The sequence below is a fragment of the Rousettus aegyptiacus genome, unplaced genomic scaffold (genome assembly GCF_014176215.1).
Source record: "Rousettus aegyptiacus isolate mRouAeg1 unplaced genomic scaffold, mRouAeg1.p scaffold_m13_p_13, whole genome shotgun sequence".
Lineage (NCBI taxonomy): Eukaryota > Metazoa > Chordata > Mammalia > Chiroptera > Pteropodidae > Rousettus > Rousettus aegyptiacus.
This window is the reverse complement of record NW_023416288.1, coordinates 18576650-18648738: the sequence shown is the minus strand read 5'-3', so window position 1 is coordinate 18648738 and position 72089 is coordinate 18576650. Positions and strand designations below refer to the sequence as shown.

The 72089-nt window shown below is 33.9% G+C and overlaps 1 protein-coding gene across 3 annotated transcripts; it reads right to left on the bottom strand.

Annotated features, from left to right (window-relative positions):
- Nucleotides 1-21848: 21848 nt before the first annotated feature.
- On the bottom strand, nt 21849-70180 carry CASD1 (CAS1 domain containing 1). 3 transcript variants are annotated; one of them, XM_036230357.1, is made up of 18 exons: nt 69744-70180; nt 62670-62766; nt 62047-62167; nt 54701-54745; nt 53675-53737; nt 49333-49377; nt 48834-48957; nt 47450-47664; nt 45421-45843; nt 44301-44390; nt 39002-39067; nt 37822-37978; nt 36353-36432; nt 34018-34119; nt 32568-32708; nt 28703-28780; nt 24950-25042; nt 21849-23417 (listed from the first exon to the last, which is right to left on the bottom strand). In XM_036230357.1, the coding sequence occupies exons 1-18, from the start codon at nt 69874-69876 to the stop codon at nt 23151-23153; spliced, it is 2340 nt and encodes a 779-aa protein (XP_036086250.1). In that variant the 5' UTR covers nt 69877-70180; the 3' UTR covers nt 21849-23150. The 3 variants fall into 3 exon arrangements, with proteins under 3 accessions (XP_036086250.1, XP_016016349.1, XP_036086251.1); XM_016160863.2 differs by having other exon boundaries at nt 39002-39121; nt 69744-70166; XM_036230358.1 differs by lacking the exons at nt 48834-48957; nt 49333-49377; nt 53675-53737; ... (2 more) ...; nt 62670-62766; nt 69744-70180 and having other exon boundaries at nt 39002-39121; nt 47428-47517.
- Nucleotides 70181-72089: the final 1909 nt, after the last annotated feature.

The following is a 72089-nucleotide window of genomic DNA, read 5'->3' as shown; positions in this document are numbered from 1 at the left end:
TGTGTTGATGTGACAAATATGCCCCAGAAGTCACAGTGGCTTAACAGAAAGAGTTTACTGATCACTCAGATCACTCATATCATAGCCCAGTGCAATTAGGTCAGTCTTCCTCCATCTTGTATGCTCTATGATCTGGAACACATGATATCTAGGATTTCTATGGAAAATAAAATGAGCCTAAGGGTCATGTGGGATATTTCTAAGAGCTGGGCTTCAAAAATGGTTTCTATCACTTTCATCTAAACACCACAGGCTGGTACTCAAACATAATTGTTATGGACACTATAATATGTAATCTTCCTGTGTACCAAGGAAGAAGAAATGGTGTGGTAAACACAAGCATTGTCTTTGCCACACGAATGTGGACTGGACAAAACATGTGGTCAATGCTTATGGATTAATAGCTGTATATAACAATGAAAAACATAATTAATCAAATAATAGTTCTATCATTCCCAATGGTCTAAATTGTGAGTTAGAACTTTTAATTCAGTGGAAATAAAAGAAACAATAATAAAGAAACTGCCTACATATAATAAAAAAAGCTAAGTAAACAAAATTTGAAGAAATAATGCATTGAGTTCTTGTAGGAAAATATGATTGTAAGTTCACAATCCTTTATCTGCAATTCCTAAATCCAAAGATCTTAATTTTTTTTATAAGTTCATAACAAATTCATTTAATGACCTGCCCTAAACAAAAATAAAGATTCTTATTTTGTCTTTTTAAATTTAATCCTACTTGGTCTGATGATTTGCTACAGAAATTTTAACAGTTTATTTCATGATGTTGTCCTTACTCTACTGAATATATTACATAACATGAGGAACACAATTTATAAAATTTGAAAACAATTGAATACTAAAATATACCTGGTCCCAAGAGTTTCCAGTAATGTATTATGGATTTATATTGCTAATTTTATGAATGTTACATTTAATTTTTATATGATTTTTATGATAAACTTTTTACCACCCAAATTTGGGGTCTGTGTGTCTGCCTAAAGCACAAATTAGGTAGTCAAACAATGAGAAAAGATTGATATAAACTTGTCTAATAGAATAATATATCCCCTTTTTTTCTCCCCAAAAATATCAAAATATCTTATTGATTTAAGCATGAGGATATTTTTGTTCATTCATTCATTCATTTAGTGAATAATTATTTAAAGCTTATTATGTTGTAAGCTATGAATTATACTTGGTAAATAAAACAGACATATATTATAAAAGACGGTAAATAAGTCTAGTATACAGTCTGGCACTTGGTGATGCTAAATAAATATTTGCTGAGAAAAATTAATCTCATGTCAGTAAAGGCATTGAAGGTCAAAGAAGTATTCTAACAGGTTTATCTTAAGAGAAAAAATTTTAGATAAAATTGGAAGAATGATCACATGTCAGCCATACCCAGCAATCTCGTCAGATGAAAGAACATGAGCACGGACCCAAAGGCGATGGAATGGAGACAGCGGTCGTAATCTCTTCCCAGCATCTGTGTATTCTTCTTCTGGCAACCTTCCACATTTTTCTCTAGGCAGCAATTTTCTGCTATACTTTTAATCCAGGTGCTTCTACTTGAATTGACTCCATACTCACCATAAGATCTCAGTTCTGGAGAATCAGAGCACTGAAAAATCTCTGTGGACAATGTTCAGACCTCTGACCCCGTAGACCCTGTGAGATATAATTCACTGTTCTGGGGCTGCTGAGAGAAAGGAATGTGCTCTTTCCTGATGTACTAGAATCAAGGGTAAAAATAAAGCCCACAGAGCAAGAGGGTAACCAACAGAATGGTCAGAAACCAGTTCTCTTTGTGCTATATCCAGAGGCCCCTAACCATTTTGGCACAGGGGACTGGTGCTCCTGTGAGAATCTAATGCCTGATAATCTGAGGTGGAGCTGAGGTGGTGATGCTGGGGAGCGGCTACAAATATGGATGAAGTTTTGTTCTCTCCTCCGCAGTTCACCTTCTGCCATCCGGCCCGGTTCCTAACAGGCCATAGATGGGTCGGTACCAGTGCACAGCTCGAGGTTTGGAGGCCCCTGCTGTGAGCAGTTGGATTGAGTTTTCTGACACTTCCATCTCAAAAATGTAAAGGAGTTCTGCAAGTTTTGAAATACTGAGTGAGAAGGAAGTGGGATTAAAGATCATTCAGGTACAAATGTATCAAACCAACACAGTGTACACCTCAAACTTCTACAATGTTATATGGCAATTATATCTCAATAAGAATAACAATTATGAAAAAATTAATTGATTGAAAATGCAAAAAAAAAAAAAAACCCACAAGCTTAAAAACTTAAAAAAAAAAAAAAGATTCTGGAGATGTAGACAGAGTCCCATTAGTCTTACAGATTTTATCAAGGAGTTTGGATTTTTTCCAAAAGCATTGGAAATTAAGCATTTGAAATAGAAAAGTAAGATGATTCCATTTACATTTAAAAATCACTCTGGGTCAGGAAAATAGTGAAGATGGCTGAAAATTCTCTCCTCTATGAGAAAACTGGCACAAAAAAAAAATGGTCAAAATTACCTTTTTAAAAACTCTGGGAGTTAACCAAAGATTTATAGCATCTGGGGAGGGTTGCTCTAGAAAGACAGTTGAATCAGAACAGCAAGGTTCCTGACATTTTAACCTGCTCTATTCTCATCCTCTCCTCCCCTAAGTCCCAAGGTAGCTTTAAAAACAAACAGCTTGCAATCATGCTTAAAAAAAAAAAAAAAATTAGTAGTCTGGTAGTCACAAAAAGTGACAGAATAAGGCTGGAGTTCCTTCAAAACCTCATTTCAAATCAATTGTCATTATTATGTTACCTTTCTGGTGCTTCCCTGCATGACAACTTGCAGGGCTGTCTTTATCTGACCTGACTCAGAGCTCACCCAGTAAGAAAAATCTTTTCTGTGGGGCATTTGATAAAGATAATTAGAGGTGAGTTATGATATTCCCAGCTGCCTGAGGTGCTGAATAACAGGGTGAGAAATGGGAGAAAAGTAATTCTCTGAATTTAATTTTTGGTATGATTCTGACTTTTAGAACCATATTAATGTTTCACATACTCAAAATGAATAAATGAATAAATGAAAAATAAATAAATAGATATCTCAATAACAGGAACACCCAAAATAAAACAAAAACAAATGAATCCAGCTGTTTGCACAACGAATAACTTAATCACACTCAAGTGGTGGGGGTAGAACCAAGTTATATAATCAGCATTTAGTATTTTGACTATTTGCTTTAAGGTGAAAACAAAAAAAAACACATGAATAAATATTGTATTCTAGTAAGTTCATTTTTGTTTACTGTTGTATGGGTTCACAATTCTGAAAATTATTTTGTCTTATAGAAATGTGCAAATAAGCAAAGATTTTGTGGATAATGAAGGCCATGTTCCTCACCTTTAGAGAAAGAAGTTACAAACTGGAAAGTAGAAAGGCTTAAATGAACTCTGTAGTGTTGGAATGGAATTGGGGGGATCAGTAAGCACCCACAGCTTTTAATAAACAGAAGATATGCATGTGTGTGTGTGTGTGTGTGTGTGTGTGTGTGTGTTCATACATTTATTTACATATTTCTGAGTTCTATCCACTGAAAGAACCTATAAGGAATAACACCCCACAACACCCGACAGCCAAATCTTGGTTTCCAGAAGACAGGGCTCCCTGAGGAAATGGCTGATTTCAGGGCTGGAGCAGAAACAGTGCTGGATAAACTAGAAACATCTTCTTGTTCCAAAAAATAAGAAAATGCTCAAAGAATAATGGAAATTTATCAAAATAATTCAGGAGCCAGCTAGAAGGGCCTCACTCTGGCCAAATATGGGACAATTTACTTAACAAAATAAATGTAGTAATATGTTATAAACTATACATAAAATAAGAGTTTCTGAATCTGTACTGAGGAATGAATGAACGAAAGAATGAATAAGTGTTTTCTTATAGTAGAATGCCAAATAATACAAAGGATATGATGAAACTATAGAATCATAATTTTGCAAGCACCAGAGAAATAATTGTTTAATGTAAGAGTCACAAATATATAATTATATAGAAATCAAGATCTGTGCAGTAGATATTCTAAGGTGTCATTTCCTCTAAGACCTCCCAATGGGCAGATCTCAAAAGTATACAGATGTATATATGTACACACACACCTTCTCTCTGTTTGTATAGTATAATATGTACATAGTCTCAAAATAATTCCCTACAATTTTGCCCTCGGCAACTGCCATTCTACTCTGCTTTTATGAGTTCAACTTTTTTAGATTCCACATATAAGTGCGATCATGGAGTATTTGTCATTCTGTGTGGTTTATTTCACTTAGCATAATGTCTTTGAGGTTCATCTATGCCATAGGATGTGACAGAATTTCCTTCTTTTTATGGTGGCACAAAATCTTATTGCATATCTATATCATATTTTCTCTATCCATTCATCTGTTGGTGGACATTTGGGTTGCTTCTACCTCTTAGCTATTGAAATAATGGGGCAATAAATATGGGTGTGTAAATATCTCTTTGAGATCCTACTTTGATCAACATATTTTAATAATTACATAGGAAAAGAGTGACTTTTTACAATTCTGAATCTATCTCATAATAAAATTCTCTTGAAATAAAAATCTTAAAAATAGTACTCTCAAATATGAAGAATAGATACCTAAAATTAATATAAAATAATATTTAATGTCAACTCTAATTAAAAAATTAAAATTAAAAAAAGAATGAATAAAAGGGCAAGAAATTAATGCGGAGAGAAAAAGAGCAGCTGTTTAGAAATAGGATGAGGAAGAAGAAACATACAGAAGTGTTTGTCTTTGAGAAACATTTTGTATGTAGAATTGATCGGATTTGCTGATAGATTAGAAATATGGGGAAAGAAAGAATCGAGTTGACCTCCAGAGTTATGGCCTTTGTTCCTGGGTATGCTTTTGATCCATTTACTGAGTTTGAGGAGGCTTGGTGAAAAATATATATCAAGGATAAAATAAAGAGCTTAGTCTTTAACTTTTTTTTTCTAGTTACAAAGGCCAAATCTTACTAGGGTAAAGAGCAGGGTAGACGTGCCATCTCAGAAATTTCAATGCCATCTGACAAATTCTTGTGTGTATAAGTTTGTGTATATAAAAGTGGTAAGCCCCTGAAACAAATTGTATTGGCCACAACAGATAATATTAGTAAAATGTTAACTAGGTATGTATACAACTGGTTGATAATATCTATATCAGTGCAAAGTGTTCAAAGGTTCTGTCAGGTGTAAAGATAATGAAGTCCAGGGGTCTTGTTTTAGGTGAATGTGTAACAAAGGGCTATCTTAGACAAACCTAAGGAAGAACAAACACATTTCAAAAGTAAATAGAGTTATGGCCTAATTTATCTGTGTTGAGTCCTCATGTTGGAAAATTATTGGAAAACTGAAATGAATGATTAAAATTGCTTCTTCTTTGTGTTCAGGTATCTAAATTTAAGGTCATGCACTCTAGGCCAAGCTAAGTAGTCAAGGTCATTGAGATAAAAGAATTCTTTATTGACTGTCCATAGAATTCCTAGTGAGACACAGTAATGTACATTAATGCCACAACTTGATAGATGGTAATCATGGTTTAGACACATAAGGTCTTTCTTAAAAGAGTTCAGATCTATCATGTCCGTAAACTCAGCATCAGAGCAACTCACAAGCCTGTAAAGTCTATTTTGTAAGAAATGACAAGTGCCTAAAAATAAAAAATGGGATGGGAGATGTATCCTTCAATTAGATTATTCTATGTATTTTATTTCTTGAAATATCATTTACTGCTACAATTCTTCTGTGTAACAAACCACTCCCAAAATAATAAGCATTTTTTTATTTTTGGTCACTGTGGATTAACTATTTAGGCTGGGTTTGTTTAAAAGTTTCTTCTAGTCTAAGTTATATTTTCTCTTATGTTCTAGAGTTGCTAACTACTAGCTGATCTTGGATAACCTCAGCTACAATGTGGGAAAACTTCGTTTCCTCCAAATTTATCTTGTTTAATTAGGCTGCCATTGACATGATCTCATGAAACATGAGAGAGAGTAACTCGGTCATACAAAGGCTTAGCAGAAAATGTGCACCTTATTTCAAACTACTCTTTGTGACACAGTAGCCTGTATCCCATTAGTGAAAGTACGTAAACTGGCTGAGCTTTAAATAAGAGTGGGAGAAGAATATAAGATTACAGGGCTGTCTCTGAATATGAGGCAGCTACTAACTGAGACTATCAATGCAATCTATCTACAGTAATCTGCATGCTGGCCTTGATTATGTTCCTTCCACATGCAAAATACACTAAACCCCTTTCAAGACCTCAAATTCTCATCCAAACATGGCAAAGGACAACTTACAGGATTTTATGCTCTATATTAGGTTCAAATGCTTCTTCTTGAATGTAGTTCCTCTTGATATGGAGACATATACTAAAACCGTGAATACCTTTCCTGCTCTCACAACTCAACACAGAGTGATGAGACAGGGACTTGATAAATACAATAGATAGTTCTTTTTAGAAGAAGGAAACATTTGAGACAAATAGCAGTCGTTAATTTGTTTTCAATTGCTATATAGAAATTACCACAAACTTAGCAGCTTATTTTGTATTATCTCACAGATTCTAAGGGTCAGGAGTCTAAGTATGGATAGGCGAGTCCTCTGCTCAGGGTCTCACCAGGCTGAAATCAAGATATTGGCCTGGGCTATGATCTTATTTGAGACACAGGGTGCTCTTCCAAGCTCAATGATTATTGAAAAATTCATTCTCTTGTGGTCATAGTACTGAAGCCCCTGCTCTCTTGGTTACTACAGGTTGGGGACCATATCAGCAACTAGACGTTGCTCTCAGTTCTTGTCATATAGCCTCCTATATGGTTGTTTACAATATGGTACAGTGCCCCCCGCCCCCATATCTGTGGTTTCATTTTCGTGGTTTCAGTTACCCATGGTCAACCATGTCCCAAAATATTAAATGGAAATTCCAGAAATAAATAATTCTTAAGTTTTCAAATGCACGTCATTGTGAGTAGCGTGATTAAACCTTGCAGCATCCTGCTCCATCCTGCTCGGGACATGAATCATCCATTTGTCCAGCAGATCCACGCTGTATACATTACCAGCCTATTAAAAGAAAAAAAAAAAACTACAAAGTAAAAGCAAAGGAAAAGACAAAGTATTTGTATCTTATACCATAGACAACGAGCTAATGTCCCAAACATGTAAAGGATTCCTCTATGTTGATAAAAAAAAGAACCAACAATAGATAAATGGGCAAACAGTGCAAGCAAAAATGTTCACAGAAATGGAAATATTAATTGCTTTTAAGTATATGACGAGAAGCAAGTGGACCACACACTGAAGCTTTTGGAGACCCACACTGGTGCACTGCTGGTTGGGAGGATACATTGCTAGGGTTCCTAAGAAGGGAATCTTGCTACAAATATCAAAATTAAAAATACGTCTACCCTATGACCCAGTAGTCCCATACCTTGGAACTTATCTTACATGTATACTCATATCGGTGAAACATGACATATGAATAAGGGTATTCACTGTAGTACTATTTGCAACAGTGATTAGTTGGAACTAATTAATGAGGATATTGTGGGTTTATTAATAAGGGAATGGCGGATTGATGATATGATACTCGTGCCATTTAACGCTATGCAGTGGTGACAAAGAATGGAGAATCTATACATTAGGAAAAATCTTCAAGTGAAAAAAGGAGAACAGAAACTGGAATAATTTGGCATGTTTTATGTTGAGAGAGAAGAAATAGGAATATGTGGTCCTATTTCCTAGCACTGTGTAAAGGAACTTTGCAAGAATATTTTAAAAGCTAGTAGAGCTAGTAAAGGTGGCTACATGTAATAGAGGACTAGATGCCTTGAGAATTAAGCAGATGAGGGACTAGAGAGGAAAATACTTTTCACTATCTGCTTTTAATATTTTTTGTTTTTTTAAGCTATCTAATTATATTCCCTATTCAAAAATAAATACACAAAAAAGACATAATAAAGGAAGTTGACCTTGAAAGAGGAAGCTAGAGGACACAGGCCGGTGCCTGTATGCATTCCTATTTCTGTTATTTACACGTATCTCCCCTGCTATTTTAAAGATGACCAGAATGCTGAGAGAGAGGCTTACCAACTCTCTGGTGTCTTCTTTCTGATACCCCCTTATAACTCCACTGGTATTTTCAAGGCCAGCACCTTGCCAAAAATGAAGTGTACACATGCTTCAAGTGGGAAGTGATGGGCAATTTTGATTTTTGTTCCAATAATATGCCTGTTCCTTTTACACATCCCATCTCCAATAATATTAGAACTCTGAGGAAAGAATGAAAGATAACCACCAGAATGGTGGAAGTAAGATATAAAAGGTTTAAATTGGTAGAAAAAATAAAAACCGGAGATTGCAACATGCTAGACAAGAGAAAAATGAATCACAATAATAAATAGCAATGAGCAAAATAATATAAAATAGAATGGATGGTGGTAAGACTGTTTTAGTTAGCAGAAAGTGCAAACCTCCTCTAGCGATATGTAGAGTACGACTATTCTGTGGAGCTGAGTGTGCAAATTTAAACATTAACTAATGGGAGATCCAGGGATAGGGGAAACATTTCCTCTGCATATGGGAAGCTGGAAGCACCATCATCCTGCCGGACCACTACACAGTGTGGGGGAAGGAAAGACCTGGCCAAGATGCTCTTAGGGAAAAAATAGGGAATTTTCTCTTAATCACAGACAGATGGGCCATTGATGATCCAAATTTCTGCTTCATATAGCACAGACTCGATTATTTTATTCCATAAAAAGTTTAAGGAAGGTGTAACCAAAAGCCCACTGTGGCACATTAAAAAAAATTTGAAAACTCAATAAAGTTTCCGTAGAATGACCAGCTTTGAGCATTGTTGCTTCCTTATGTACCTCCAAGTTCAACTATTTATGTAATATAGCCCAAGGCAATGAAACAAAGTTATGTACTATATGGAGTCGTAAAGTATAAACCAGGCACAAGTTAGAGAAAATCTTTTTTTTAATAAAATTATGAGTTGTTTTTTCATATAAGAATATTAAAAGTTTTTTTCCCATTTGCGTTTTACTTTATTTATGGGATTTCTTTGGGCCAAAAGAAATACTTTCTCAAAAACTAAATGAGTATTATAACTGTATGCATTTTGCTGTCTTCTTTTGTTTATATGTTTAAGCTATTCTCTCTTTCAGAGATAAGATAAAAACGAAATTATATTTTTCCCTCCTTTCCTTGCTTATTTAAAATTCTATGTTTACTATGTTATCAATTCTCACATATATAAGACTCTATTTCCAGTGTTTTCTTCTGGTCCTTTGATGTAGCACATGAATTTAATTGTAAATTTCTGGATTTCATTATTATTATTGAGTACAAACAGGTCCCTCATTATTCTTTGTGGCAGCTGTGGAGGTATGCTGCTCAAATCTCCCTTTAAAAAACCCACTTGAGAACCAGCCTGTAAGAAAAAGGGCACCACATTGGAAGGGGTAAGTGATCCTGATTAGCAAGGGGAGGTAAGGCTGCTTTTAGACAATGGTAGATGAGAAGAACAAGTGTGGAACTGAGCTGATCCACTTGGGTTCTACTTGGTACTCCTTTGTCCTACTGTAACTGTGAATGGACAAGTGCATTAACCCAGCTAGAAAAAAAGAGCATGATTGCCAACAGCTCAGGCCCTTCCTAGAGAATTTGTATTACAACTCCAGGTAAACCTGCATAGCTAAGGGCAAAGGGGATTTAGAACTGATAGTGGAGGAGGGACATATGAGCATCAGTTGTGGCTCAAAGTAAAGGAACTAACTGAAGAGATAGGGACTGTACTTTGTCCGATTACCCTCTCTTTTTAAAATTTATCCAGAAAAAGTGGCCCCCAGATATCATGTAGGACTAATTTCCTAAAAATGCGTGGATGTGGCTTGGTGTACAACACCAGGGTGAGCTGTGATGGCTCTGGAGGCTCCCTGTTCACATCTCCCTTATAAAGAACCCAAGGTGAAGAAGGTAATAGTCAACATGCTGCAGATCTGCACATCCGCATCAACCTCATTGTTCAGGCTGAAGTCTCAGTCTCCTGGGCTGCTCCCAGCCGACAGGGAGCCTGGTGGGGGTGCCACGAACCCGGCTACTTTTCTCCGATGTGGGACTCCTCTGAATGGGTGATCTTCGCTCTGAGACTCCTCAACAGCCTGGCTGAGACTTTCTCAGTTTCGAGCACTCTGCAGCTCCTCTTACTCAAATTTCCATCCTTGCCTCTCTCTCCTTTCACAGGTGTCACAAATCCATCATAGATGGAAGGAAAGAGAGTAATCAAAATGGCTAACGAATTTTGAGCTTGAACATCTTTATGTTAAAGATTATAATCAGTCAAAATAGAAGACAAGCGGCAACTGGAAGAAGTATTTGTAAAATTAGACAAAGGGTTATAATCCTTACCGTCCAAAGAAGCTTACAGATTACTTAGAAAAAGATAAGCCTTAAGTTACATATGGAAACAAATAGGCATTTTATTAAGAAAAAATAGAAAATTGAAAACAACTAATTGTGACTTGATTCTCTTATTGACTCAACCACCAAAAAATTACTTTCCCTCAAAGAATTTCTTAGCTATGTATGAGAGTTTCTCAGAGCTTTAAGTATTATCTTCTCAGAGAGACTTTTTCTGGCCTTTGCATGGAGGAGGCCTCTCCTGTCTTGAGTGGTCTACTCAATACCTCCTCCAAGTTCCACGTTCCTTCTGGCTACTCTCTTCTCTGCTCGTTTTGCCATAGATGGCAGACTGGGAATTTATGGGTAAGAACCCATAAAAGTTATACTCTGTTTCTCCCACGGCTTCAGTGCGTAGAGTAGGGGTTGAGCATGGGCAGCCCTTACTCTGTTTCTAAGCACTATCATATCAGGTTGTTACGGCATCTCAAACTTTTCTGAAAGGCTAGGGAAACTAAAGGCACAAGAAACGGGAATTTTTCTGTATCATCCAGCATCCTCCAGGAAAAAGGGAGCAACCGAGACTACATTCCAGTGAGTACACATCTGATTCATGGTCCAAAATGAAACCGCGCGTCCAAGTCAGATGCTCTCGGAGCAACAGCAAGATATGGCAGTAAGAAGCAAGTATCCTGAGGGCAAATGTGTACCAACATCCGAGGCCGTGGCCTAGCATCTTGTCCTCAGAATAGTGAGCTCCAAAACAGAAACGGAAGTGGCAGCTAAGGAAGGAACCAGAACAGTCATCACTAGCACTTTTGGTAATCTTAAAAAAAAAAGAAAAGAGGGGAAATGGTATTGGCCGAGATGAAAGAAATAACGTGGAGTAGAAAGGAGAACTTCAGCCTTGTTTTTAAGAAGAGTTGTGGAGAACTATGAACATTTGCTGTTGGGACATTTTATAAGCTGCTCTAGGTATGCCTTTACTGTCATCCTGGTCTGAAGAGACACTTATTACCACCACACTGCCTTGTTCAAAAAAAGAGTGTAAGATAGCTTATAAGGCTAGGCAAGATGTAGCCAGGTAACATCACTTGAAGTAGATGAAAGAGAAAAAGGGGCCAAAAATGACGCTAAAATAAATAATGAAGACCATAGTGCCCTGTTCTGTGGAATGGAGCTCAAATTTAGCTCTAGCTTTTTATTAGCAATTGTGAGTAGCCAATTCACAGTGTCCATAAGATAGTAGCAATTGAACTATTCAGGAGAAAGATAAATATTCTGATACGAAGTCCAGAATGAAATAACCCTTGAGAGTCACATAAAGAGGCCATTGAGTAAAGTAATCAGCAACATTCTTACAGTTGACACAATGATGAATTTCATGTAACTGCTTTGTAAAGTGTCCTGCAATGCTGACCAATGGCTTCAAACCAAAGAGAAATTCTAGGGGTACATAAAGAACATATTGTATAGGTGGACTTTGTTAGTTAGCTTAATTTTGGAGTACATTTTAAAGGACCTCAGGTAATGATAAAAAAGCAAATCCTTAATGTTCCTTTATAAATACTACTTGCCACAGCCAAACTCATAGCTGATAGATAGTAAGTAGCTGGGAGTTCAATACCGGATATCCTCCAACTAGAGTTTTGCTATTTGAGAGATCTAGAGAAAAAGTGGTTTAAATAGGACATCAAACTAGTGTAGGAGCGACATCTTTTGGGGAAGTTTAAGAGTCTAATAATCAGTAGTTTTTGAGGCAATATTCCAGAGGTTGGCTAAGATTCTAGGAAAAAAAAATTGAATATGCACTCTCACACAGACAGATGGGCCATTTAGGTTCCAAATTTCTGTTCAATATAACTGAGTCTTAATTAATATTAGTCTGGAAAACGTATAAAGTAAGCATAACTAAACATAGTGGCCATTAAAAAAAATCCCCTCCTCCAACTCCTGAAAAGCATCCATAGAAAGCTTAGCTCTGAGTGCAGTGATTTCCTAATGTTTTTCCAAATTACATTATTCATATAATGTACATTAAGGTATCTGAAAGAAGTGACTTTCTGTAAAGAATTAATCAGAAGCCAAATGAAATTTGGAAAATATCTTAGTTTTTCTAAACTTTAAGAGCTCTATATATGCTCAGAATGTTAAATGTTTGTCAAATACTCACGATATAAAATTTTGCGGCTTGTAGTTTTTCTATTTATATCTTTTGGCATGTTGGTTTTAAATTTTTATGTAATGCAATGTATCAATTCTGGTTTTACCTTTTGCTTTATCCCTCCCCCCCCCCCTTTTGCTTTATCCTTGATGGGTCTTTTCTCATCTTGAGATATTCATAGACATTTTCTACTTCTTATTTCATCTTCAAATCCATTAATCACCTTAAATGTCTTTTGACAGATAGAGTAAGAATGGGGATTGTTAAGCAAATGTCTTAGGGCAATCTAAAAAATATTTCTACCTTTCCTTAGGAATGCGAAGTCAAACTATTACCTTATTTTAATGTCATCGGAGTTAAAGTCTGTTTTTGTTTTCTATTCTGTCCATTAATCGATATAGCCCTACATTTACTATTCCACAGTGATATAATTGTAACTTAGTAATGCGTCTAGATATGCAATTGTACAAGTCCTACCCCTTCCATTACTCTAATTTTTTCTTAGATAATCTTGCCCATATATTGCTTCTTCATAGTTTCCATTTTAATTTTGTAGTCTCTGAGAAAGTGTGCCAGTTTTGTGTCCCTCGTGCGCATATGGGCCCCTCTGACTTCAACTAAATGTTTCCCCATCACTTTTTCTCTCTCCGCGATAGTGTCCTGAGGTGAGGATGAGATGGAAGGAGTCAAGGAAAGGAAAAGGGGGGTTCTTAGCTCTAGTTCGCTCTCTCTACACTAGAGATGTTTTGCTGCTGAATTACCTAGGAAAAACACATCCTGCCACTCCAAACAATTTTCTTCCAAAACCTGTCTAATCTAGTTTCAGAGAGTCTATTCCTTTTATTAACAGAACTTTGACCTTATAACTTGTCAACCAAAACTAAAACAAAACAAAACACTGGCTTATTTATGAAAAAAGCTATAGTCCAAAATCGTACAAGTACTTACTGTGACTAAATTGAAAGTAGAACAAAGAGGGCTAAGATTAAAATAAAAATTCCAGATACAGAATCAGTTTCTTTATTTTTATTGTATGATGGAATATGCCTTTAATATAACATAAACATTTGTATTATTAGAGATATTTTAAATTTGAAAATAAAAAAATAAAGGAAAAATAAATTTGGTTATATTTTTCTTCTTAGTTTACCTTAAATTTGGAATAAGAAACTTGATACTGGTTGTTGTTTTTTTTTCAACTAAGATGTAAAATGTCATATTTTTCACTGTGATACTTAGTACAATTTTACCTTTGAAACCTTTAAAGACAAAGGGTATTTGATTTTATTCAGTTTCATAGTCCCCAAAATTCTTCATAATTATTACTTTTGAACATGGATAAAATACCTACATAATAGTTTTTATATTTTAAGGCAACAATTTTTAATGTATATGTAGAATTTGAGTATTTCGATTTTGTCATATTCAGGTTCTGGTACCATAACAAAGACAGTTATATAGTTGGGTCTCTTCATTTTTACTATCACTATTAATTCGAAAAGGTAAAACAAACAGTATTACTAATTTTTTGTAAATTTAAAAGTAGAAAAACTTTTCTAGAATTATCTTCAGCTTCACAAGTTTGGGAATGTAGTTGCCCCAATTTCTCCACCGGGAACCATTTTTTGCATGAGAAAATGAAACAGAATACACCTTGCCAAATAAGTTTCTCTAAAGCACAATTATTAAGAATAAAGAACAAATTAAGTTATATGTTAACGCAATCATTTTGAATGTCTTTGCAGAGAAATAGTCAAACTGGTAACATGGGGTGACTTTTCAATCAAAATCGGCCGTCTTTGGTCAGTCTTTGCAATTAGGCTAACGAGATCATTTTCTCTTGAATGATGTGAATTTAATCTCTCGATAGTTTCAAAAATTTCTAGGTGCAATGCCACCTAATCTCCTATCATACAGCAGGGCTCCCATGTGGTACATTCAATTTATCAAGCAAAAAGCACTGACCTGTCCATCACACAAACCATGAAACACATTCAGTTTATATCAATGACCATAGCCAGAATGTTTATTTTTAAGGTTTTAGCATAAAGTCATTCCCAGAGAATGAAATAATATGTGGACTTAAGTTCCACATCCCTGTGAAAAATCACTAATTTCAGTTTTATTTTGTAAGTCTGAGGATCAGCACAGTAGTACTTTCTATTATCATACTTACTGTTCACTTTATGAATATTATTAGCCTATATCAAACTTTAAGATTTTCTCAGTCCAATAAATCAATACACCATTTCCTCATAATGAACTTGACATAGGTAAGTTTCTGAGTCACTTGGTTACATTAGAATTCTCACGGAAAGCACAAATAAATTTAAGTAGGTAATATTGTTGATATTTAGGCTCCCACAAATAACACTTTTCAAAAACTTTTTCCATAACTTAGCCATATCTCGATACCCTTCTATTATCTGTTATCTTTCTATTTTCAAAAGTTAATTTCCTTTTGACATGTAATTTCTGCTACATTCAGTGAATATACTTCAAAACCTACCATTTTTTAAATGTCTTTATCAAAATGTTTTCACTTTATATCTGAATTTCACAACATTATCATTTTTAAAATTTTCATTTAAAATCAAGTTCTGTTGAAATTTCAGAATTTTAATTCATTAATGATTTTACTTATGTGGGCACTCATATACATTTCTATGCACTGGTAACTGTTTTTAGTGTTTATTTCATAACATTTTTTAAAGTAGTTTTTGACAGTCACATTTTGCCTATTGAACAGAATATTTTTGACTTCCTCTAAAAGCACAATCTTTTTCTCTTTTTAAAATACATGGCTTTCTTGGTTTATCTTTTCATTTTCCTACTTTTTTCTAGATAGAGACATGAGTCCAAAGAAATAATTCTCTATTATAAGAAAAATAATAATATAAGTGCAATGACAAAGGTGGCCCCAACATAAAGCAAGAAAATAAGGAATGGTAGAACCTATAGTGAGCAGAAGCCTTATGCTCTGTTTGGTAAGGCTGGGCTCAGCTCTGCAGGCAGTTGCCATCCAAGACAGAAAGACCCCTACCCACGGCAGAGTCAATATTAACCAGGCTGCGTCTAAGTGTGTTAATTTTTTTGATATTATGCAAATCAATATCCTAAAATGCAAATAAAATATATCTGTAGCCTCTTGTCCAAACTGCTAAGAAAAAGTAAAAGTATTTTCTCAACTGCTTTATCATTTGCAGGGCTGTCTTGAATGAGGTTAGTATGTGACACAGTGTTTTGCTACATTCATTAATTCATTCATAGCAGATGAGAGGCATTGTTCTAGAAGTTGGGGATACTATTATGAATAAAACAGAAAAATGTATCCTCAGAAAGACTACATTCTAACGGAGGGAGGGCCTGGGTAAAGGTAAGTGAAAAGTATAAGTATGTCAGAACTATGGAGAAAAATAAAGCTATAGCAATAATCCAGAAAAGAGCCAATAGTATTTTGGACCAGGGTGATCACATTGCAAATGATGAAAAGCAGTCGAATTATTGAATTATGAATACATTTTGGAGATGAAGCGACAAGATTGACTGAAATATAAGATATTGGTTGCAAGAGAAAAAGTCACAATTTTTTTGTCTGAGTAACTTGAAGGATGTAGTTGGCATTGACTGGGAAGAGAAAGATTGTAGGTTTCCCTATTTGTTTTTGGCCTGTAGTGGGAAAGCTTGGTTTTGTTTTAGGCTTATTAAGTTTGAGTTGGCTCTTAGATATTCAGATGGAGATGTGAAATGGGCAGGTGGTTATCTGAGTGAGAATCTCAGGGAAGAGTTTCAGACTGAAGATATAAATTTGGCATTTGCCAGCATACAGTTGTGACTAGGTGAGATCACCGAGGTGTGAGTGTAGATAAAGGTCTGAGGACTGAGCTTGGGGAATTGCAGTTTAAAGATTGAGGGTGTGAAAGAAGCAGGAAACAAGACTGAAGAAATGGCTACTGAGGTGGGGAGAAAACAGGAAATGATCATGTCCTGGAAGCATAGTGAAGGAAGATGGTTGAAAAGTGAGACAATAAATCAACTGTGTCAAATAGTGCTCATATGCCAAGTAATGTGAAGACGCACAACTGATCATTGGATATAGCAATATGGAGGTGCTCGATTTAGGCAAGAGGCGTTCAGGTCTGTGTAAGAAGATAAATGAAGCAGTAGCTTTGGAAAGGCAAGAGATAAAGAGGAATTTTGCTTTTAAGATGGGAGACATAAAGCCAGAACTTCTTGGCTGATGGTCAAACCTCTGTATGTTTACTTAGTGTATAGCACTTTAAGATGAGAAATGTCATCTTGACCCTGGGGTTGCATTCTTAATGAAAAAATAGGAGAAATAACAAAATAATGGGACAAGGTAATTAATGCTAGAAAAGTTCAAAAGAAGATGATAATTAAAGGTATTGGTTTCACAAAGAAGGTGGAGTTTAAATTCTATTTAAAAAAATAAGTTGGATTTAGGTAGAAGAAAAGGGGACAAATAGAAAGAATAATATGATATTTGAGGAACAGCAAGATTGGCCTGGCTGGAATTCATATTAAAAAGAGATGGGTGATAAAGGTGGAGAGATTTTTACCCTCAGTTAAGGTCTGGCTTTATTATTTTAGCAATAAAAAAAAGAGTTAAATAATCCATCTGTGGTAGCTCTAGAATTAAAAAATAAAATTTTGTTAATAGTTTTGTTATTATTTTCTAACAATTTCCATTATTAGAAAATTTGCTCAAATATCTTCTAAATGAGGACCAGTAGGTATTAGTGAAGTTAAAGGTAAAACTACCTGAATTTAAAAATATTACATTACTTTTAAGCATGAAAATTTTGCCTTACACATGATAGAAACTTCTAAGTAACCACAAATTTCCTTTCAAAATGTTGATCACCTTTTTTTTTTTTTTTTTATTGTATCTCATTTTTATACTCTGGAATGGTATTTTATAAATAAGAAATAAAATTTAAATTATTTCTAACTAATCTATTTGATATTTTATAGCTTATATCTACTCTATTTTTGGAGAAGTTTCTTGTTTATACTACTTTATGAATTTAACTTTTAAGAAAGTTTTATCATATTTCTAATTTATATCATGCAAGACACTAGAAGAGGTTTCATTAAAGAAAATTATGAATTTAAACATGCTTTTCAAATCTGAGTGTCTTAAGTTTTTACCATTCCTAAAAATCACTCTCGATATAACCAAACTTGATATTTAGGATTTTTGGAATAGATGTCAAGATCAATTCTGCAAGTAACTCATCAAGTTACTTTTCTTTCTTCAACAAGGGAAGCTGTTAGGTTGAGCCATATGAAACTGCCATTTTCGTAGGTCACAAATGATGGCACATCAGCAATTTACTATTGTTTAATATAAAAATTCCAACTTGGCTCTCCCCAGGTTTCCTAGATTGGTAAAAGTCCAGATCTAAATGGGGCAGGATAATCTAAAGGGAAAGTGGCATTCTTCTAGGAACTGCGCATTCTTTGACAAACTGGCTTTTATTGAATATCTATTATGTGAAGGTTCTGACTTAGTTCCTATTTATTTAGCCTTAATGGTTGACAATCTAGTAAAAAAAAAAAAATAAACACATAGTAAAAGCTTCTCATGCTAATATTTGAAATAACAAAGCATTTGTAGAGAAAAAAATTCACCCATCTTTAAAATTTTAAGTGGTCAACTTATTTTACAAAGGAATGGTATGGTATAAACATTATATTGGCTCCTAAAGCAAACAATAGGATCTAGCTCATAGGTACAATGAATGGTTCTATGTGAGGCTCCAGCTTTTTAATGCTATATTGGCTATCCATAAAAATGGAAAAGTTTGGCAAAGGAAACAGAGAAGGATTGGGGAAGATTTGAGGCAAGCAAGTACCATTTGGGGCCATATGCTATATTTCTCAATGTGACTTTTATTACAAAAAATCGAAGTTTAGAGAAACTCTGTGGTTTTATCTCAATTTTAGCTATGTAAATATTCTGTTAAACATCTTTTTCTGAAGAACAAATGCTATGATTAAGTAATGCAACTAGTCAGTATCTGAGTAATTGTAGAAAAAATTAAAACACCTGCCATATATAGATGTTATCATTATGGAACTTCTACCATGATAACCTCTTATCCATAAAAAGTCATTAAGAAAGTCAAATAGACTATTCTTGAAAATAGTATAGATGATAGAGGCTCTGCTTATCCCTCTGGCAACCAAATCAAAGTTGTGATGGAAACAAGGGGCAGCAGCAAGGAAAAATCACCTGGGATCTAGATGGACAAGCCATACAATTACGGAGAAATCCAAGAAAGCACCCTGCAACCAGCAGAAGGTAGGACAGGGTGAGGATACAGGGCTGCGGGTCTCCAGCGGCTGAGTGAGATGGAGGCTGCGGCAGAAGCAGACACCTCTTAAAGGGGCCGCGTTCTTGAGTGGATTTTTGTGGTGACGGACCTGCTAGCTCTGAGCACCAGTGCTGATCAGGCTGCAAGGGGGCACCAGGGAGACATTGTTGGAGGGAGAGTCGAGGTATGACTCTCTGAGTACGAAAGTGCCAATGGTATCCGTTGTTCCCTGTTGAGCCCTCCCCACTCCCAGTGCATGGACACTGTGCCGCCATAGCTGTGATGTCATCAAACTGGATAACAGAGGTCCCACCCAGAGGAGTCCCTGAAACCCCGCCTCCCTCAACTCGGGGCCCCACCCAAGCCACATCCAGGTTTGTCCTCAGTGAGCCAGATGTACCTTGCTGAGCAGCGCCTAGACTTGCACTGGAGGCAGCTGGCCTCAGTTTCTGGTGCGGCCTTTTGAGGTAACTGTAAGCACAGCATCTGTGGATTGCTTGACTAAATCTTGACAGGTGGCTCCAGAGGGGTAGACTCTTGGGCTAAATTTGGTCTGCAGTTGAACCCCTCTCAGGACTGTGACACTGGACACCTATGTCACAAATCCGTACTAATAAGACCAGGAGACTTAGGAGCTTTGCTTAGTACATAGAAACAGACACGAAAAGACAGACAAAATGGGAAGACAAAGCAGCGGAAACCATATGACAGAACAGAACAGAGATCCAGATATAATGGAGTCAAGTAATTTAACAGATGCAGAGTTCAAAAGACTGGTTATAAGGATGCTCAATGAACTTTTGGGAAATGTGGAGAACAACAAAGAAACAAAAAGCATAAAAATGGAAGTAGAAATTATAAAAAGGAACCAGTTTGAAATGGAGAACACATTATCTGAGATGAGAAGTATATTAAATGGAATAAACAAAATGAATAAAGAACAGGATCACATGCCCTATCTAGACAACAGGAATCAGGACACTAAAACAGAATGGCAATGAAAAAGAGGCCAAGACTATAAAAATAATTTAAGGAGAACATGGGACACTATTAAGGCTCCAAATATTTATCTGATCGGCGTTAAGTGAAGAAAATCAAGATGTTGAACAGATGTTTGAAGAAATAATGATGGAAAACTTCCCTAACCTGGTGAAGGAAATGGACATAAAACCCCAGGAAGCTCAGAGGATTCTAAAAATCAGGGATCCAAAGAGGCCCCACCAAGACACATTATAATTAAAATGCCAAAGGTTAAATACAAAGAAAAAAATTTTAAAAGCAGCAAGAGAAAAACAAATAATTACATATAAGGGAACACCCATACGACTGGCAGCTGATTTCTCAGGAGAGACTATGCAGGACAGAAGAGCTTGGCAAAAAATTTTCAAAAGAATTAAGACCCAGGATATACAACCAAGAATAATTTATCCAGCAAAGTTATCATTTAGAGTTGAAGGACAGATAAAGAGCTTCCCAGACAAAAATAAACTAAAGGAATTTATCACCACCAAGCCAGAATTACAGGAAATGTTGGAGGGACTTCTTTAAGAAGAAAAAATATGTATCAAAAACAGGAATAAAGAATGGTAACAACTACATTCCTATCAATAAGTACCAACCAAGGGATGGAGTGGCTAAAAGGATAAGAAAACAAGACCCCTACATATTCATAGGAAGAGAATGGAAGAAGATATTGCTGTGATGAACCTAGAGGGTATTTAAGTCAGATAGAGAAAGATAAACATTATATAATTTCAATTATATGCAGAATTTAAGGAATAAAAAGAACAAACTAATCAAAAACAGACACAATATAGTGGACAATTTGGTGACAGAAAAGAGGGGAGGAGGTATGAGGATTTGGGAGAATGGGGTGAAGGTTAAAAGAAGTACAAATTAGTAGTTGACGGATGGTCACGGGGAAGGGAAACATGACATGAGGAATGCAATTAGCATCACTACATTGGATAGGAGGAGGATCAGGGGAGGGAGGGAACAATTGGGGGTATCATTTTACTAACTATATAGATGTCTAACCAATGTGCTGTATACTTGAAACTAATTAAAATTTTTTAAAAATGGAGTCATGATATATATTTAAAAAAGGAAATCAAATATAATGTATTTTAATTACAAATGCATTATGTTTAACTATTTTATATAACTATACATAAAATAAAGCAGTGGAGCATATTAAATAAGAGCGTGATGAAGAAAAAGGGTTTACCAGTTAAGTTTTCAGCCTGAGTTCAAATAGGAGAGAAAACATATATTTACTTGGGTATCACTATTGGAGACAATTAGTACTTCCAAAAATCCAAAATACTGGTCATCTTTTCTTTTTCAATTGTTTCATCGGGAAGAATCTTTCTCAGGTGATAAAACTTACAAGCTAAATTAAAATGCACTCTACTCATTAGCAGGCCACACCAGTAAGAATAATGTGATCACAGTACTTGCAAGTTTTTGATTTATAACTATACGTATAAGGCTGCAATCTAGGAGGCAGAGCAATGAATCATTACAATTGTCTATCTGGGAAATGTCAAAGGATTAAGTAAGGGCAGAAAAGAGAAAAGGAAAGAACACACATTGCTATCTGAGAAATATTCCTCAATTAATAGGAACATATCGCTAGCACACAAATCCAGTGTTAAAAAAACAGTTAAATGTTACAGATCTTCGAGTATGACTACTAATAAACCGTAATGCTTAAACTTCCTGGGTAGAAAGGCAGAATATTTTTCAAAGCTCTGATAACTTAATTATTCCTTATTCAACTATTAGAGTGATCTACCTTTATATACAAAGAGTTTGAAAAACTAAATTTAAGTTGAGGAAATTAAGTAGACATTTGAACCAATCATTAATGGACCCAGCTTTTTTTTTTTATAAAAAGAACACATATAGTTTAATTGATACTTTTGCCAATACAAAAATAAGCATCCACAGAACGTTTATTTACTGTTTAAATTACTCCATATTTTCATATGCCATGAACAGAAAATATATTTTACCCCACACATAGTAAGAGCAAACAAGTGCAATCTTTCAAACATTAAAAGTCATAATCAAATCTGTACAACAGATAAATAAATTTATACCTTTAACAGTTAGCTTGTAACAAAACCAAACCAAACCAAACCAAAAACACATATTGCCCAAAGTCACCGGATTACTTCAAAATCACCGGTTTACTTAAAATTCTACTGATGGTCATATTTATCTCAGTCCTAAGAACTTGAATTTTCACTAGACTGCACAAGTTTAGATTGACAAATTTTTTTAAAAATAGGAGGGAGTAATAGGAAATACCGAAATGGTTATAAAGAGCTTTCCAAACATTGGAAATAGTGTACAAAAATTAATCAGTCAGGGGAAAACATATTAAGTGGATCCACAGGGTAACTGGTATTACACTAGTATAGCTTAAGGAAACAAGTGAATATTTGAATTGGAAAGAAAATTTGGCCTTTTTATAAAAAGAAGCAACAATAACATATGACAATGACAAAACCCTGTCATGGAGCCTAGAACAACGGTGAGACAAAGTGTACAAAGATTTAGGTTTGTGTACCTGAAAACCACAGTTAGAAAAAAAAATCATGGCAGAAAATATATAACATCAGAATATGAACACATATAAATTAAAGGCATACTGTTTAACATTCCACATCATTGCACATATGATAAGAAAACAATACTGCAGTCACTCATTCTTAAGAAAGTTTTCAATGAAATAGGAAGTTCCATGATGATACAGGTGTAGACAATCTTATTACCACAAATTTAGTAAATATCAAAACAGCGTGACGCTAAGCTAATTAAATTATCTCTATTTTTTTTTTTTACTGGAAAGGTAATTATTTCCCTGCCTTCATATGTTAACTTAAAATCATTTATAAATGGAAATACAGATCCAGTAGAAAAGACTTCACATGCAATGCTATACAATGCACTCTGCTTCACCAATTCTTTTCAATATTTCACATTGGATATGTACATTTCCTATATATACAACCACAAGTGTTCAACAGACATCACTGAGCTGTCCTCTCACCACGAATGTTTATTTACATATACAGTTATATCTCCAGATAGATATTTTTCTCTTCTTGGCAGACGTAAAGTTAGCTTGAAGAGTTTAAGTTTTTCAGAATCTTAGGACTTAATGTCTTAATTTATCTTGAATGGATGATAAAATGAGAAGTCCACAAAAAAAAGCAGCTATACATGCCAACCTTTTCAACAGAGATGAGTTATCTTTAGGAATAATAATCTGTGCAAGATCATTAGTGATCTGCGAAATTTCATGTGCCACGCAAACAAATATGAAAGTACTGACAATGATGTTAAGCGTAGGGTTTCCAGGTATGAGTACCAAGATACCCCTTGTGTCCGCCGCCAGCCATATGTGATATTGGCAAATAAACAGCTAGGAGGAAAAATATTTGAAATTAGATATGTACAGAGAGCCCATGAATATATAACAGTTTTTCCTAATTTAAACATTCGATAGCATAATTACATTAGCAGGTTTTCATTACTGGTTCTGAAAAGTCTACTGCAAAGTCTACTGTCTGAATTCCTATTTGCTGAAGCACTGCTTCAAAGTCTTCAAGAAAGGAACCACAAGAATCTTCTAACTTAATAAACATATCTTTGCATGACATACAAGACAGCCGACAAAATGATATCTAGACTCTGGTATTCAGACCCTAAATAATGACTGTGTGCATGCACGTGTGCACAACATGCCTGTGTTGTGCACACGTGCATAGGTACACGTGTCTACTACACATAGGTACACATGTGTCTATTACATGTGTACCTATGTGTATACAAATGTTTATATTTTTTAATATATTTTTATGTGAATATATATGAATAGGAAATGGCATGGTGTTTAAGACGTCCTCTTGTTTGCTATGCATGGCCAGACTAAGGTCTTGACCTACATTTGCAGGTTTCTAAAGAGTATTTCAGGTTCTACATGAGTTTACACAGTAAATACCACCACTAGTTCTTTTGATTGTGATTACAAGTGTGGTTCCTTCATCACACTGCTTCAAAATATCAGAGGTGAAATATGCTTAAGCTACTTCAACAAATATGGGGACTAAAACATTGCTATATACTTAATGGAAATGCAAAATATTAAATTCATTCAATTAAAGTTGATAAAATCTCTCATGCTTCAAATATTAAGAGATTGGCAAAATAATCTTTTGTCCACTGAATGGCCTGGTAAATCATTCATGATCAAGAATTTAAAATTCTATACAATTGCTCTTATAAACGAGACTTAAAGACAATTTAATAAATCTTATACTCTAAAATGTATCTTTTGATTAGAATTTTAATTCTATTGTTTTAAAATATTCTATTTTAAATAAAACTCTGAATACTCAGAATGTATTTCAAAATCTACTTTAAATTGATTTTGTGGATAATTTCAAATTAGGTATTACATGCAAAATGTAATGTTTTAAATTTTCCCCAAAATTTCTAATCATAGGGTGAAATTTATTTTGCTAAGCATCAATAACTTAAATTCCAGGAATATTATTTATGGAGATGAACAATAAATCAAAATTCCTCAGCTTGATTTCATTTATATCTACTTATAAACTTCACTTCTATTTATTTCATTTCTTTCTCTCCTGATCTCAGCATCTTGGTTGTGCTTGAAAGCTTAAGACAATATAAAGAATATTGTGAAAGTCATCTATGTCTGGTCATCTTAATAAGGCTTTAAAAATATTCTACAGTACTTTACTGTTTTTGAAAGTATTGAGTTTTTTCCCCTACAATTTCATAATAACGAAGCATTGCTAAAAAAATGCATGTTAAATTACATACATTTACACACGCACACACACATATATACACTCATACACACATACATGCATGCACACAATATAACACTTAGCTATGTAAGACAGAGCAAAATATTAATATACCAACCTCTAATGAAATTTTTCCAAACCAAGCAAAAAATGAACTATAAACAGAACGAGCATATCCAGGGATATTCCTTATTAGGATAAAGGCTAAAATCTAAAGAAAATCCAAAAGGGCACATATTAACAATCTATTTATTAAAAGCATTTTGTTTTCCTTCAAGTCATAACTTTATTCTTTATGTTCTTCAACTTGATACATACACAATGTTTTTTCCAATAGATAAAGTATTAGTAAGTTATTTTTGTTCTGGAGTCTATCCAAACTGGATTTCTCAACATGTGGTCTATATACTGCATATCAGTGTAGATATTAGGTGGTACAGGGCTAAACAGTTTTATGTTTATTGGAAAAAATATAAAACCCACTTTGAAGCCCTTTGTGTAGAAAGAGATGGTATCATATTTATGTGGCAAAATTTGCAAAATCTCATGATACAATTTTGCTTCTTCCAAAAAGTATCTGTGTGGTTGGCAGCCACCCCCAAACCCCCTTTACTCTCTTCAAAATCTTTCTTCCTTTGACAGCCATGTAAATAAGGAAAATGGCATGACTTTTAAGATGCCCTCATGCTTGCTCTGATGTCTTAAACTGCATTCGTATGTAATATATTTTCCCTCTGGATCTATTCTCTCCAAAAAGAATCTCCAACTTTTGGGCTCCTGGACTTCACCGTTCTCTCCTCCATACTTTTCTATCAGGTAGAACAATCTTGAATTTTCTAAACCTCCAATTCAGTGACACATCCAGTAACTAGTTTATCAAGAAAAGAACTCCCCTGAGAATTCATTTTCCTTATAAAGGAGCAAGAAACTGTTAAAAACAAACAAACAAATAAATAAACGTTTCCATTTTCACAAACACCTTTCAAAATGTTCTTTCATAAAAGAATTGAAAATTTATTTACACTTCAGAGAAAATCCCATATTCAGTGTTGATCACTGTAGGCATTTTGTCAAAGGATCAAGGTGGAGGTGTTTGAGATGCACAAAAAATGAGGGAATAAGAACTATGTGGAAACTCTACCACTCGGAAAGAAGAACAAACATGAACTATTCAGGTATAATCAAGTTGAATGATCCTCATTCATGGGCAACAGTATCAGACTCAAGTTTGAATTTAGCCTTTGCCTTTTATTAGTTCTGGGACTCACAGTGAGGTACTTTACTCCTTTGTCTTTTTCCTCACCTATACAAATGGGATTAGAATTTACTTTGAAAGGCTGATGTGAAAGTTAAATGAGAAAACAAATATGAGGTACTTATTACAGCATATGTTGTAAATCATTTAAAGAAACATATTAGGTAATTAATATTATGAGTGGTAAACCAAAATAAAGCCCTTAAACATGAAACCATTTAATGAGTTATTATAATTAAAGTATTGCTTAAATTGTAAAATGCTAGGGAGAAAAATGCTAGGAAGATGCATATACATACAAATCACTAGCTTGAGCATCAAAAATCTGGGAATAGTCTTAAGCACATCATGTTCCTTCTTTCTATCAGCAATCTACCAATTCCCAATGTGTATTTATTTCTTTAGCATATTCAAGTTTTGTTTTGTCATCTACTAAGGAAGCAATGGGATTAGGGCAGCAGAAAATCAAAGAAATAATAACCATGGAGAAAACAACTCTGGGGAGTCATTCTTATTACTTGAAATAGAAATAATAATGCTTAAAATTTGTTCTTATAACTTGCTGGGCACTAAGCTAAGCACTCAATATACATTATTTATGGTTAGTCACCTGGATGTTATTCTACAGCTAAGCCCTTCTGGAAATTCCTATCCAAACTGATAGGCAAACAAAAAGGTCAGAATTCAAGCACTGATATAGAAGCCTTTTGCTGGGTCAGCCTGGGAAAATACTTTCTAACAAGACACTAAGAACCTTGTATATGTTTAAAATCTTAAAGAAGCCCCCTCGGATAAGTACTCTAAGGATATATAATCATATATATAACTTTAATATAATTATATGCATGTATATAATTACATGCACATGTATTTATATAATCACAATGTCCTATACACACGCACATACCCACACACACACCTACACCTACATCTTCTGTTTGGCATCTGCAAATAAGAGCGAAAGGAAATAAGGATGTAACTTGTAACATTTGGGGCTACCAGAATACTCTCTGACTTTTACAATGGGGAAAAAGTGCTCTTGAAAAAAATAGCAAGCCAATAAAATAAGGGTTTGCTTTAATTTGTGCTCCAAGCCCATTCTTTCACTGTGCAATGGAGCAGCACAAAAAAAGTAACAAAGGAAATATGAGTATGTGGAGGGTAGTGATTGGGAAGGAATGTGATAAGGCTCAGGAGTGCTTATGTTAGTGTTATTCTATGTGCAGCCACTTTCTCCCTTAGCTCTCCTCACATTGTTCTGTGCTGGGACACTAAGAGTGGTGACACCTCCCTTCCACCACGTGAGCTACAGGAATGATATCAGATGTAATATGCAAAGAGTCATTGATAAGCACTAGTGTTGTCTGCAGAAGTCATAAAAAATGTTATATGATACAGTACAGTACTCAAAATTTCATCATCAATTGTGTTTGCAGAGTCGATCACGTGCTTGGTGCTGATTATACAGAGGTTTAAGAGTAATAAAACAGCCCTGCATTGAAGAGAATTTAAGACCTCAGAGAAGATCTTCCAGCAATTCTCCCTGCTCCTCTTTGCTGGGATACTCATTTTTCAGGCCTCAGCTTAGACACTAGTTTTTCCAGTGACCCTGCTGTGATATTGAGATGGGTTAGGAAGAAGTTCCATGTGTTTTCAAAGTGGTCTGCACTTCACCATCACTACATGAATCACAATGTACTATAATTAACTGCAACCACAGGTATCTCTGCAAAATGTAAATCTGATTTGAGTTGCCTCTAGCCTCTGCCTACCTTCCAGTCACTACCACACATTTCTCTAGACTCTGGCTCCCTGAACTCCAGTCCCGATGGCCTTCTATAAGTTTTTGGAGTGTGCTAATGCTCCTTTCCTTCACAGGACTTAAATTCTTGCTGTCTGCTTCGTCCTTCCATTCTCGGCTTAATTTTCTCAGAGAAATCATCCATGACTCCTGACCACCCTTATTCCAGCTCCAACTGGACATATCCACTCATGATATTCTCTGATTGCATCATGTACGTCTTTTAATAATTACATAGTAATTATATGATTATTATTCATAATAGAAGAATCTAGGCTCAATAGGGTAGGAACTATGACTGATTTGGTTAACACTGTATCATTCAACATATTATTTAGTACATACTAGGTATCAAATAGTCATTAAATGAATATGAAAATTTAATGAATTTATTAAATGAATGAATGAATGTTTATTGTTCTATATCTCTATTAGACTGTAAGTTCCATGATGGCAAGAGTTCTATCTTGTTTAACACTGAACATCTTTACACGTACCATGGTAATTAACACATAGTCGTTCGTTAATAACTATGATTAATTAAATGAAGAAATTTGAATAAATAAATAAAAACAAATATGAGATGTAAATTAACATTTTCTGAGTAAGTGACAAATATTGATCATTTCCATACATTTAATATAACAACCTTTACAAAAGATTTTAATATCCCTGTTACAGTAGAGGAAAGTAGGGTTTAGAAAGATTAAGTAATATACTTACATTTTATAGTTTGGTTTCAAATTTCTCTGCCACTAGAGACTGTGTTCTATCAAGAATTAAAAGAAAAAATTTCTCTAAATCAAGATAATTACCTGTACCACAGAAACAGATGGGTGGAGTTCATTGCACTCTGCTTTGTTTTTACAACTGCTAGCCCAAATGGAATAGGTCTAAAATGAAAAATATATAAATCAGTTCACAAAAACAGTTAAGCCTTTTTAAAGAGGTACATTCTTGTACATTTTTCAACAGTTTTACTTCTTTATAATATTATACTTCATTATGATATTTAAAAAGCTCCGGTAAAAATCTCCCAAAGGTTGGCTCATCACTTGTTTCAGTGTCTCAACTGCCCAAAACATAAGAAAGCAGTGAGGGGGGCTAGATCTATGCTTTTATGGAAACGGTAATCATAAAACAGGGATGGCTCTTCATGTCAAACTCCTTTTATTTTCTTTTCAAATTTAATAAAACTTTTAAAATTCCTATTTCACTGAGCTTTCAGTTATTCTTCATATTTAACTTATATATGTATTTATTTCCGAATTTATGTTCAATTAGAAAATTAAAAAGAATTTTAAGTAAAGATTTTATTTATTAAAAATAACTGATGGTCAAGATGGTGGAGTAGGTAAATACTGTGCTTGCCTCCTCCCATGACCACATCAAAATTAAATCTAAACTATAGAATAATGATGATTGAGAACTGCAATGAAGTCTAGCTGAACAGAAGTCCTATAACTGGAGACATACAGAAGAAGCCACCTTGAGACTAGAACGAAGGGCTGAGATACAGAATAGGCTGGTCCCACATCCAAGCATAGCAGTTAAAAACTGGGAGAGATATCTCAGCTGCAAAGGTCCTCCCTGAGGAGTGAGGGGTCCCTGCCCTACACCAGGCTCCCCATCCCAGGGTTCTAGTACCAGGAAGAGAAATCCCTTCAACTTCTGACTGTGAAAACTAGCAGATATTGTGGCTGAATGAGATGGAAGGTGGCTGGAGTTCCAGGTGCTCCTCTTAAAGGGCCTGAGTTGAGATAATTCACTGATGAACCCACTTTCTCAGAGCTCCAGCACTGGGGCAGCAGCGCTAAAGGCACCAGGGACATATTGGGAGGAAATGAATTGTCTGGCTTCAGGGCTTGAGGACTAGAGGGGCAGCTTTTTCCCAGACAGAAGTGCTGGCAGAATGTATTGTTTCTATGTTGAGCTCTCCTTCATCTCAGCGTGCAGATGTAGGCTGTCACCATATCTGAGTCTCCATCAATCTAGCTAATACTGTTCTCTCAGCTATGGTGATTCCTTGAGACCCCATTCCAACTTGTGGGCTCACCCAAGTGGCTTCTCTTGTCTTGACTTGGCTCATGCTGCAGACCTTCCTAAAATCTTATAGAGGTTCACAAACCCGAAACAAGCAGCATCTAGCCTCAGCATGTCCCATACCAATTGCTAAGCAGCCCCAAGCCTGGTTAGTGGCAGCTGGCCTAGGTTCGCAGTTACCTTCTCCAAGGCATCTCCAAGCCAAGCACGATGGCAACCATCTGCAAATCACTTTGTAGCTCATATCAAGTGGCCCCAGGAAGGGTACAGGCAATGGCTGATCTTGGCCAGCAATAAAGCCCCTCCCTAGAGGCCCCAGAACAAACACTACCAGTGGCTGGCTTTGGATTACACCAGAGCACCACCCAACCACCTCTACAAACACCACACCCCAAAGGAAGACTGGGCAGGCACCAGAGCACTGTGAAAGCTAATCCTTACTCCATAGGGTCAGACCCTGCACAACAGCTCCTCCACTGTAGTCACAACCAGTCCTCACAACCAATCAACCTGGGGGTCAATCCCACTGATGTGCCAACATCATTGAAGACTCAACTACAATAGGAGGACACACACAACCCACATAAGGAACACACCTGGAGCACCCAGCTGAGGTGACTATGGAGACATGCTACTGGGCTCCACAGCACACTTGCTACATAAGGCCACTCTACCAACTGGGAAGACATAGCAGCCCTACCTAAAACATAGAAACAAACACAGAGAGGCAGCCAAAATGAGGAGACAAAGAAACGTGTCCCAAATGAAAGAACAGAATAAAGCTCCAGAAAAAGAACCAAACGAAATGAAGCAATCTACCAGATGCAGAGTTCAAAACAGTAGTTATGAGGATTCTCAATAATTTCAGTGAGAACTTCAACAAAGAGGCAGAAAATAAAAAATGGAGACAGAAAACATAAAAAAGAACCAGTCAGAAATAAAGAATACATTAACTGAAGTGAGAATGCATTAGAGGAAATCAACAGTAGATTAGATGAAGCAGAGGACTGAATCAGTGATTTGGAAGATAAAGTAGCAGAAAACATCCAATTAGAACAGCAACAAGAAAAAAGAATTCAAAAATGTAAGGATAATTTAAGGCACCTCTGGGACGACATCAAGCATACCAACATTTGCATCATAGGGGTACCAGAAAGAAGAGAAAAAGCAAGAAATTGAAAACTCGTCTGAAGAAATAATAATCAAAACTTCCCTAACCTGGCGAATTAAATAGACATACAAGCCCAGGAAGCTCAGAGAGTCTCAAACAAGATGAACCTGAACAGGCTCGTACCAAGACACATCATAGTTAAAATGCCAAAGGTTAAAAACAAAGAGATAATCTTAAAAGCAACAAGAAAAAAACAGTTACCTATACACTCCCATAAGACTGTCAGTTGATTTCTCAACAGAAACTCTGTAAGCTGGAAAGGGACTGGCAAGAAATATTCAAAATGATGAAAATTAAGGACCTACAACCAAGACTTACTCTAGCCAGCAAAGCTATTTAAGAATCAAAGGATGGATAAAGAGCTTCCTGGATAAGAAAAAGCTAAAGGAGTTCATCAACACCAAACCAGCATTATAAGAATTGTTAAAGGGACTTCTTTAAGAAGAAGAAAAATGGTGATAACTATGTATCTATCAACAACTACTTTAAATGTAAGTGAATTAAATGATCCAATCAAAATACATAGGGTGCTGAATGGATAAGAAAACAAGACCCTTATATATGCTGCTTACAAGAGATCACTTCAGATGGAAAGACATACACAAACTGAAAGTAAAAGGATGGAAAAAGATTTTATGAAAATAGAAAAGAAAAAAAAAAAAAGCTGGGGTAGCAATACTTATACCAGACAAAATAGACTTTAAAACAAAAGCTATAACAGGAGACAAAGAAGGATCCAGTAATTCCACTTCTGGGTATTTATCCTTAGAAACTTGATACACTAATTCTAAAAGATATATGCATTCACGTGTTCACTACAGCATTATTTACAATAGCCAAGATATGGAAGCAACCTAAGTGTCCATGAATGGACAAATGGATAAAGAAGGGTTGGTACATATTACAATGGAATATTACTGAGCCATAAAAAAGAATGAAATCTTGCCATCTGCAACAACATGGATGGACCTAGAGTGGTATTATGCTGAATGAAACAAGTCAGACAGAAAAAAGACAAATATCATACGATTTCACTTATATATGAGATCTAAAGAATAAAATAAATAAACGAAAAAAACAGAAACAAACTCACAGATATAGAGAACATTTTGACAGCTACCAGATGAGAGGGGAATCAGTTAGATGGGCAAAAAAGGGGAAGGGATTAAGAAATATAAATTAGTAGTTACAAAATAGTCATGAGGATATAAAGTATAGCATAAGAAATATAGTCATCAATATTGTAATAACTATATATGGTGTCATCAGGTGGATACTAGATTTATCATTTAGCAAGTTATATAAATGTTTAACCACTATGCTGTGCACTTGAAACTAATGAATTATATGTCAACTGTAACTGAAAAATAAAAAATTATTTTAAAAAACAATTGATTAAATTTTTATCTAATTTTCTATACCATTTAGGATGTTGGAAATTTAGAAGATTACATTTTGAAACTTACCAAGAAAGAAACTACTGAAATAAACAACAGAACATTTGAAATTTTGTTTGAAAAAAGAGGTTCACCCTTTCCTTCAGAAAGTACTTGACGTTTCTGTAAAGCCAGATAAATGAAAGCAAACAACATTCCATGAAAGACTACCTGAAAAATAAGGAGAGAAAATTTGTTTTAAACAGCTACTGTCTAATAAGTAGCAAAAAATTTGGTAAATGAGAAAATATGTATATATAAAAGTGAATAGGTTAGAAGCTTAAAGGTTCAGAGTTTCTAGGACCTAAACTTTAAGAGTAAAACCTTGAGCAATGAAATAAAGCCCATGATCATTACAAATATAAGTAATAGATAGGCAAACATCTCTTCCAACAATATGATATAAGCTGGACCATTTGAGCAGTTTCAGAAGCAAGCGAAGAAATAAAACGATTAAAAATAATAATAAACTATTCCGAAGACACATGATAAAATTTAAATGTACTCAACCAAGATAAAACATTTTATATTGGTACTTTCAATCAAATAAAACAAATAACAATAACATTACCAAGATCGTACTTTTAAAAAAGGAGTATATGTACATAAGAGTGAAAACAGTATGGACCAGAAAGCATGTAAGCTTTCTTTTTAAACAAAGACAACATGAACTATCATTATCGTAGTAGACTGCTCTAATAAGAAAGTTGAGAATTTAAAATTACTTGATGTGTAGATTTAGCAAACTACACAGTAGTGTAGTTTATTGAAAAGTGCATAGGTATTGGAAACCAAGAATGGCACAGAATAGGCATTAAGAAAAACATTTGTTGAATGAAAAACGGAATGAGTGAAAGATGGAAGGAAAAGGGGAAAGAGTAAAGTGGGATATTTAATATTTATTCGGTGTCTATTATTTTCTAAACGCTGTGCTAGATATTTTATATTATGTTGGCCAGTTGAATCTTAACCATCCTTCAAGATTAAATTCATGGAATCACCCATGGAATCATCCATGACACTGCTATCTCTTCTTTGCATACTTCTGCCTCAAAACCCATACTGCACATTTTAACACCCAATAATAAGTAGTAAACTTGAGTTTTATACTAGATGGTAAGGCTCAGAGGCCTGGAGGCATGTCGTCTTTCTTTAATATATTCCTCATAACACCAACACTGGAGGATATACTGGGGCTCACTAAGTTTTGTGCTGAATGGCTGAAGTATGAAGAATTACCTACATCAAAATTATGACTCAAACAAAGGCCATTTTATAGTCAACACTTTTATAGTATTTTTCTGATTTACATACACATTCATACCCTTTCTCTGCTGTAAAAAAAAGTAGGAAGGACTACTCTGATTTACCAAATCAACATGTTTCCTTATTCTAAACCTAAATAACATATTAAACTTTTCCAAATAATTTTTAAGAAGTATAATTTGAAGTGGCAAAAGAGCACAAGGTAAATACATACGTAACGGTCTAACCTCCATCTGAACCACCATTCATAGACATTCCCTTTAAGTTCAAAACACTTGGACAATGGCCAAAGAGAAAAGATCTTCTCAAATGCACCCTGAGAAAAGGAATCCAGAAAATAATTACAATGGTAGAAGTCAACACTTGCTTTGGAATTCATTAGAAGTTAGGATTATATAAGACTACTCAATTTTTAGAGCCTATTTATTTCATTAAAAATATCATTTCATTTGAAATTCATTTCAAAATAAATTTATTATACTGATGCCTAATAAAGATGACTTAAAACTTTTTTGTTAACTTAACTTTCACTGTGCATGAAAGGCTTCTGTACTGAGACCAATTGTTTTTTAAAAAGCAAGCTGGTAATTAGGAAATTATTCCATTTAAAAATTTTAACCTAGTACACAAAACGGCTAACATTATACTGATAAAACACAAAAATACAAAAGGCTTCAGCCGATATGGTATCAATAACATAAAGAATGACGGCCAAAGTTAAAATACAGTTTTTCTTTTTCTAAATGTCCTTAATAGTCTATAATCATTTGAGTTAAAGAATTCTCTGAATTAGTCACCTTAATCAACCATACCCAAATGCCATTACTAGCTTTTGAAACAGTTTACAATTCAACTCTGGTCAAGTTAGTGAACTGTACCCTCTTATCAATCTGACAGCCTGGATAATCTGAGAATGCAGAGGCAGAAGTTTTGGGTACATTCCTGCACATTAATGAAGTCATTCAAAGAAAAGAACAAAAACCTCAATTTCCAAACTAAAGAATGAGGGCAAACTCTATTAAGGAAAGCTCCATTATTAGACTTAATGTCACAGAATAAGAAATATAACATCACAATTTTAAAAAGGCTAATAGAAGTAATTTAAAAAATGAAAACTATTATTTTTTAGGTAATACTGAATCCTTAGGTCAGAACTTTATTATTTTAATAAAATATAATATTCTCCATTAAAAAGCTTATAGCTTATTAAAAATAGGTTCTATCTATGCCTCAGAATATTAAGGATGATTCTTAACAAGATTTGTAATATAAAGTACTTATATATCATGTATATGTATCCATACGAAATGTAGAAATATAATAAGTATATAGCTATTAGATACGGATGATTTTATGTACCATATATATGATGTATTTATAACTGATGACATTATTTCTGATTAAACATTTGTTCCTAATGTGATCGATAAACAAGTATTTATTGAACACCCATTTTGTGACAGACACTGGGCAATACTAGACCATGTACTTTATTCTTGTCTAGTGGTCAACACTCCCCGAAGGCAGGGGAAACTTTCTCAGTCCCTCTGCTGAACCTCTGGTCCACCTTCCTTTCCCTCCCTCAGATGCAACACTGAGTACTAGTAATTTTAATGGATGATTGTTAAGGAGTTGTTGCAGTTACCTTTCTATTTCTTTATATATTTGCCTATTGTTTCTTTATTATTCTATATATCTCAGGCAAAACACCTTGGAGGTCAGGCAGAAATATAAATGCTTTATTTCTAAGTATAAAAATAAGTATAAGAGCCTACAAAACAAACAAGCAAAAAAAGAAAGCTTTATATACTTATACATACACACATATTGCTTACACGCTTACATGGCATTTGCACATGAGGAGGCCAGGTACAAGATAGAGTACTGGTGACAAAAGCAAATTGCAGAATACATCTCAACTATAGGCATTCAAATTAAGATATTTTGTTCTAAATATCATGCTTCCCAAATGATATGTCTGCTTAATGGACTGACCAGTAGATAGTAGCTGAAAAAATCTCAACCATCATGATATAGAGATAAAAGGCTAGAGATAAGAAAATGACCAAAATTTTAATTAAATTAAACATACTCCATACATATAAAACCTTTTGCTCCTAAGTTGGTTTTACTAACTGCCAAAATTTACTCCATGCAGTTATGGAAAAATCACATAGTAACACTTGATGCAATGAACAATGCACAAACTCAGATGCAAATTCTGTCAAGAAAATTTTGATCTCTACTTACTTAGCGTAGTGTCTTCTAAGAGGCATTCAATAAATGTTTGATTGATCAGATTCAAGTAAAATGGATTTTGAACAATTGCCAGAGGAAGAGCTTTAAATTGCTCTTTCAACAAAAACAGTGGTAACAAAAGTAGATAGGTCTCAAAAGAACTACACTGAGTAGTCAACTACAAAGTGACACTTTTATTACAGCCATTAAAAAATGAAGCTATAAAAAAATGCTGAGTCCTCACATACTTTAATAGACTTGAACCTTAAAATAAAATAGAACAAAATATTAACTAAAAAGACTATACAAACCTGAGAATATGCCAAAAAACATATACATAATAGCAAGAAGGCTAGTTTCAGCAGTAAGCCAAAATGCCAGAAGCAATTTCCTATGAGAGAAAATATTTAATTTACTAAATATAAATTTATATAAGAAAACACATTATTCTCTACTTAACATAATAATGTCTCACATAATTCCTAAAATAATTTATGGCTGCTTATAGGATACATGAAATATATCTAAGTAGTATAAATTATAAGTAGGAGAAAAAGGAAAAAAAGGTGGAGGGTACTTGCTAGGAATGAGGCTTTAACATATACCTGATACTTTATATACCTGCTGCTCATCCACTATAAATATATTTGAAACTACCTCCTGGATTCGATTATACCTATTCATTAGTGAAAGTTACAAAAACATTTGGAACAATATATTCAATGCAATTCTAACAAACACTCATGTTGAATATAACTTTGGTAAACAGCTTAAACATTAAAGAGACAGCTTAAGAACTCCCTAATGGACTAGGATTTAATTAGGATTTAAAAATGAGATCTATTTTAACATATGCATATTTTAGGTTATGTGTTCAGTTTATATATGTTGATTATTCATTTGATTAATATGCTGGGTTTGTGTCAAGGAATTAAACTACAGAGGCTATCCAAAGACACTAATGGACTTTATTAAATAAAGGCCGGAAACTCAACCCTTTGCTGAAAAATTATTTGAGATTATAATGGAAATCAACAGAAAATATTTTTGACATACAATATTTGTTTGAGTTAATTATTAAAAATATTTTTTTTCCAGAAAGGAGAAGCTTTCATTTCAATGATATGCTCTTGAGGGGGGAGCATTAAGATGAATGACTGTGGTCTCACTTTGAACATTATCATATCAGTAACTGTCTATGTAAAATTTGAAGATGACAATCTTTTGGACAGTTAGGTTTCCTTACAGGTAAAACAGGTTGATAATAACTGCTTAAAGGATTATCTAGAAGATAAATTATATTAGTACTTTTTAAACTTGTTTGACATAAAAAGCCTTTCTACAAATGAATGTTTATTCAATATATATAAAGATTAATATAAGTAAAGATCAAATAAAGCAGAGTTGTAAGGGTTGAAGCAGGATGGAGGGGACCATTTGGCTTTCCCTTCTCTCTTCTAGCTCTCTCCAGCTGGTTATGGACAAGGCAGTTTGAAAACTGTTGCATTAACAGGTAAAATGGCTTTGAAAAATTTAAATTAAAAAAAGAGAAAACACACAATATAGATACAAACTATTATTCTGCACTGTTATGTTACTTGAACTACTTAGCTGTAAAATTTTAGAAACAGTTTAAGAATAAACTTTTAAAATATCAATACTGCACATAAATTTAAACTGTCTATATGTCTCAATAAAAATAATAGCCTTTAGGAACTAAAAAGAAATTTAGAACATTGAAAGAATATATTTATTAACATTAGTAAGAGAGTATATTTACCGTTTGCTTTTTTTTGGATTATTTGAGGCCACAGTGCTAAAGTAACATATATGACCATGAACCATACAGTGACCAAGGGGACAAAGTAATAGAATTGATAAGGCCGATCCATCACTATACATAACACCACTACCAGGAAATTGAGACGAAATAAGACCTATTCAAAAGAAGAAAATGGATTTCATTCCAGATAAGCATGAAGAGCAAAGACAGATTCTTTCTGACAGAGTGTTTATTTAAGACTAAAATAATAATTGTACCAGTATCTTTAACTAATTCCTAAAATTATATTTGTTTTACAGTCATTGTAAAGAGTTTGAATATAAAATATTTAAGCATCATTATGTTAACTAAATCCCAGCAAAGCACCAGCCTGTGCTGTCTTCTGGCTAAAACTGCCATCTTGTTAAATGTAGGAAAAGAAACATCCACCTCCTTCGTAGGCCTACAGTTTATAAGCAGAGATTAGATTATCTCAAGAAAAGGTGTCCATTTCATTTCTATTTGATGTTGATTCACCCCATTTGGGATTAAACTGAGAGTTATCATAGATACAAAATGATATTACTCAAATTAAAAGTATAGTTAGGACTTTTCTAACAGTCACTTCAGACAGTGTAGTGCATTCAAAGAACAAAGAATTTGAGTAGACTGATATTAGAGTTGCACCACTTACTGTGTGACCATAGACAAATTATTTAATCTCTCTGAGCCTCAGTGTCGTTGTCTGTACACATAAAGGCCACAAATCAGAGGTGTAATGAGGGGTAAATAAAATAATGTTCAGAAATTGCCTAGCATAAGGTAGAAACTTAATAAATATTAATTCTCTTCTTAGAGAAAACACAGCATGTTATAAAATCCCATTAACTGTACATTTCTATAAAACTAAAGTGAATCAGCAATGTTATCCCTTGAGTACCAGTGCTTTTATTATATATTCATCTAAATTATATCTTCCATTCCCTCAGTAGTAAATTATTTATCTCGAATTATTAACCATAGAACACAGAAATAACTCAACTTTAAAATGCTATTTTGTAAATTCGAATTATTCATGGCCTTAAAATGACTATATATATATATATATATATATATATATATATTTTTTCCCCCCTTAACAATTAGGCACAAAAGCATGTTGAAATGAGAAAAAGATAATAACTGAATACATTCCTACCTGACATACTCTGTGGATTCCAAAGTCTCCTTTGATCCAAAAGTATGAGAAATGCCCATACCCTGTCTGAAAGAGATACGCAGCAACCAGAACCCGAATGTGCATGTACACAGGCAAAAACTGTTGACAAAAATAGGTAGAATATGTGTTGGCACTAACTATACCTTGAATTATTATAACCAGTACATTTAACCAAGATAATGGATCACGTTACTATTTGACATTAGCTCAATGAAAAGATTTATTCTTAAAAGTTAGATATCATAGCAGGGGTTAAAAAAATGTGGACTTTGAAATCAGATAGGCCTAGATTCAAATTCTGTTTCTGTCACTTAGTAGCTATGTGATTTTGAGTTTTCTAAACTGAGAAATGAGGCTATTCCTCTTAGAGTTCTTATGAGAAATGCATGAGTCAGTAAATAGAAAGTACTTTGTACATTTTGTCCAGTTAGGATTAAATATGATATCTATAATAATTAATCACCATATGTGCTGAATATGAGTTCACTCTGGATTTCACATTTTCCCAATGAGAATCAAAAACAAAACAAAAATCCTAAATTTTTGGCCCTTATAAGTAGACTTTAGACTTGTAAATAAAATTGTTACATGACCACTTACAATACTGAATAGCTTAGCAAAAAATATGTATTTAAAAAGCTTATGCAAACATAATTTAGAAATATTATTTCCCTCTTATTTTATAAAACAATTTTATTTTACATTACTACATAAATGTTTCATTATGACCAAGACCCTGAGAATCGCTTACCATGGTTTTTCAGAGCATCATGTATTCACTTCTAAGTTGAATGAAATATAATATTTCCTATCTGTATTTTTGGGGGAATCACTGGAAATATTATCTCATTTATAAGTCTTATTTCTCAAGTCCTTAGAACAATGCCATTTCACTTGCCCACCAACCAATTGTCCTTTAGGTATACATTCATGATCTCCACAACATAATGAGTGCACTGTTTTTAAAAATGATCTTTAAAAGGCTTGTTCAGGCCATTCTTTTAAGGATAATTACTAAGTCAATGTAAAGCTTTTTTTTTTGGGGGGGGGGCTTCTATTTTATAGACTTATCTGATCATCTTTGTAATTATCCAGCATTAACAGTGTTTATAGCCACTCTGGTTAATGTGTCTTCCCCAAGTGAGGCCTTGTAGGATAAAATAAAATTAAGCAGACAACCTAAATAGACTTTATAAGGCCTTGAATGTATACACCTTTTGTATATATCCTTGAACGTATCCTTGAACACGTTTTTCTTTTCTTAGAGATAATATTTTTTTTCTGGAAGGAAAAAACTCTGAATTTATAATAGTTCATAAATTCTTTAACATAGCCTGCACTCTAGCCAAACAGTTTGATTCTGGTTCTCTTGTGCTTCTCCTGCCCCTTTTCCCTTGTTCGCCTATATATTCTACCCTGGAATGTTCTCCTGACCACAGTTTGCTTATTCAAATCATATTCTTTTTTAGAAATCTGTTCAAAATTTCCAATCTTTACTCTCAGATGAGAGTCATTTCTCCTTCCTCTGAGTTAGTACAGTACTAATAATCTCTATATTAAAGAGTTTTTATTGTTCTTCATCATTAGTTTTTAAGTGTCATCTCATCATTAGACAGAAATTTTCAATGAAGGTGTAACATATTAGAATGTGATGAAGGTGAGAAATGTAGTAATGAAATAATCTCAGGATTTACCTAATCTAAATCTGTACCCTTACTTCATTCTTGAATGTATTCTAAAATATTCCCTTAAAGTATTTATTTGAGCACTAATAGTATCAGAAAACATACCAATTCCCAAGGCAATTCATTCAATTTTCAGATGCCCATTAACTGCTGTACAGCTACTTTTCATGAGAAGTTGAAATCTAACTCAATGTCAAACTTCAGCCTTCTAGGTTAGGGCTATGCAATAGAAATAAAATTTGAGCCAGCCACATAGTAAATTTTTAATGTGACTACCAGAACATTTAAAAAGTTAAAAGAAATAAATGAAACTAACTTTAATAAATATATTTTATTTAACTCAACATATCTAAAATATTAACATTCCAATATGTAATGAGGTATTTTATATTATTTTCTTAACACTGTTTTTGAATTTAGTATGCATTTATCATAATCATTCTTAATCTGGTTTGTACTTCACTTTATGTAGTACAGCACATTTCAGTTCCGACTAGCTACATTTGAAGTGCTCAATAACCACCTGCAGTTAGTAGCTACCATAATGGAGCGTCTAGCTTAATCACTTTTACATCTAACAGTTCTGCAAGTATTTAAAAACAGATGTCAAACCTAGGCAAACCATTCCCAATTACTTTAACCACTATCCTTAAAACATGCTTTCAAGTCCCTTCAAAACTGAGGCTGGGCCTACAAAATTGAAGTTTGGTTATTATATTTAAACAGTAAATACAACTTATTTAAGTTAAATTAAATACTATCACAATGATTTGCCAGATTCCTGCCAATGTTGGATTATTACAAATTTCAAGTAATAATTCTAACTTTTTATTTTAAGATATTTTAAACCAACAGAAAAGTTGCAAGATAGTACAATGGACATCTATCTATATAATTAGGTTGAACCATTTAAAAGTATGTTGCATACCACATGATATCACTCCTAAATATTTTAGCGAGTATCTCCTAAGAAGAAAAAATAGTTTTGTATCTAACTATATTATCACTCTCATACTCAAGAAATTAAAAATGAATGTAATAGTATTTACTGTACAATCCATATTCAAAATTTCCAGATTGTTCCAATAATATCCTTTATGGTTAAATTTTTTTTTTCTTAATTTAGGAAATTGAATCAATGATCATGCATTTAGTTGTCATTTCTCTTTAAACTATTTTTCTTTTTGTCATTCATGAGTCAAGTATTGCAACAAAATTTTAGTATTAAAAGTATATTTGAAATTCTAACTTCACTTGAATTAATAGCTAGGCTGACTTCTGGTTCTGTTCTTTTACTAGTCTCACAAATTTTCCCTCAAAAACTTTCATTCAAGTCCCTTCATAAAAGTCATTTACAAACCCTCGCAGGAAAAAAAAACCCACAATGGAACACAAAATCATCTACTATATATAACTACCTTGCTGTACTCTCCATATTAAATTCATAGTATTTTAGCCATATTTGATATAACTTATGTTTTAAAAGAATGTTTATACCAACAGTTGCAATCTGCTAGACCATCTGTATTTTAATAATTCTCTGTAATTTTTGATATAGTTTCCGTTTTAGCATAAAAACATGGCACAAGTAAAGTTTGACATATTTTACTCAAAATAAAAAAACATTAAAATTAGGTAATTAAAATAATTGTAACAGTTAAAAAGTTTTTTAAAAAGCTATTCCCTCAAATATCTAAGAATCAAGTCCCAAAATATGTTATAATCCATGCGAATAATGCTTTGCTGATGTAAATACAGGTAATTTTTAATCACAAAATCCAATAGTATAAAAGAAGAGGGATATGTTAATTAATCATAACAAATGATCTGTTAATGAAAAGTATGTCCTTCCAGAACAGGGATTTTTTAAATCTGTAATTTAGGATGTATCGGGATGTAGTCTAAGATGTATTAGAATGCTAGCTTGGCAAATGATTATAATAGAATGCCAAATGGCCTGCATCCTTTTATGATCCAAATCCTTTCTGGAATCACTGAATTGAGAAACTTAATCTGCCATTAATTCTTTCAACTTGATTTTTTTAAACAGTAGTATCACATTTTAATATGTCAGTAATTAATTATGTCTCTAAGTGGCATTTTCTTAAAACAAAATGCTTCCTCCTCCAAAATTAATTTAATATTTATTCACAAGTCAGAGATATTTCTAGGATTCAATATGCATCTCTACTTACTCTTTAGAGAATTTACCAAATTTATTTTATAAATTCCAAACCAGGTTTATAAACTAAGCCTTACTATCTTCATCTCTCCTTGACTTAGATCTCTTTTGCTACCTTGGCTCTTCCGTAGCTACCTGAATTCACTAGGTCCCTTCAGCTGCAATGTCACAGAAATTTCACTGTTCCCCCAAATATATATATATATATATATATATATATATATATATATATATATATATATCAGTCACATAATTTCAGTATAATTATACTTCACTCCTCTGCCTTTTGTACTTTCAAACAAACCATATATAAAGTCACCAACAAGTCTTGAAAAGAATCGAGACTCAATGAAAAATAACATTTTTAAATTGTTAGAGACATATGAACAACCTCAATATTATTTACCTTCTTAACAGCTGCTATGAAAATTTCAAAATACTCTTTTCTGAGGAACACTCCTCTGTGATCTCAACTTATCACTAATTCAAATACTGTTTAAAGTCATGTGCTTTTTATAAGCAAATAAAACAGTTCAGTAGCTCCCAAATTATAAATGAGTTGCTTAAATTTTTAAAACATATTTTATAGAAATCAGTTGGTATCTTCACTATAAAAACTTGTGTGAAGAGTGGTTATTAGATAGCTAGGTTCACCCTCAAAAGCTGTTTTAATTGACAAGTAACTGAAATGCTACAACTCTGAATACATTTTTTCTACTCTTGCTAAATCCAAGGTGTTCCCTGACCATGAGACTCCTGTCTTTTAAGATAAGTAAGGAGAAGGAAAAAATGATTTTGTGCAGGTACAGAAGGCACTGGGAGAGCAACGAGAGGGTCCTCCATCTCATGGAGAAGGTGAAACTTGGAAAGTATGGTGCACGCTTCCTGGTCTATGAGTAGTAGTCCATGAGTTTCTGAGTTCTCTGAACACTGGGGCAAGAAAGTTCTAAATTTTTTAACTTTTATAAGTGTAAAAACAGTTGGTTAAACTTCCTAAAATATGGTGAAGGGGGAGAATATAATCATAATTTGATTTCTTTTGATAGTGACTTGCCTATTCTAAATCCTTTGCAATTATGTCATCTATAAAGATTCTTGATAACTTTAAATTAGTTGTTCAACAGGATTACATGAAATAATACCCTTAGATTATCAGCTGTTTCTATGACATTAAAATTAAAGACAAGTAAATACAAATAAATTATTGCCTTATTATTTTTTTAAAGTTTATTTTGCTTTTAAAACTATACATTTTCAAAGAGTCAAGTGGTAGGAGAACAGGAAGACAGAAAGATTGGGTTGGAAATAAGGGTTTCTTATATGGTAGAGAACATAAAACACAAAAGAGTTGGTGCCTTTAAAAAATAAAGTGACATTAATTCCTGTATGTTCTGAACTTCAAAATACTTACTGTACTTGCTCCAGAGATGTGATAAATCAAAATCACAAGCTGCATCCAGCCTTTCCATTCATCTGTTTGTTCTCTATTTAATACTTTAGTCTGTGCAAAAGAACCAAGACCTATTTTGAAATTCACCGTGAAGCTATTATTTAGATAGTTTATATTAAGTATGTTAAAATTGTTCTTATAGGATGTCAAGCTAATGCTTTTGTGAAAAGAACCTTGGGGGAAAAAACAATTAAAGACTGTCATTTTATTTCTTGATAAAAGATAATAACTATTTAAATTAATACAAATTTGAAAATTAACATACTAAAAATTTTACATAGTATTTAAGTTGATACTTATGTTTTTATACTAAGATTACATTTAAACTATGACATGTTTTTATAAATCTAAAAAATGGCATTTTATATGTTTCTTTAAGAAAAATCTTAGGATTTCAGTTAGACAAGCTCTTATAGTTCTCGTACTTCACTGTGGGAAAAAAGCTCTACTATTACGGTTTATTTTCCCTACATTAGTCTCATTGGAGATGAAGAACTGATTAATCATCTTCATATGGTTATTTCTTACAACAGAATTTATTAATTCAAATAAATCATGCCTTAAAAAGGAGTTACACTAATATTGAGCAAATACAGCAATGCTAAAATAGTAAATTCAAAATATTGTGAATAGTGCCCACATTATTATGTAAGTTCTCATTTGTATGTATATATGGCTGTTTAATATAAATATAAAATATTTTTGTACATATAGGCATTTAGTAATATAATTATACATTTTTTATTTTATAAAAGATAATAGCATCTCATGTTTGAAGGCCATTATAAAATTGGAAGCCCCTCGATTTTCTCTATCCCCATGCAGACAAAATAACATTAAGTCATGACATCTTTTTCACAGATCATTATTTTCCAACTTTTCAACAATCTTCATGAGACCCTTCCCCAAAACTGTTTCAAAAAAAACAACAGAGTCCACTTAGTGAAGTACAATCACAATATTCCCCATTTCTCTTCTATATCCATACTTCCATATCCTGGCATGATAAATATTGGTTTTTAAAATCTAGAGTTCATAATGAGATAAGGATAACATGAGCGAAAAAGAAAATGACTCTTACCTCTTTAGTATTTTCATTGTAAAATACTCCCAAAACCAAGATGTAGATAATTGGAATAAAGAAAGTTGAATGTGTATAAAATTTATTTTCCTTCATGAATAGATTCGCACGGTCACACATATAGAAATAAGCCATAATCAGGCCAAGTTTGCAGAAAGACTGTAAAAGTATTTCTAATGAAGACACAGGGGTATTGATAATATTTTTCTTTTCCTCTCCACTTTCCAAATCAGTACATGGCTTATTCTTCCGATGAACATTGCGATGAATTATATAAAAAATTAAATATCCGATAATAGATAAAGTAAAAAAACAAGCAGCTAGCTTCTGTATGAGAGTAAGAGGAGGCTGAGGTTGACAACAGGAACCATCCACAGGCTTCAAAACCTTATTGCAACACACGTTCATAAGAATCATGGCACTCTGTGAACAAATCAAGTTATTTGGTTATTACCTTGTCAGTAATTTATCTCACATTAGATTTTCTCCTGTGAATACTAAGGACTGACACCAAAATGCTTTTGTACTTCTTGCTACCATTTCCCAAACACTCATGCAAATAATTGTATTCCTTCAATCTGTAACAGCTACTTTGAAGCTTTCAAACTTTTTGGACTAGACTCTATAATGAAAAGCTCATTTTATAATGTGACCCAGATGCACACATGGGAAATAATACCTATCCCTACTACCTGGAATGCACACTGACATTTTTCTACTCCATCCTTTTTTTTTTTAATACTGATTTTAAGGCTTCTAATAGGATGTGGACTTCAACTGAAAAATACTGACAGATGTCAAAGACCATGGATTTTAATTAGCAGATGTTCAATACAGAAATAGGATATTTAAGATAGCATCTTAGTCTTAGATGTGAAAAAAAAAAAACGTAAAATAATTTCCACAAATTATAATTAATTTTTAGCTAACAATACTTGTAAATATGTCTTTCATTTGGTTTTCAGTTTATGGACCATTTAGGAATTTACAGTTTTAAGATTCCTAATGTTGAATAAAATGTAGGATCTTCAACATGGTTTCATTATAATAAAAATTTTCTAGGCAAGCTGTCAAGATTCTGCCTAGTTGAAGGTTAAGTCGAATCTAGTTTTATAGAAACTTTATAGCCTAGGTATCTTTGGAACTCTAAGATGATTATATCATTTAAGCCTAAGCATTCAAAGTACTCTATTATTTAGGAAATCTCATCTTTTCAGCCCTGAGACTGGCACTCTTGTAGATGCCAGCCTATAAACTCCATCCCAAGGTTAACCAGTTCCAGGGGGGTCCAAAATACCCCTTAAAGTATATCGAGAACCATATCTGTGCATATATAAACATATTTTTCTGTAGGGTAAGAGCAGAACCACCGCTTTTTATCTGACACTCAGAGGGGTTATGTGATCCTCAAAAAAGGGTAAGAATCACTACTGTATAAGAAAACGGTTAACTCCAAATAATATCTGCTATGTGTGAAAATTACAATCATGCAGTTCTCTTTCATACTTAACGTAACATCCCTTTCCATCTGACAATCTGGATTTTTTTTAGTATCTACTATGTACTTTGAATAATGTTTAGAGTATAAGAACTATAAGGAAATAATCAAAATTATCCTACATATAAAAAATGTGCTCTTTACAGAAGTTTAATCTTGCAAGTTTAAGGTTTAAGGCAAGAACATAAAGCAGCAGTGTGTTATTTTATTTATTTCAAACATGAGTGCTGAGAACTTGTAAGCTTCTTATAAGACAGAGTATATTAAAAGCGACTGGCACTCAATAAATGAAGTTTCATTTCCTCCTTTCATAACTTCTTTCACTTAGAGTATACTACAACTCTTATTTACATATTCAGCTAGGTGACGAAAGCAAAATTATTTCTAGATGTGTTTAGACAGAATTACTGCAATAATTAAGAATAATTTAGAATGCAATAAAATAATTATTTATTACCACTCAAAGAACTTATAGCTATACCCAATTAGATATTATAATTTCTACCTACTGATGGATATAAGAATTCTTACAGTTTCTCTGCTTGTTTCTGGAAGATGTAAGCCATCCAAAGATTCCATGATGGTTTCTTGAGCAATTAATTTGGAAACACTGAACATCTTAACATTTGATTTAGAATTTCTGGTGCTACTATTCAAAATACTGACTGCAGCTTCATTGTAGGCATCTATCTTCTCATTAGTGATCATTTTCCTATTTTCACTTAATAGATCTTCATAAACAGGATCTGCATATGAAATACATTATTAAAAACACAGTAAACAAATCCCTATGGCTAGAAATTGTGATCATGTAATTTAGTTGACTTCATTTTATATTTCATTGTTAAAGTTCAGAGGATTCCATGTACCAAATAATTCATTTTTAAATAATGCTGCCTAAGATTTGCAATAGCGTTCCTATTTTATATTCAATTTTTGAATCAATCAATATCTCCTCCAAATTTAAACAACTTTTAGGCCTCCTCTCGGGTACAAAACTTTCAGGAGACATTTTTATGTTCCAGCATTTATTAAGAGTTTAAAATTTGTGAATGCTGGATTATAATAGGTAATGGGAATTTAAAACTAGATTATAGAAGACTGTCTAATTAAGAATAGTAGCCAATCTTTTCATCTTGCTGTCATTGCTTAATTCTGTAAACTTTGTTCACACAATTAAGAGGTAATATTATTAAGGAACAAGGTGTCTTATCACTTATGATAATTAATTTAGCCTTTTCTCATTTTAGTAAAAGGAAGGTTAACAATGAGTTTATAAATACAGATTATCACCAGCCCTTTTATTTCTCTCAGCTTGATGTTCAACTTGGAAATAATCATGAGTTTCTGAAAAGTTGAATTGCTAAAAAACCCAAAGATCCTCATACTGTGTTAGGCATTAAATAATGGACATTCAGTAAACTTCTGAAATGAGTTGATCTAATGTCAACTTTCTCTTAGAGAATTTCATTATCAAGTATAAGCCAGACAGTATGAATTTAAATATATTCTGTCAATTCCAAAGACTATTTACTTCCGATGAGTCTAATATTAAGAAACAGACTTAATATTTTTTTCCTCTATTTCCCAATCATATTAAGTATACTTTGTAAGAAATAAAAAATTAGTGGTAAGCATCTTATTTGCCTTTAGAATGTATTCTGCCTGTTGAGGCTCCTTGGAGGATATTTTTATTTATTTATTGTTTATTTTTTACTTATATTTATTCGATGTCTGTTCCCTAAGTTCAAAAAAAAAGAAAGAAAATAACTCAAATTTATTCTCATTTTTGCACACCTTATTTCAAAATTTATTCTCATGAAGCAGTAACTTTGCTTCTTGAAACAGAAGATAATAAAAACCCATTCCTCAGAATATATACAAAATGACATTTTTTTCATTACTCATTCCTTACCTTGTAAGACCCAATAAACATCACTAGTCCTTGCCAGTTTTTCTAAAAGTGGTGCTATGGAGGTAATGTTTGTTTTATATTGGGAAAGCGCTTCATTGCTGCCATTATGAATCTTGATCGACCACTAAGAAGAAGTGAAAATTAAATATTAATTCAGTATTTATCACAGAAAAATTTAAGTATATAATTTACTCTACTGTAACAAAGAATATGAAGATAATTCTCATTTTTATTCAATGTTAGAATTATGGTCAAATTATTTCACACAATATATGAAGGCAGTTAGAAAAAGCCAATATAAAATAATGTTGACATTTAACATCAAATTTCCTAAGTTCAGTCAGGTCTTTTATTAAAATTCATCAGTCATTAATTCTAATAGAAAAAACTTAAAATAAAAGTACAATCAAGAATTCCATTTAACAGAAGTTAACTTTTTCTTAGCATGTCCTTAAGTATGAAACAAGAATCATATGCAGCAATACAGATAATAACTTACTGTGGCAGCTCCTGCTACAATCACATGGGGCTTTGCAACAGAATCCTAAAGAAAGGAAAATCTTTGTAATAGTGTTATATACAGTTCACAGAATTAATATAAGTAACATCACTTAATTTTTTCCTTAAATTCAAGTTCTTCCTTCTAACTACATTTTAATTTTCTAGAGTTCCTTAACTGACTATTATAACAAGATGGACAACCAATGTCTAAACAACCTTACCAGGTTATATGGTTATTCAGGATGGCATGAGGTTTGTAGGATTAATTCTTTGGTCTTCTTTACAAAAAAAAACAAAAAATAGAAAATACTACTGAGATCCAATATGGCCTATGTTATTTTGAATTGTGAGTAAATTGCTGAAGACTAAAGCTGTAGTATGTAAACCAATTAAAAAGTATTCATAAAATACATAGTTTATGCATTAAATAAAATATGAGGTCCATGCCCTAAAGAAAAATAATCTTTTGGGAAAGCTAAATCCAATATGTATTTAACAAAATAAACTGAATAGTTATTATAGACCACAATGCAGAAAAAACGAGAATTTGGCAGAAATCCTCATCAAATGCAAATTGTACGCAGACAGGTAGACAGGGTACTGCTAATGCCTGCCTGGAACAAAGCCAGAACGTGTCTTCTGACCTGAGTTCAATACACTTCCCACAGCATAGAAGACCTGGTATTACAGTCATGTGTACAAGGAACAATTAAAAAAAGAAAATTAGAAAAACATCTGACCCATATGTAAAAATAAAATGTTACTCTCTTATTACAAAGGTAATACATACTTTCATAGAAAACTACAAAAGCAGAGAAAAATAACAAAATTAACCTATTTTCTCTCAGAGCTATTCCCCTTTCCAGTCTAGCACCTTTATTCAACCTGAGTCTGCGTCCACATTTTATAAGATATGTAGAATATTTCCCTGCCTATCTCAAGGGTGGCAAGAATCTATATTAAAACAAGCTATATTAAAAGAAAGTACTTAGTGCTTCATTTTACACTGTCATTTCAGTGAAATTTTTTCCTTATTCCTAGATGGCTCCCTTTCTCATTCTTCACAGTGGTTATCCGAAACCTTATTTTCCCTCTTGTCCTCCTCTCACTTTCTGCATATAGTCTCATTCTCAATTTCAAAGAAAATAGAATTCACCTGGCTTGTGTGCTCCTGCCTTCCCTTCCTTCCTCCATTCTTACTTCATCCACATGCTCACTCAGCCTATCTTCTCAGACAAGAGACTAAAGAAAATATGTTCCTATCCTCTTAGTGGCTAACCCTTTACTCTGTCTATATCCCTTCCTTTTTCTTCGGGGGCTATATCCATGCATTATTTCCTTCAACTCTTGTATTATCAATGTTATCCCCTTCCTTCCCTCAGTCTACAAAGTGTTAAATTGTCTTTATTGTCGAAAATACTCCTTCAATCTTGTCTCACTCTCAAATTCTTCTCCTCACATCCTTAACAAAAGATTACTTGGAAGAGCATTCTGCTTTCGCTATGCCAATTTCTTTCTCATTTATGCCTCACTTTGCCACGTTTTGATTTCGGGCTTCACCATTTGGGCTTCATAATTCACCCTTAGAGTCCATTAATAAACCTTGGATTGCCAAGTCCTGTAGCTTCATTCTAGTATCACTACTGACTGCCGACTTTTTAAAACTCTTTCCCTTCTTGTGTGTTACGTGACATTCTTCTCCTGTTTTCCTCTTACCCTTGTTACCATCCCCTCTCATAACTGTTTGGATAGTTCCATTCCTAAAATCTCTTCTTCAATCTCTAAACTCTCTGCCTATTCCATTCAAGTAATTTCAAATATCATCTCACTCCATACCAAGACTCCCCAAGTCCATTGAAGTAACTCATACTTTTTAATGACTACCATTCACCTATAGAATTAAATCTAAATTGCTGGTTTCTTCACAATTTAGCCTAATTTCCTACTACTATATCACCAATTGCATTATTCTTCTGTTTAAAACTTTCAATGGTTCTCCACTGTTTTCAAAATAAATTCAACCCAATATCCTTATTTTTAGAAGATAACACCTTGATGTATTAAGAAGTATTCAAAAAATGGATAAAGTAAATCTGCAAGCCACCAAATATAGCTTAGGATATTATTCACAATCTAGTATCTGCTTACTTCACCTATTATCAACCCTCACAAAATAAAGCACATATTAACAACCAAAGCCAAATATAAATAAAGGAGCATTTTGAATTCCAGCTCTAGTCACATGAAAACTGTTGGCGATTCCCTGAATAGACTATATTCTATCTTGAGCATCTTTGCATGTGTTATTTCTATTGCATTGGATAACCCTTCTTTCTCACTCCAGACCCTCACCTTTAAGATTACTGCATCTGAAAACTAATTTTGAAACTTTTAAAATTACATTTCATGCCTATTCTCTGTAATGATATTATACCCTATAATTCTCTTATTTTGGCACTTGTCACATTGCTTCCTTAATTACCTGTATCTGCTGCTCATCTAGAAGCTCTTTGAGGAACTCTATTTTGTTAACCAGGGTATCAACAGTGTCTAGCCTGGTGTCTAGCTTAGTGCCTGGAACATGACAGGTAATTTATAAATATCTGTTGAATAACAGCAAAGTCATCTAAATTCAACTTTGCTTTTATGCCTATAGATTTATAGAAGGCATATAACTATCTCTTTCCAACCTACGGTTCTTCTGGAAATCTATCTCCTCTGTAAAGCTTCCTTAGATTATCATTTATACTCTAACCAACCTCAATCCTAAGCGCCTTGATCTATGGCGCTTTCATAGTTCTTTGTACTCAATCTGTTGTTACCCTTCATCTTAGCATATCATTATTCATCAGAAAGTCATATCTACTAGATTGCAAATCCTTCAAGGGCTGAGAGTGGGCTAATTTCCAGCCACATTCCTAATACAGAGCACAAAACTAGCAACAGTACATAAATAAAAAAATGGATCTTTGTATTCTCAGGATCTAGCAGCTTACTACGGAAACAGTAAAAAATAAATACATAAATACAGACATACTCTCTGAATAAACGAAACCAATCAATGAATCAATCTTAGTAATTACATGACGACCTACCTAAAGCAGTTGAATCTTTCCATCCAATCATAAGGAATATTATTACAGAATCTCAAGCTCCAAACTCTAGTCTTAGCAAATTATAAAAACTAAAAATCTGGATGTGAAATATATCTCCAGGTTAGTAAAAAACAAAGGTTTTCTATAAACTTGTAGGACCTATAAATTATACTGAACTGAAGCTTGTTTAACTGTGATTTTCTACTACTTTAATGGCTATATCTTCAGGACCAACACAGATATGAAACATGTTAAATCATTTGAAATATACACATAAATTATTCTACACTTCTGGACATTTAAAAACATATCAATAAATACAAAATACAATTATGTGAGACCCCAATTTACCAGAAAGTTGAATTTTAGAAGTTATCTACATGCTTGTTTTCTTTAAAAACTTAAACACATTTTCACACACACACACGCACGCACATAAATAAAGTTAGAAATGTTGACTAGGTTCCCACCAGATCCTAAAAAGCTTATTTGGTGTATGAAGTAGTTACAGTCCTAAACATTTACTGTGAAAAGAAGAAAAGAAAAAAACCACTGTAGTACAAGTAATTAAACAAAATAAGGTCAACAAAACTGCACATTGTTTCATCCATCCCAAATGCAAACCTCTCTTGCAAAGAATACATGTTTAACTAAAGGACTGACAAGGAGCTATCTGGAGACTACCACAGAAATTCTAAAGTGGGCTTGTGGGAACTTAGGGGTTTTCTGATCTTAGTAACATGCTTGCCTTTATATATAATTTATCTCTGAACATTATAAGCCAAAACATTCCAGTCTCAACTTTTATGTCACAAATATAGATAAAAGGGAAGAAAATGTTAAAAAAAAAAAAAAAAAAAAAAAAGTTTCCTAAAGTATCTGAGCATGAGTTTAAGGGACAAAGTGGAAAAATGCTCAAGGGAATGTGTACTGTGCTTGAAAGATTACTTGGGTTTGAATTAACTGAGATACAGCAATAACAGAAAATTTTAAGTCTGGAAAGTGTGGTATAAGCACAATTACCTTAGTGTTAGAATAGTGGTATCAGAGATACCGGATCAAAATACTTTCTCTTCTCAGTAAAGTGATAGAATCAATCTAGCACAGCTTGGTTGCTATCAAGAAGGATGTATAAAGTACAGGAGAGGCGGACAGGTGAGGAAGGGGAGAAAAACAATGGATGCATATGAGCTTTTAAAATTTGGTTTCATAAAACCAGAAAGGCCTACATTTTCAAATACAGACCTCAGTCCACACCTTGATGCACTGTTTCATAGAACCATTAACTTCTGGATGCCACAGAAAATCCTAAGAGACATTAGGAAAAGAAAGAGTCAAAGAAACTGTTATACCCACCATTCAAAATAAATATTAATGTATCTCTTACTGAGCACTTCAAAGACACTACCTTCTTTATGAAATTTTCATTTCTCATCTCAATTTGCAAGAGTTGCACAATAGTTCTTATATCCACTTTTGCTTTCTTCTGAATTACTTTATATATTTTAATCAGAGTAATCTTTTAAAAATCTGAAATGTGATCTTGCCACATTCCTGCTTAAATATTCAAGATATTTCAATTGCTCTCAAAATAAATTCAAGTCCCTAAAATTGCTAAGAAGGTGCAGGATCTGGCTTCTGTGAGGCATTCTGTCTTTTCTCCTGCCACCTTCTTCCTTGCTTTAAGTACCTTTTGGTTCTCCTTCGGCTCCTAAAATGCTTTCTGTGCTCCTTTTTCCAGGAATTTGCACTGTTCCTTCTGTCTAAAATGCTCATAAATTCTTCCACTGAACCTGACTAGCCCCTACTAATCTTTGAGGCCTCAGGTAAGCCATCACTTCCTCAAGGAGGAAAACTACTTTTAATTTCCTGCTATGTACATTCCTAATGCCCCACTTTTTCCTTTTTGCTATTCTTATCCCACATTTATTTGTATGTAGAGAACTATAATGACTTGGAAGTTCCATTTTTGTCTCGATCCTCACTGTATTCTCGGTATCTAAGAGAAGTCACTGTGACTGGGAATTCAGAAAATTCACATATATTCTCTTATGGCCATTAATCCTGAATACATACTGATTTCAAATTTTCTATTTTATTACACAAAAACAGTACATACAAACACTTATTCAATTACTTTACTATTCTAATCTACTCTCAACACACTGAAATATATTTAGTATGTACAAAGCATTAGCTGATCTGCAAATAAATTAACAATGAATATTGTTTCACCATTATAACATGTAGCTTACTATTATATGAACTTACCACTTTAACTGAAGAAATCTTGTCTTCAAAAGGAATGTTTTCATGCTGCCACAAAGAAAATGAGAAAACAGAAATATTAACATATAAATTTTATGTAAATAATTCTCCCTTTAGCTCCTTTTTTTGAGTCATTTATGGATCATATCTCAATTATATATATTCAACCCAAAGAGGAAAAGACCTGCATACAATATCAAAAAGTGACAGCAGAGTTAAATGGTTTACATGTGACTTTCAATGTCTAAGATGTAGTTCAAAGATAAAACCTCAACAACAACCAAGCAGATACATGAACATGCCTATATAAATTATCTTTTTCCTGAGATTGCCATGATTTCGATTTAGCCCTACTATTATTTATGGCAAAGACGAATTGTTCCCCTACATTTCCTGAGTCCTTTCCAGTTAAAATAACATGATTAGTTCTGGCCAAAGTATTGTGGCTATATGTAATGTGGGTTACTTCTGGGCTGAATTTCCCAAGGCAATTCCTAGTCTGGCTTAATATGGTGCAGACACTGAAAATCTAAATGTTCCAAACAGTATAACCAGAAGATGGTAAAAATTCCAATAGCAAGAATCCTTGCATGACTGTGTGGAGGAAAGCCTCTGTTAACCCATCTAGGACATGCAGTGCTGAGTGAGAAATGAACTTCTGTTAAGATTCTAGAGTGCTTTGTTGCTGCAGCAAAATCTAATCCATTCTCATCAATATGAGCATAGGTCCATATATGTCTGAACAGGAATAGACATGTATGATACTAGGTTATTATAGGTTTCACTTTGAAGACAGTACATAAAAAGTCCAGTTGTAGAAAAAATTAAAATCTGGAGACAACTTCTTATATTCCGATATAAAGAAGAGACCTCCTCTTATAGTTAAAACCCAGGGTGGGGTTACAGGTTAGAAGTGGTCAATAAGCTAATTCTTTTTCTAAAAACGTTTTCATTAATTTAACAAGATAGTATTTATTTTTATATCCGTTAAATAAATTTTGCTTTTATCAACAAGCTAATTTATAAAATTCTTGTTAGTCCTTCTGAAGCATCATTTCCTGAAAAAACTCTTGGTATCATAACTCAATGGAACTTTTAGGTATGTTATATGAAGAGACTATCATTGGTAAAATAAGTCTGGGAAATACTGGGTCAGACAAAATCACACAAATGTTTTCCTCCTTCTACCCCATCTCGACCTTGTTAAAATTCTTCCTCAGAAAAATGTCATGAACTTTATTTCTCCTCTTTTTGTATAGCTCAGTTAATTCAACTTCTTTCTTCTTATTGTTTTAATGTGACATGATATATACAAAAGAATATGCTACATATATGTAAGTCACAAACCACAGTAAAAATATATAAGCACTAATGAATCCATGGCACAAATCAGAGCATTACCAATGCACTGAATGACTTATGTGGACCTCTCCTCTTAAAGAAACCACTGTCTTAAATTTTGTTTATATCTTTTCTATTATATAGTTTTGTTACATATATATGCATCCTTAAATAATATCTTGTTTAGTGTTAACTCTCCAACTTTTAATTTTGAAAAATTTCAAACTTACAGCAAAGTTGGCAAATCTGACAAAATTATAATGAACACTCCAACACCCTTTGGTAAACCACATGAAAGTAAACTGCAGATATCATAAGATTTCGCCCCTGAAGACTTAAGCATATATCTTCTAATAATATGGGTGTTCTCTTACATAACTTCAACAATATAACCCCACCTAAGAAATCTGAAAGTGATAATATCTAATATACAGCTATGTTCAAGTTTCCTCAATTTCCTGATGTTTTCTCTATAGTTCTTATTATTTTAATGTAGACTTTAATTAAAATCAGGTATTACATTTAATTATCATGTCTCTTTAGTCTCATTTAATCTAGAACATTCTCTGGCCTTTAAAAACTTATCTATCAAATATTACATTTATTATTTTTATAGTCTAGGTCAGTGATACAAGGGACCAAATCCAGATTATAAACAGCATTCACAGTTACCTTCTTGTATATGTCACTTAGTATATGTGTAAGAGTTTCTTTAAATAGTTCTAAAGGTTCTATACAAATATTCATCCTCACCTAATACAAATTATTTTCTCAAGTGTTTGTAACAATTCAGACTCTCACCAACAGTTTATGAAACAGTCTAACATAGCTTTTCAGATCAGATATTTTGCCATTGTCAAATTTAATTTTTGCCATTAAAGTAGGTATAAAATAGTACCTTGTTATGGTCTTAATTTGCATTTATCTGATTACTAATAAAGTTAAATATCTTTTAGATTTATACTGGGATTTGTCTTTTGTGAAATGCCTGGTCATGTTTTTCCCCTCTGCTTTCTGGTGGGCCATCATTTTTACTAATTTGTGGTTTTTAAATCTCTTAAATATGTTACAAATATCTTCTTTCAGTTTATTGCTAGTCTTTTCTCTTTAAGGTACTTTTTAATGAATAAATGGTCTTAATCTTAAGTATGTAAATTTATCTTTTATGTTTAGTACTTTTTGTTTCTTATTAAGAAACTTTCACTTGTTTGAGGTAATAAAGATATTCTCCTACATTTGTTTTCTAAAAGTTTCAAAGTTTTGTCTTCTATATTTAAGTCTAAATTTATCTAGGAATGATTTTACTTGGTAGTATATGGTAAGGGTCCAATTTTAGTTTTTTTCCATATACATAACCGGTTGCCTCACTATCACTTATTTAATAGACTTTCCTTTCCCCAGGGATCTTTAGTGGCATATTTGCTACTTTTAAGGTTTTGTATATACATGTATCTATTTTAGAGCTCTATATTCTGCTCCTTTGGTTTCTTTGTTTAGCTATACCAATACCACATTGTCTTAATTAATACAGTTAAAAAAGTCTTGATATTAGAGAATAAGTTCTTTCCATCTGGTTTTTCAGATTTGTCATGGTTATTTTTGGTCCACTGCTCTTCCACATAAATTTAGAATCAACTGGTAAAGTTCCACAACAAACCCTATTACGATTTTGAACTTAGAGATCAAGTTGAGAATAACTGACATCTTTACAATATTGAGATTTCCCATTCCAGAATATAGTATAAATCTTCCATTTAATTATATAATTTTAAATTGTTTTTGAATAAAATCTTATGATTTTTTTTCTGCATACAGATCTTGCACACTTGCTAGGTTTATTCCTAGACATCATATGGTTTTTGGTGCTACAGTATATTTTAAACAGTGCTTCTAAACTCTATATTCCTGGTAAGTTGATATAAAATTAATTTTTAATAAATTTATTGAGTTACTATAATTAATTTTTGCATATTAATCTTTATAATCAGCCATCTTATTAAAATTTTTATCCTATCTAACAAATTTTCTATAGATTCTTTGGAGTTTTCCATGTGGATAATTATATCATATGAAATCCTGAATTTATTTCTTTAGAATCCTTACATCTTCAAATTATCTTTCTTTGGTTAAGGACTTCCAATACAATGTTGAATAGAAGCTAAATTTGAAAATCCTTGTCTTCTTCCTGAGTTTAATGGAAATGTGTCTAATATTTCACCACTAAGAACATTTACTGCAGGCTTCTAGAATATTTGTCAGGTTAAGTTAAGAATATAAAGGAACTTACCAAATAGAGAAACAATGATACTGGTTCTGGTATTTTTGAAACCTGCTTAATGGCCCAAAATATGGTAAAAAAACAAAACAAAACAAAACAGAAAACTAAAAACCAAACATTCCATGTGTGCTTTGAAAAAATGTATTCTCTGAATTTTTGGTGTATTCTTTTAAGCACTGTGCTATAAGTCTGTATAATCATCATGTTAATAGTCTACTATGTGTTTACTAATTTTATTTACTTGTCCTATCAGTAATTGTATGAGCAGTGCAGTTCTCCTACTATGATGGAGATTGTCAACTTCTCATGTAATCACATTAATTTTTCTTCTATACATTTTAAGACTAATTTATTAAATGCTTACAAGTTTAAAAATCTTAGTAATTTGAACTTTTCATCATTAAAAATGATCTATATCCCTGATAAAACTTTTTGCCTTAAAATTGATTTTAAGGTATATCTTTTTAAGCAGCAGAAAGTTCTTTTAAAATCAATCTGAAAATCAGTGCTTAGCTGACAAGTTTAAACTACTTCTACTTATTTTGTTTCTAAATGTTTCCACTACCTTACTTTTTGGTTTCTAGCTCCTTCACACATACATATTTATATATATATATGTAAACACCAATGTTTTGCATGTACATATAAATGGTTTTGTGTATATATATGCACGCGTACATATGGGTATGGATGTGTGTGTGCGCGTGTGTGTATAAAACATATCTGGCATTAAGTAAATTTGGTTTAAAATTTACACACCCTAATTCTATATTTTTAATCCTTGCCCTTGAAGTTTTATTACGCATCTTTAAGTTCTACAGTAAGATAACACCTTAAAGAGTAAGGAGGACATTAGAATACTTTGTGATAATTTCACTCTGACTTATATCCTATTAATGGCCAGTTCTTTAGTACAGTCTTTTTATAAAGTGTAAAAAGCCATTATTATTTTATACAGGGACTGTTTATATTTACATATACATTTACTATTTTCTTTAACCATTGCTCATTTATATTTCAGATTTTTTTCTTATTTTCCCCCTTCCTGAAGTTTATCCTTCAGAAAATCCTTTAGTGTAAGTCTATGTGACAATAAACCCTCGTAGTTTCTGTTTATCTGAAAATGTCCTAAATTTCAAGAATAGAGAAATTTTCATGCTAGGTGTACAATTCTAGGTTAAACTTACTTTCTCTCAGAACATTAAAGTTATTATTTTATTGTCCTCTGGTTTCCAATATTACTACTCAGAAATATGCTGGTCCAAAGCTTAGTTTTTTACATATAGAGCATTATGGTTATTGGCATCTGGCTTCAGGGCAACCTGAATCTCTACTGCATGCCTACTGTTATTATTCTCATCTCTGGTTTTGCCTCACAGTTTGTCCCTTTTGGGGGAATGTCTCCCATTTCCTCAAAGTATTTCCTAGAAATACATCGAGTATTTTTTTTTAATCTATGATTTAGTTGGTTTGAGGTAGGAGCCCCGAGAGAACCTAGCTTGCCCACTGGCTGAAAGCAAAACAAACAGGTTCCTTTACTGCAAGACTTCTCAAGTTTTTAATATCCTAGCCTAAATTAATACCATCTAAGAGAGGGATATGATATCCAGCTCTGTCCAAATTTATTTGACCAGAGCCTCACACAGAAAAAAGTCTTACTTTAAAGCTTCTTTTCTAAAAAAATTTGCCTCAATATAGAAAAACAAATTCAAACAAAGAATTACTGCAATACTCCTATTCCACCCAAACAAACCCATACCAAGTTTAAAAAATAATAATAATAATAATCAGCTTTTGCAATATGCCAGGCTATAGTAGGCACAAAAATGTATTTTTAAAAAATAACAATACACAATCCTGATCCTCAAATTTTTCAGACAAGAGAACTAAAACATAATTTCCTAAATGTTCCACTAGCAGTATGAATTAAAGTTTGTCAATAACTGTCTCTTTAAGACCATGACAAGCTGTCTTTGTTTCTTTATTAAATGCATATAAATTTAAAGGTATCTTGTTTGATAATTGTGGGATAACTGTACACATCTAGAAAATAAAAATTGGAAACCTAGGTGTTATGACTAGGGCTTAGAAACAATGTCCTATATTGTACCTACTTTTGGCTGTAGACTAAACCATTAAAGCTTTTTTCAACTAACAAATCTATTATTACAATTTTCAGAAATAAATATAATATTTATATTTAACATCAATATTGAATATTTCTAAGCCTAGAAATTTAAAAACCGTTTCTCTGAAATCAGAAATCTCTCTACTTTTTAGAAGTTTACTAAAGTTTTTTTACTTCGAACTGTAATTTCATGTCATTAATTTCAACTTATCTGTATAATTTTATGTGTATAAATACAAGTTAAAACTACATTTATAGATACCAAATACATTGAAAAGTTGACTTTATTATTTTCCATTATTCAGCTTTAAAATCTATAGTACTCTTTTCCTAGACAACAAAACATCTAATATTCTAAGGACCCTTCTCACAAGGAATAGTTCCTAAGACTTTAGTATCCACTACCATCATCACTATGTGTTTACCTACTTACTTGTGAAGTCCCTAATTTTTCAGCTCCTTACTACTGGGCAAGGTGATGTGTACAGGCAGATTTTCATCATAAATTCATGAGCTATTTCCCCTACAATTCTCAACTTTCTTATACTTCACTTTTCTCTCCTTGCCATTCCTACTCCCAATCATATGCAGTTGAAGACAGGGATTAGAACCTTGGATCACTTAAAAATGGATAAACAGAAGGATTATATAATATAATTCAAAAAAAGGTTAATTATTGACATATATAGAGATCTTCATATTTGTTAGTTTTTAAAAATATCTGTGTGTTAGCTTTTATTTATTCTGCTAGAAGAATGCTTACCAATAAGACATATTTTTAAAATAAGAAATTTTCTATAAAAAGAGCACTAATTTGTTGTCACATTGTTGTTTTACTATATAGCATGATTGCCTAGTACCAGCAAGGTTGCAGAAAATTAGGCCCTGATGTGCATTGCTTACAGTATAAATTGAAAGTTTAGCAATACAATCAATAATGTTTGAAGTATCTGTATACTTTAGTCGAAAATTTGCATTGTAGTCATCCCACCCTAAGGAAATAATTTAAAAAGCAAAATTTTCACAGATATCATTGAAAATGTCCTCTTTTAAATTGCAAAATAAAAAAAATTAAAAACTACAAGAAGTTTTTAAAAAGGGAGGATTATACAAAATTACATTATACCCACTCAATAGTATGTTGCCATCATGAAGAGACTTACATTAATTATATAATAATATGGTGAATTATAATAAGTAGTAGGGAAAGAAGCAAGACCAAATTGTACTTGCTAAAACACGTTTAACAAAAGAAACTGAAAAGAAATGGCAAATATTAAAAGGAGAATAAAGGATATTTTTCTCTCTCTTTTTTTTTCCTAAGGAATTTTTAAAAGTTTTTCCATGGAAAAAATTTATTATTTCTGAAAACTAAAAGTTTAAGTTAATAAAAGGCTTGCCAATCAACACTTTACCCATATCTTTTTTTTTTATGTTCCCAATTATAGAAAATCATCCCTTTTTCCCCTCCACGCTTCCCACAAGCAAAGGAAAACTTTTATAGTTCTTTGTATTAATGTGAAGATGCGCATTTCTCCTAAAGCTACTCAACTGGTCAACTTCTAAAACAAAACCCTAATAAAGAGAATAAACAAATTTTACCTTATTTCCTTCTTCTTTGAATTGGGGATTAATTATTTTTACAAAAGAATAAAACAATTGACGGATTCTGGAATCTCCAATAAATGCAATATGTTTATCTACAAGGCAGTTCTTTGCCTCACTGAAATCACAAAGAAACATTAATTAAAATAAGTAAAATTAGCATATTGGCATTTTGAAGCACACAGTTTGTGAAAAAAATAGTACAGGACTGTTGTACATACAGTCATGCTCATTCAACCAGTCCTGGTATGATTAACTGATTCTCAACAATAAGAAACCCCATTTATTAAGTGTTTAAGATATACTCTAACCACATTTGCTTTAAATCCATTATTTCCGAACGAGTCCATGAGGTGGCTATCCCAGCCCCAAAACAGGTCTTTTCTTCACGAAAGGGCTATTTCCTTGGGTCTCTACTCATCTCTTACCTGAGATAAAGCAAGTCGGCCAAAGCTTTTTCCCTAATGCTTTTGGGCAAGAATCATAACCTGGACTCACCCTCAATATTACCCTCCTTCAGCGATTCTCTACCATCATACAGAGAAGTATCATCTACTCCTCTCCACTAGATAGTATGATCTATCACAGGAAAAAACCCACAAACAACAAAGAAATCTTACCTGATTTTGTATTTATGCATCATACAACTGTGAGGTTGCCAAACTTTCTCTCCAAGAAATCTGCCACTTGAAAGAAGGTATTCACATGAATCATTGCCTATAACAGTTAAACAAAAATGTTGTAAATGATAGTTAAATGTTCATATGTTGGTTATCTGACCCCATGTAAGCTCTTTGAGATGAGAAAGTACAAAGTTTTCTATGATTCACTATACCGTTTAGGGGCATTTTTCTCATCCATGAGAAACATGACGAATATCAATACATTACCATTCACGATGATAAGAGCCACTAATGACAGGTACTTCACCCTATGAGACTAACTCCTACATGCTACATTTAGTGCTTTGGCAGTTCCTTCTACTTCAGATTTTCTTTCTAAGAACATCATTTCAATCTCAAACTACCCTTTATATCTGTTTACCACTCCTACTTCTAGCTGAGAAAGAAAAGTTTAAGAGTTGGAAATGATTTCCTCTTACTCAACTATTGCAATACACAGTACATTATCGTATCTGGAAACCTAGTTAATATTGAAATATTTTTTAAACCTCTTAATTTTCACCACTTTCCTGTGATGAAGTATGCTATCCCGATTTGGTAAATGTGTGAACAGAGAAAAAGACTTATTCGAGAACCTCTTAAAAAGCTTAATAAAACCGCATCCTTTTACAGTCTTACAAAGACTTTAAAACCATGTTATCCACAAGTGGCCAAAGATAAACACGATCAGTATCAGTAATAAATTGCAGATTTCAGCTATTAATATTTTCTACTCTTCTTGCTATCTCATCTTCCTTTAGGATGACCAACCGACTTCTCCCAGTTTGGCTGGGACTTTCACAGGTTTACACAGAAAGTTCCCCATGGGGAAAGCCTTCCAGTCTCACGTAAACTGGCACAGGTCACCTTTTTCCTTTGGCCATTTTACTGTACATTGGCTTAAATGACTAAAGAAGTTTAAAGAGGGTTGGAGGCATTTAAAAAGTTCAATAATGTCAAATAGATGAGGCAAAAATGAGATGTTTAGATTAACCATGGGTTTATAATAAAATATATATTATTAAATTTAATCTCAAATTCTTTATGAACAGTTAAAACTGCATAAAACAGCATACTTTGTTTTACAAATAGCTAAGGTTGGGATAGGGAGTCTGGTAAGGAATATTACAGAACAAAAATTGTACTGAATCATTTAGGGAAGGGATAGAGAAGACCCGAAGATATTTAAAGTAGAACATATCTCTCTTCTCAATCCAGTTATCTATTTGGCAAATATACAGAAAAAAAGGTGATACAAATGCAACACAGGTATGCATAAATAATGGAAGTGTTGTTACCTCAGTATCATAAATTCTAAAATGGAAAGTGAAAATACTGTACTATTGTGTGGGTGGAAAGCAAAATATCAATTATTAAATTTTGCGATTATATATTTAGTTTGTGCAGATTTTCTTGTATTTCAAAGATTTTTTAATAACATCTCTCTAAGGAAACTATAAATAATCAGTTCTTAATTCTTTCCAATTATTAAAAACTAGTTCTAGTTCTAAAAAAACAAAACAAAACAAAACAAAATTAAGCTACATATATAACCTAGGAATGAAGAAAGGACTATAAGGAGCATATGATTCAGTTAGTTTCCTAAAAACAGCACTCATGCTGCATTCTTTTATAATAGCCACATAGTAAAATGCTTTTACTAAAAATCTAGTAAATGTTTAAAATTATGATAAAAATTCCATATTTATAGCATTTCTACTGCTTTAATACATCTATTAAAGCAAATAAAAAGTTAGTTTACACATTCATTTTCTAAAAATGTTATGTTGCAAATAACTAGGTATTAATTCTGTGGAGTTGTTCTTTTTCTTCCTTCCTCCTTTTGAAAAAAGCAGTTATTTGATTTTTGTTTTCTAATAGAAGCCTAAACAGAAACATATCTTGATCAATCTTCAGTGTATGGGATTATGTTATTTGTTAATGATCTATATATGGGTTATGAATATGATTTTCTAGAAATGGAAGTACCATTCAACATCTTAAAATAACCAGTCTTTTATCCAACAGAAAATGTGTTTAAAAATAGTTATTTTCTTCCTCAATACTACTACTCACACGTTGTTTTTTAAAGGCCAGCTAGTGGGAAAACAACAGCTCTCATCTGATGAACCCATATTAGAAAAACCCTATAGCAAACCAAGTACGAAGTTGTCACTAACCAAAGAGCATTGTAAATACAGTATTTTGAAAGTACTGGTCTTTCTAGGAAAGAAATTCTTAATTTGCTAATGAATGTTTGTTGATGATGACTCTTCTTAAAATATTTTATGGTGCAAAGTTGTTTTTTTTTTTTAATAATCCTATATCTGAATTTAATAGTTTCTGTATATCGGTTAAGGTCCTGTCAGAAGACAAACTATACCAGCTCTTTTAACAGAGAGACTCTAATATGAAGATATGTTAGAAAAGTTAGAGAACTGCTAACTAGAAAATTGAAAAGACAAAAAAGAGATTTTTTAAATATTTGTATTTGTCAGCAAAATAATAAAGGTAGTAGTAATAATAAATACTATTGTAATCTGATTAAAAATAAATTAACCAGATTTAGAAAAAAAATGCCACAAAATTCCATACTCTAAAAGAAGTTCTCTTCTTCTGGAAAAGAAATATTTTTTAGATCAAATCACTGAATGTAAATCAAGATGTTAAAATAAGTTACTGTGCCACAATTTTATTATGTATACCTACTATATGTAATCCATGCTGGCACACATTTTCCTTTCAGAATTTATCCAGAAAAACCCCAAAGAAAAGCAAAACAAAAACCCCGTTTTCAGTCACCTCATATACTTTTGATAGCTACTTTAACCTAACCAGCGTGAGATGAAAGTTGCCAAGTGCTCAGATAAATCAAGCTATGACCCCCCCCCCTCCCCACACACACACACACAGAGTAACTAAAAGAATAGAATTATTTACTTCAGCTATCTCCAGTACTAAGATTATCTAGATGAATGGCTGTCTTCCTCTTCATTCTGTTATCTTAAGCATATAAGCATTGTGGTTTGTCAGTCTAAAGTCTCAGGTTTTTATGCATGATTTTTCTATAATAGAAAAGACACGAAAAACAAGCAAAATGAGTAAAAAACAAACAGGTAAAAAAAAAAAGCTGAAAAACAAAAGTAACAACTAAAGAAAACATCTGATGTGCAAAATAAAGGATAGCTTATATCTTCCTTTGAATAAAATACCCCTAGGACACTGTGCCTTGAGACTGAATCATTTACCAAAGCTTTGTTTCTTACTACCAACTATTAAAATACCAGATCATAAAGTTTACAGTATGATCTGTAGTATATTTTGTTTGCCTAAAATTCAGCAAGTTATACTTTAGTCTGTGCTGAAAAATCACCATTTACATTTTTCTTTAGACAAGCTAGTAGTGCCTCATTACAAGTGGTGTGATACAGATCAGGATTTTTCTAGCAGTCCAAGAAAAAGAAAAGGCTAAAAAACCTATAGCTGCTTCTTTATTGCTTTAATTTCTGAGGCTCTGAACTTAACCTTTATGTAAAACATGCAATATTTAACATTTGCATTTCATATGCCAAGTGATTGAAAAGAATTAATTTCAAAAAAATTAAGGCATTTTAAGTTCACTTTATCAATTAAAATATTAAAATATATCCAGATTGGAACTACCCCTAGTGCTATAGATGCTGGTTTCTTGTCACAGAATTGATGATTTTAGTTTCTAATCACAATATTAGTTGACATTTTGTAATTCAGTAATGTCAGAGATTGATAAAATTTTGAAAAAAGTTAAAAAAATATTTTTTAAAACGTCATTCTGTTATGTGAAAATAAATAATGCAAAAAAAACCCCTACTATTTAAAGTCAATATAAAAACATGCTATTAGAACATGAAACTCAAAGCAAAAGAACCAAATGCAAGGAGGAAAACAGAAGGAAATAAGGACTTTAAGAATCTATTCAACAATTGTTTATGGAGTTCCTACTGCATATTAAGCTCTGATGATTTAAAGATAAAAAATACTCTTGGAATCTCACAGTTTGTGTAGGGAAGACAGATACAAATTATTATAATACAATATGATAAGTATGTATTAACTGCTATAGAAACACTGAATTCCTAATTCCTACTTCTGTGGTAGTAACATATGAACCAGGACTTGGAAAACTGTACTTTCTTTCCAGGAGAGATAGGCCACTGCAGGCATAGAAAATCAGATATTTGTTAGATATGTAAAAGGGAAAAGCATATTTAGACTGTGAACCTGGAGTTTAGGAAGAAGGAAAAAACAAAAACATACGTAATAAAAAATAAACTGGTCAGATTTTGAAGTTTTATACATGCAACTTTTAGAAAATCACTGCTTTACTAGAAAAAGAATAGGAAAACTCTTGGCTGGTACTGTGAGGTTAAGTCAATGTTCCTAAGTGGTTTAATACAAGTCCCTCTGGAAAAATGCTTGCTCACTTCATCTTCTATACATTGCCACTGTATAAGAAGCTCTGAGAAAGGCAGAGTACAACATGATGGCATGAGGTTGACTAACTGGGTTTTAAATCCTACCTCAGTTATTAATTGTGTCTCCTTAGGCAACTTTACCTCTCATGACTGACTCATCTTTAAAATGTAAATAATACTGTAATTTGATGACTCTAAGAGCATTGATTATAAGACACATCATTATTTTATTTAACAGTAGGAAAGATATTATCAATTAAACTTTGACATACAATCAAAGTTTTAAAAACTCATCCTGATTACAAAAATGTTAGAAATGAGGCAAGGAGAGAGGATAGAATAAGGTCATTGTATCTACCTCATAGAATGGCTGTAAATACAAAATGAATTAAAACATGTAAAACCCTTAATAGAACAGTACCTGGTATATATAATATGATCAACGTTAGTTAGCATGTTGTGTTTGCCAAGCTTTACTGTATGTTTCTTTTACTTGCTGTATTTTGTAAATAAAGCAAGAGATATTGGATATGTGTATTCAAATTGTATTCACTCTACCTTGCCTGAGGCACTCTCATACCCACACATTGGGGATTTTAATATACAGCCTAAACCTCAGTATCCAAAACAAGGCCCTTTCTTATTCTAAAGATTTGATAGTGTTATTCAAGTGTATGGTTATCTTTGTGTTAAAGGGCATTGCATCTGACTCAGTTTGACAATATCTAAGCATAAGGATGGCTAAAAAGTTCCTGATAAGACGATTTCCCAGTCTCTGGCTCAAGTTCTTGACATTCAGTCTGGGCAAGTACACACACGAGGTGTACTGCTTCACACTCGAGGCTCTGAAGCACCTATGAAAGCTGATGACTAGCTTCTGAAGGAGGCTTTATAAACAAACAACCCCAGATTGCCACACTGAATCATACGGTTCCATCTGACATTCTATTTTCCCTGCTGATGACAGATTTTGAAAGGATGAAATAATCTAAATATAATAATTAGTATCCAAGCTTATCAAAAGACAGAAGCACAATTAAAGGGCGGGGGGGGGGGGAGATTAGATGTTTACCTTTAGGACTAAAGCACCAAAAGTACACAAAATTGGGTTAGATTACCGTTATCTTATACCAAACTAACATGTGATTAATAGTGTTAGAAAACTTTCTTCAAAATCACATATTAATGCATCAACATTGCTAGTTTCATTTTACATATGATCTGTTAACAGTAACTGTAGTTGAAAGATGAAGCAATGCCCTGCCAGGTCCTATGGCTGTGACCTATAGGAGAGTGGAGGAGAAAGGCTAAAAGGGTATAAAGAATGTATTTGTTTAAGTCCATTTTATGTCTTTGTATAAAAGAGCCATTCATCCAGCATGGTACAAGATTTTTAATCCTCAAATATTGGAGAAAATAAGGCAGCAAAACTGATTAAAATGTTCTACATTTTGAAAGATTTCCTGGGGTGAGAAGAGAGCTCAGATTCCAGTACCCCATTTACTGGATATTTTGCCAAAGTGGGTGTGAAGTGAAATGGGAATATCATTAAATGCCCACCTGTCCATTACACATTACATCTTGACCAATTAATCTCACAGTCACCAAGAGCTGTCCTGATAATGGCTTCTGGAGGAGGATAATACTAAGAGCAAAAAATAAAAGATCCTAGCATTATTAATTCCTCGCAGCCTGTCAGTCTCTCCTAATTTTTTTTAATCAATTAAGGACAAGTAAATATCCCTTGATTACTGAAAAGATAATTCATTCTGAAATAAGGCCATATTTCCTTTTCCCCTTTACACCAACTTCAAAACCTGCTGAGAAGGCCTCCTTTCAAACTGCTTCCAACTTGTTCTCATTGCCCACCTCGACTCTGGTCAACACCTTACTTCTTTTCATATTAACTGCCCAAGTGCCTTTATTTTGTAAAAAGTGTGCAACCAGAAGCCTTCAAACGTTTCTGAATCACAAAGGCTGGATGACACCTCCTCCATTTGGCCAACCGCATCTTTTGCCAGCTGTCACCCCCAGTGCCAAAGGAAAACGGGGCGGCCCTTGCCGCTGTCCAACAACAGCTCGGTCCTGCTATTACAAGGCAGAGACCGGATTAAACAAAGGCTAAAGAGCCGGACCCCTAGGGCGCAGAATCGTTGACCCCCGCTGCGGACGGAGGCGCCCCCTTGCAGGGAAGCCTTTGCCTTCGAGCGTCCCGGGCTAGCCGCCGAGGGCCGCCTGTCGGACCTCCCGCACGCGGGCCCCGTTCCTGGCGCGTGTCCCCCAGGCCGCCTCGCGCTGGAGCCAGGACCCCGGCTGCTCCTCCGGCCAGGCCCGGCGTGGCGCCCCCGGCCCCAGCACGGACGGCTCGGGGCACCCGGAACCACGGGGCCGCGAACCGTGGCGGGCCACGCTGGGGCCCGCTGCGGGGGACAACTGGGCGCACGTGGGGGCGCCGCCTCCCCCGCGGGCCTGGCGCGCGGGCGGCCGCGTGGACGTGGGCGTGTGTTGGGCGCGGGGGGCGGCCTCCATTCGCCGCGTCGCCTCCTCCCCCGACCGGGCAGGGGGAGGGCCCGCTCACCTCGGTAGCGGCGGGAGGCGAGGTGGCACGCTGCGAGCAGCAGCACGGCCGCCAGCGCCAGCACCTTGGCGCTCCTCACGCTGAAGTAGTGGTTGATCTCCCGCTTGCCCAGGTTGTAGGCCAGAGCCGCCATCTTGGTTCCTCCATGACAACAGTGCGCGGCGGAGCGGGGAAGGGGCGCCGCACAGGGGCAGCACTGGGGCCGTCGCCGCCGCAGCCAGGCGAGAAGCCGCCGCCAGTCCCCGCGGCCACCACCCGCGCCTCCAGCCGGGGAGCCTGACCCCGCTGCCGCAGCGCCCCCGGCCTCCACCTGCCCCTCCTCGGCCGCAGGCGCCTCGGCCGCCTCCCCCCAACCCCGCCGCCGCTGCTCCGCCGTGCCGGTTCGCGAGGCGCCCGGGACGCCTGTCTCCTCCCCTTCCTCCTCCTCCCCTTTAGCCTCCTGCCTTAATAGCGGCTGCGCCTGCGAGGGGGGTCCGGATGCCCGGTGCTCCGGGGTCACGGGCCCCAGACGGCACTCCGGGGTCATAGGGTCACGGGCGCCGGCGGGCGGCGGCGGCGACGGCGGCGGCGGCACAGACATGGGGATGCGAAGAGAGGGGACCAGGGCTCCAACCTGGCTTGAATACGGACCCCTGGGCTTTCCCCTGGCTTGCTTACTACTGGTCGCTACCTGAGCCCTGGTTGGAGCAATAAAAGTACAGTTCCAGAAGAAAAGTACACATAGTTAGTTACACTCACTCCTTCCTGCAATACACCGTTTCCTGAGCGCTCTGCTCTCTGAACCAGGTCAGTAGGGTACGAAGGTTACCCGGACGTCACCAGTGCTTATCTTCAGACTATCTGGTCTGCTCAACTGCTCACAGATGCTTGCCAGATGTTGAGACTGCTAGTAGCCCTAGCATCAGACCCACGGAATACCAGTCTTAACTCTTAACTCATCGCCTTGGCCCACTTCTCACTTTAAAAAAAAAAAAAAAAATGTCTTCAGTTTACTGAGTTTCAGTGGGTAAAAACACACCAAAGTACAAAGTACAGAAAGAGCCTAGCTTAATAGGTATTGGTGAGAAAAAACCTCCATTTGTATGTACACAAGAGTTGGTTAGGTGGATGTGCCAAACATAAAAAAGTGTACTTGTGACAATTATTCCTGCTGCTAAAGTTGATTAATGTTTTGTTATTAATAAAGGGAGTACTACTTTGCCTTTATTAGGGGCTCACTATCTATCCTTTGCTCTCCTTTATTTTTTATTTTTGGTCTTGCCAGCGCTGTCTTCCAGGTGGGAATGGTTATTTAACATTGCTTCCCTTTCTTCTTGCCTTGTTTAAAGTGAGTCATTGGTTATTGCCTTGTTTAGAGTGAGTCATTGGTTAGTTGGGGGTGTTTTCAAATATTCTTTACAACTTTCACATTTAGTCATTCCTGAACTTGTGTTTATAGGCGTCTCTTAAAATTACAGAATGTTAGATATGAGGGACAATAGAGATCTTGTCATACCAATTCTTTTCATCCAAAGACTCTTTTTATTATGTTTTCATCCGTAGACCCCGTATCTTGAAAGATTTTGTCACTTAAATGAAATCACATACATCACTGTCATGGATGTAATGCTAATAAGCAATAAAGTTAAATAAGTATACAAACACTAGGCAGTGTTCCCTGGAAAGGCTGGCTTAATTTTGGCTGTCACTCTTCTAATCCAAGGTCGATCACATGCTGGAGAATTAAATCAGATATTGTAAACCAGATAAATAACTCTACTAACGGTATAAGTTCCACCAATCACATCCTAGAAATTTCTATGATGTCGTCAATAGCAAATTAGAATTTCTGATCAGTGCGTGATAACCAGTGTTAACCCCTGGAGTTGATTTAATGCCTGCGAAAAGTAAAGAAACTTGACATTTTATTTAATTGCAATTTCCAGAAAGCTTTCTGAAATATTGTAAATAGCTTGGACCTCTTCCTTTCTTTCCTCTAGTTTAAAGCTAATCTCTCACCTCTGCTCTGAATCTCTTCCTGTCCCCCCTTTTTGAAGGGTGTTGATGACTCCATCAGTTATCCTTATGTCAGTCATCCTCTCTCTGTGTTTTCTTTAAACTCTCCCTTTCTCTTGGCTGTTTCTTTTGCACCAGTAAGCTTTTCTTTTTAGTGAAGCACATCCATGGACTCTGTGTTTCTGTGTGTTTACTTCTCCATCTCTCTTTCCTTCTCTGACAAGTATCTAGAAAGAATAATGTTGACTTTGCGGTATCCTCTTGCTCCACTCCCATTCTCCCTTCTAAATAACTCTCAAGTATATTGCCTCCTTTCTATCCCCTTGCTGTTGCCTTGGTTAAGGCATGTTT

Coding starts and splice junctions, on each gene's coding strand:
- CASD1 (XM_016160863.2), bottom strand. CDS start 69,876: ATGGCGGCTCTGGCCTACAACCTGGGCAAGCGGGAGATCAACCACTAC. Junction 62,168..62,669: donor ATGCATAAATACAAAATCAG/GTAAGATTTCTT, acceptor TTGTGATTTCAG/TGAGGCAAAGAACTGCCTTG. Junction 48,958..49,332: donor TTGTAGCAGGAGCTGCCACA/GTAAGTTATTAT, acceptor ACTTCTTCTTAG/TGGTCGATCAAGATTCATAA.